The 72,089-nt window shown below is 36.8% G+C and overlaps 1 pseudogene; it reads right to left on the reverse strand.

Annotated features, from left to right (window-relative positions):
* Window positions 1-16,435: 16,435 nt before the first annotated feature.
* Window positions 16,436-23,266, reverse strand: LOC136328511 (COP9 signalosome complex subunit 5-like; annotated as a pseudogene).
* Between the last annotated feature and the right edge of the window lie 48,823 nt (window positions 23,267-72,089).

Here is a 72,089-nt window from a genome sequence, read left to right on the forward strand (position 1 = left end):
AGGGGAAAAATGAGTGGGGTCTTAAGATTACACAAACTCTAAAATTAAAGAATGATTTTTTTTTATCAAAGATCATTGTTTCAAATACTAATTTACTAAAAAAAAAAAAAAAAGATAACAAACCAGTTCCTTAGACAGCCAGGCTGTTTTTATTAGTATACAAAACACATTACTTTCTATAAATCCATCAGCAGCTCTTATGGTAGATACACATTTCTCAAAAGTCTGCCCTTGATGCTTTTTGAATGGCTAGAAGAGAAATGTCCAAATGCCACAACTTAGCATTACCGGTCATGCACTGCTCAAACACCTTTTTCTTCCTGCCTCCTATCCCACCTCTCACCTCGCTAAACCCTCTGAACCTTCCCCTTTACACTTGGACTCACTGGCTTTGTTCTACTCTCTGGAAACCCCTCCCATCACATCACGCAGATTTCATCACCTCCTTCTTATCTTTTCTGGGGTTTTAACAAATAGACTTAATTTTTTAGGGCAGTTTTAGGTTCACATCAAAACGGAAAAAGAGCATAGATTTGTTTCATATAGCTTCTGCTCACCACAGCCTTTCTCATTATCAACATGTCCCACTAGAATACTATACTTGCAACAATCTATCAACCTATGATTATAGAACAACCCCATCATGGCAGAAAGTTTTACTAGACAAGTTATCTTATATTTAAAGATGCATATATATCATCGTTTTTTTAATAAGGAAAAACAAGTCAAAGTTTCCACATTCATTGCCCTATACATAAATTTTAATATATTTACTTTCTTTTTAAATATTCCATAGTCAATATACTGCCTTACATAGTTTTTTTCTGATTAGAGAGTGAACTATTCATTTTTTTAATCCTTCTTATTTGTCAACTAAACAGTGTTAAAACTTAAATAGTGTTTGTGGATTAGGTTCATACTTAGGAACAGATGAAAATTGTCTCCTAAAAACAAAAAGACCAAATAAGAGAAGAAGTTATGGACCATATCTTTTTTTTTAGGTTAAAAAAGTAAATTCTAGACATGTTTATTATCAATTTGTAATTATTTGACTCCTGCTTTAAAAGAGAAGTAGAAAGTTTTTTCTTTTAGATGGAAAATGTAATTCACTCCAAGTTCAAAACTATACCAAATAGAAACAATCATGTCCATATGTTGCTTAAAAATTATTTTATAAATAGTGACACTATAGTTAAACTTTATGTTAAAAAGAACTCCACTACTGATTAAAGTTACCATGGGCTTTCTTCTTGCAGAAATACCACAAGAGCTTACTGACGTGCGGAAGATTCAACATGTTTGATTTTAAAATGTATGGTGGATTGCAGTTGCTGGTGCAGACCAATGAGTACCTCAGCAGTGATGGGTACTCTTATTGACATTAGTGTCAGTCTGATGTAATTTCCTTTATTACAGTGGTGAAAAATCATTATCTTTTTAAAAACTACCTTGCATTCTTTTCATATTTGACATCTTAAGACTTAGGATACTGGGGTCATCTTTTGTATTTTTTCTTGAATAAAATTAAAGTCAATTTCCTTAGGCTTTGTGATGGATGTAGTGCTTGTAAGTATCAAGTGGCTTTAGGAAACAATGGTAAAATTTGTTCAAAGTAAACTGATTCTTAATTTTTATCAGTTCAATTCTTCAAAATGCTTTCCCCTCATCTTATTTAAATAAGTAAATTTTAGTTTAGGAGAAAAATCCACATGATACCATGCCATTTTACCAATTACTTTTCACATTAGTAGCTCCTATAGCCATTTTTCTTTTCTTTTCTTTTCTTTTATATATTTTGTATTTTTCTGAAGCTGGAAACGGGGAGGCAGTCAGACAGACTCCCGCATGTGTCCAACTGGGATCCACCCAGCATGCCCACCAGGGGGCGATGCTCTGCCCATCTGGTGCATTGCTCTGTTGCAACTAGAGCCATTCTAGCGCCTGAGGCAGAGGCCACAGAGCCATCCTCAGTGCCCGGGCTAACTTTGCTTCAATAGAGCCTTGGCTGCAGGAGGGGAAGAGAGAGACAGAGAGGAAGGAGAGGGGGAGGGGTGGAGAAGCAGATGGGTGCTTCTCCTGTGTGCCCTGGCCGGGAATTGAACCCGGGACTCCTGCACGCCAGGCCAACACTCTACCACTGAGCCAACCAGCCAGGGCCTCATTTTTATTTTCTGTAATTAGGCAGAAGCTTTGTGAAGCCCAACAGGCCTAGGGATTACATCACATGTGGTTACTTAATGGAAGATAATTTGTAGGATTTGCAGAGCAAGATCTTCACATGAATATTCATGTTGAGCTGTTTTATTTCTCTCTCTTTTTTTTAATTACCAGGAAGGGGACCTTGTATTTTAGATATGTTTAAGTCTATCTGAGCAGTATATAACTTGGCTTCTCATAGGGTTTCAAATTAACATCAAGCAATTTATTTTTCAGTACAAAATTGAGCAGGGAAACAGACCCATGAAGATCTGGTTTCACATGAAAACAACTAAAATAAATAAGAATTAGCAAAGAAATTATACCCATAATACCCAATGCTCTTGGGGAAGGGCCTTCTTCTCAACAAGTAATATTTAATAAGCAGTCAACTTTGCTGAGACAAAATAGTTATTTGTTCAGTTTTAATCACAGTGATTTCACAGTTTAGGAACATGTAATCTCAAAGTTAATTTATGAGTTAGTTGTTAGAAAATCAGAACTTATTTTCTCATATTAACTGTGGCTGTATTCCCAGAATAGTCAATAATATCTGATTTATTCCATAGCATAGGGAGACTGTGTTCACAGCTGTCGCCCAGTGACCCAGATCTCTGTGAGTGTACAGTTCTCTGAGTTCCAAAGCCAGCAGCAGGAAGGTGAGTGGGAAAGGAGATGAGGCACCAGATGGAAGTTCTGGAAGCTAGACAGCTCTCTAAGCTGTTCTTGGAAGTAGACAAGTGGAAAGGTGGGATGGTATAAAGGCCCATGATGGGACTCTGTTGGTAGCAGTGACTTTCAAGGTAAGAGGGCCAGCTGTGGGACAACCACCTGTAGTGAATGGGAAGGACCTTGAGTGGATTAGTGACCCTGGACGTAAAGGAATGGAGGGACTGTTGTTACAGGGTGGGGTAGAGGCTGGGAGAAGAGATACAGGTAGAAATGGTAGTGATGTTTGAATGTCCCATATCATTTCCAAGTCAAATATCCTTCAGCAGAGCCCTTTCATATCAAGGCTGAATTTCTCTACTGAAGCATGATGTGCTGGGATCAACAATCTCTATGTTGTATCAATATTAGGATTCTGAGGTCTCTGATTATAAGGATGTTTCTTCCCTATTTTTACTAGGGATGTGTAAAATATTTTTGGACAGATAAGTGTAATCAATTTGAGCCTCAATTTGTTTCTTTTTTTTCTTTTCTTTTTCTTCTCTTATTATTATTATTATCATTATTATTTTAGAGAGAGAGAGAGAGGTTGAGAGAGTGGAAGGAGAAAGATTAGAAGCATCAACTCATAGTTGCTTCACTTTAGTGGTTTATTGACTGCTTCTCGTATGTCCTTGACTGGACGGGGCTGAGGGTGGGGGGCTCAGTGACCTTAGTCTTTGAGTCAGCAACTTTGGGCTCAAGCCAGAAACCTTGAACTTCAAGTCAGGGCCTTTTGGGCTCAAGCCAGTAATCTTGGGATCATGTTGATGATCTCACACTCAAGCCAGCAAACCCATGCTCAAGCCGGTAAGTCCACTTTCAAGCTGGTGACCTCGTCCTCAAGCTGGCAAGCCCATGCTCAAGCCAACCAGGCCCCCCCTATAGCTGGCCACCTTGGGATTCCAATGGGGCCTTCATCATCCTGGGTGGATGCTCTATCCACTGTGCCACCACTAATCAGGTGAGCCTCAATTTTTTTATTCAAAAACTGAAAATAATACTTATTATTTGATGTATGCCTCACAAGAATCCTGTGAAGTTCTAAAAAAATTAATTTTAAAATATTTAAAATAATATATGTAACTTATGAGAACACCACTTATTTAAGGAGATATTATGTAACATTTAAGTAATAAATGTGGGAAGAGACCAGTTTACTAACTGTTCTGTGTTTTTCTGCTAATTAGTTCTTGCAATGTTTCAAATTACCAAAAATAGGATGAGTATGATTTAGAAGGTCCATATATTTTAACAGAGAATTGTGTTTTAATTGTCAATTCCAAAGTGCTTATCTTATGTATATAAAAGTGTGTACAGAGAAGAAACAGGAGCAAGAGCAAATTGCTGGAATAACTTTGAGTAAAGAACTTCAAGGATAGTTCTGATCTGCACTTGCCTGTTAATTAAGAAGAATGGAAACGCATGTTTTAAACTCTCTGCCAAGCCTTCTACCAGAGAGAAACAAATCCCGTGTATAAGTGCGAACGTCTGGAGGTAAAATTCCCTGTTATTCTGGTGCCCACCCTCCTCGGGCCTTCCCAGTGTTCTGGCAGCCCCTGGCTTGCCAGCGACAAGGGCACGGGTATGAGCCGGCAGGGCCCGTGTCTGGAGTGTGAGCCAGGTGACATGCAGCTTCTGGCCGCGGTTCACTTGCAGGTCTCACACAGTCCGGGCTTGTCAGCTGAGGAACGTCAGGCAGTGCAGGGACTTGTAATTAGGCGGCCGGGGGCGGCGGTCCTCTCTGAGCAGGCTTTGTTTCTTCTGCTTGCCCAGTGGGCATCCTGCCTCTACAGAGCGTCTACCAGAGGCCTGGCGCGGGCGGGGTGGGGGGTAGAGAGGTATGTGGAGGAAGGAAAACAGGTATGAGTCTTCAAGTCCAGGCAGGACGCCCCATTAGTCATGTTATCGTAAAGTGGGCAGCACCTGCCTCTCAGTTAGTCAGAGCAACAGGTAAATAAAGAACTCAGTGTCTAAGGGGTTTTTGCCCAGAGTGGTGAGCTGTGTCATTCTGTTTCCAAAACAAATGCTCCCGCAGGTCTTGCTTTAATGATTTCCTTGCGTGAAGTGAGCACTTGAGGCAGAGTGTTTAGACAGAATGGCTGTGGTATTTACTGCCTTCTGCAAGGCACAGGCTTCTGCGGGAAGAGGGAGTCTCTCCAAAACTCCTTCTCTCCATTCCCTCTTCTCCCTCCGTGCCTCTACTTTCCCTGCAAAGTGCATCCCTCTGAAGCAGGGGTGGAGCAGTGTGGTGGATGCTGGCATCCACATATTACCACCTCACACACACACACAAAGAGTTGGAAAAGTTAGAGAGAAAAGAAAAAAATGAGCTTATTTATTAGAAAACTAAAGAAAAATCCCTGTCAAATGTAAATAATCAAGCATATTTTAATGCTGCTTCTAGAAGAGTTCTATAATAATGATTATTCCTTGTCCTAATCTAGTTTATTTGATGCCAATAAGATAACCAGAGGACATTGACTGGACATGTGTAGAAATGACTCTCCATGCTTTCATGCCTTTAATTTTCTTTATAGTGGAAGCTTTTGGGTCTTTTACATTATAGTGGAAAAGATGCCATGTCTGAAAATTTCCATGAAGCTCTTTGAAACCATGGACACTGAGAGGGAGCTCCATGAGATGTGCGTTTGAGTTATTGTGAGCCTGATGGTTTATGCCAAACTTCTCACAATAGATATGGCCTGGGGAGGATCTCAAACTGCAGACTTGTCAGAAGAGAAGATCTTAAGGTTCAAACTGTTATGACGAAGCAGGAATCTATGTTAGGAAACAGATTGTTTTCTTATCCCCTAAATGTTTAGTTTCTCATGGGTCAAATAAAAACACAGTGTTTGCAAATGTGAGCTGACATGGTTGCTATACCTTTCAATCGTTTTAGTACATGCAGCAAGTGTGAACTGATGGACAGGAGAGGAGGGCTGAATGCATTTAGAAATGCGCTTGCTTTTTATTACTTTCTGTTTTTTAATTTTACCATAGTTTTAAATTTTATTTTTATTTATTTTTTTTGTATTTTTCTGAAGTAAGAAGCAAGGGTGCAGAGAGACAGACTCCTGCATGTGCCTGACTGGGATCCACCCACCTCTCATGCCCACTAGGGGATGATGCTCTGCCCATTTGGGACATTGCTGCATTGTAACCGGAGCCATTCTAGTGCCTGAGGCGGAGGCCATGGAGCCATCCTCAGCACCCAGGACAACTTTGCTCCAATGGAGCCTTGGCTGTGGGATGGGAAGAGAGAGAGAAGAAGGAGAGGGGGAGGGGTGGAGAAGCAGATGGGCACTTCTCCTGTGTGCCCTGGCCGGGAATCAAACCTGCAACTTCCACATGCCAGGCTGATGCTCTACCGCTGAGACAAACAGCCAGGGCCTATTTTTATTTTAATGTATTGTGTTGACATGGTTTCAAGTGTCCTGCTCAATATAACACCTGCAAACCCCCACATTGTGCCCCCTATGTCCCATACAAAGTCCCCTTCCATTTCTATCTCATCCCCTTCATCTCCTCCCTCTACCTCTATCCCTCCTTTCCCTCTGGGACTTGCTCCCTTGTTGTCTGTCTTTATTTATTGCTTTCTTTATTACTGTTGCTTTCTGGATAAAGTCCTTCTACACTAAAGAGAAATAGAGAAGGAATTAATAAATTCATAAAGAGACACACAAAATTATCTTCAGTTGGAATCTGCTTCATCTGTTAGACCTGATTTCTTTCTGTTTTCTTGCAGATTAGAGTCCTAGTCTAATTAAAGATCTTCATGGAGGTGAGAAAGAAACCTCTCTCTTTCTTTTTTTTTTTTTTTTTTTTTTGTATTTTTCTGAAGCTGGAAACGGGGAGAGACAATCAGACAGACTCCCGCATGCGCCCGACTGGGATCCACCTGGCACGCCCACCAGGGGCGACACTCTGCCCACCAGGGGGGATGCTCTGCCCCTCCGGGGCGTCGCTCTGCCGCGACTAGAGCCACTCTAGCGCCTGGGGCAGAGGCCAAGGAGCCATCCCCAGCGCCCGGGCCATCTTTGCTCCAATGGAGCCTTGGCTGCGGGAGGGGAAGAGAGAGACAGAGAGGAAGGAGGGGGGTGGGGGTGGAGAAGCAAATGGGCGCTTCTCCTGTGTGCCCTGGCCGGGAATCGAACCCGGGTCCCCCGCATGCCAGGCCGACGCTCTACCCAACCGGCCAGGGCCTCTCTTTCTTAATATGTATTTGATAAAGTTACTGTAATTAATATATGTAAAAAAATGTGTCCATTTCCCTTATGTTTCACAAGATCTTTATAAGTTTTTTTCTTTTTTTTACTTTTAAAACATTATTTAGAAAATTAAATTTAGTGGAGTGACATTGATCAATAAGAGTACATACATTTTAGGTTAATATTTCTATAGCATATGAACTGTTGATTGTGCTATATACCCATCACCCAAAGTCAGATCTTTTTCCATTACTGTATATTTGTCCCTCTTTACTCCCCTCCTCCACTACTTCAATTTTATCTATGTTCACGATTTTCTTTTACTTATATTTTAAACTCTTACATATATATTTATTGTCTGTAAAATGTGCCTTTTTGTGTGTGGCAGAGATAGAGAAAGGGATAGATAGGGACAGACAGGCAGGAAGGGAAAGATATGAGAAGCATCAGTTCTTCATTGTGGCTCTTTAGTTGTTCATTGATTTCTTTCTCATAAGTGCCTTGACCAGGGTCTACAGTAGAGAGAGTGACCCCTTGCTCAAGTCAGCGACCATGAGCTCCAAGCCAGCGACCATGGGGTCATGCCTATGATCCCACGCTTAAACCTTAGACACCATGCTCAAACTGGTGAGCCCATGCTCAAGCTGGCAACCTTAGGGTTTTGAATATGAGTCCTCTGCATCTCAGTCCAACACTCTATCTGCTATGCCACAACCTGGTCAGGCTGTAAAATGTGCTTTAAGGTAATACTATTATATATTTATATTTCTACCACTAGCCTCTCATTGTTTTGCTATATTTCTGGACCTCTGTGCACCATTTTTTCCTTAGTGAATAAAAGATCTTTGAAATGTGAATGTCTTCGGTAGCACCTTAATTTATACAATTTAAAAATGTTTATCTCCAGTTTTATAGATGCTCCCTGCTATAATCTTCTATCCTCTTAGGCAATTTGGATATCTCGTCTTCCATGGTCATGTTTTTACTTTAACTTCTAAATGTTCAACACTGAGATCTGGGGTTTGTGGTTCAGACAGAGAGCATTGACTCATCTCTGCTCATGTCCATAAGTTCAACTGTAACACTGGAAACAGCACAAAAATAGTCTTAGTAGGACTTTAAAGTTGAAATAAGGAAGCAGAGTGGTCTTGGACCCAGGACTCCAACAGCTCCCGCACAAGAGATGAAGGTCAAGCTGTGCTCATTTCTCTCTGAAGATTCAAAATCAGCCTGAAGCACTGACGGGGGCATTAGTGCAGAGCAGGGGTCCCCAAACTTTTTACACAGGGGGTCAGTTCACTGTTCTTCAGACCGTTGGAGGGCCAGACTATAAAAAAAGACTATGAACAAATCCCTATGTACACTGCAAATATCTTATTTTAAAGTAAAAAAACAAAACGGAAACAAATACAATATTTAAAATAAAGAACAAGTAAATTTAAAACAACAAACTGAACTGGGAACTATGGGCCTGCTTTTGGCTAATGAGATGGTGGTGCCCCTTCCAGAAGTGCAGCGGGGGCCTGATAAATGGCCTCAGGGGGCCGCATGCAGCCCGCGGGCCGTAGTTTGGGGACCCCTGGTGCAGAGCCTTGCTAACACCAAGAGGCCAGAGAATGGGATTTCCTACCCTCTGGGCCTGAGACTGCCTTCCTGACCTAGAGGGAAGCCTCAACAACAAGATGTCCCCATGAAATGGAGATTGCCTTTTCCCTCCTAAAGGCAACATGAAGTCAGGTGAATCCACTACAACTGGTGCCTAGACCCAGAAGCTCTCTTTAAACCCAAAAGCAGAAATTCCTTCTACCACCTGTATATGCCAGGCAGCTGGGCAGCCAGTGAGCAGCAGATTCAGCCACGACAAGCAGCTACTCACCCAGGAAAATGCTTTCTGTCAGACTGAACCTACGCCTCCCCTCGCATAATTAAGGACAAGGGACAGCCATGCAACAGCTGTGGGGATGTAATGTCACAATAAGCCCTGGCTTGGAAAGGGTTCTTTGGCCCAGAAGTTATGAGACCTTTTCCCTATTCAGAGGCCCCATGTTTCCGGGTCTTGAGGGCTCTTTCTGCACCCACAGCTAGAATCAGTAAGAATCAGTGGAGCAATCCTAGATAAACAATCATACCTAAGTAACAACACAAGGACTCTGAACTTAAATTGTTATTGGAGCCACCGCCTACAAAATTATCCAAGACCTGTCAGTTAGCTTAGACAATGTGACTGCCTTTTCAAATAGAAGATTTGAAAAATACTCAGAGATTCATAATACAATAGACAGAAAAAATAAGATACAATCAACATTTACCTGTCACACACACACAATTAAAAAATAAGAAAAATCACAGACTAAATGAGAAACATAATCAAAATTATTAAGCTTTGAAAATAAATAAGATAAAGAAAACTGGAATTAAGGTGATCTGTAATTATACAAATCAAAGGATTTTTTTGCTTGAGGTTTTAGTATACAATGATGTTGAAAGAAAGGAAAAAAAATCACCCTAAGGAGGAATTTTCTGGTTTAGGCCCAACTTACCTATCAGTTTTTCTATTATGGATTAGTTCATCACCTAGAAGAATATAATTTAACTTTTTTAAAATAAAGAATATTTACAGCCCTGGCCGGTTGGCTCAGTGGTAGAGCGTCGGCCTGGCATGCAGAAGTCCCAGGTTCGATTCCGGGCCAGGGCACACAGGAGAAGCACCCATCTGCTTCTCCACCCCTCCCCCTATCCTTCCTCTCTGTCTCTCTCTTCCCCTCCCGCAGCTGAGGCTCCATTGGAGCAAAGATGGCCCGGGCGCTGGGGATGGCTCCTTGGCCTCTGCCCCAGGCGCTAGAGTGGCTCTGGTCTCAACAGAGCGACGCCCTGGAGGGGCAGAGCATCGCCCCCTGGTGGGCAGAGCGTCGCCCCCTGGAGGGGCAGAGTGTCGCCCCCTGGTGGGCGTGCCAGGTGGATCCCTGTCAGGCGCATGCGGGAGTCTGTCTGACTCTCTCTCCCTGTTTCCAGCTTCAGAAAAATGCAAAAATGAAAGAAAGAAAGAAAGAAAGAAAGAAAGAAAGAAAGAAAGAAAGAAAGAAAGGAAGGAAGGAAGGAAGGAAGGAAGGAAGGAAGGAAGGAAGGAAGGAAGGAAGGAAGGAAGAAGAAAGAATATTTTAAACACTTAAAACCACTCCATGATTTTTCATCATTGTACCTTTTCCAAAATCACAATTTCATATTATTTATGAGTTGAAATAAGTAAAGTAACAGATACAGGTGTTTGGATATATTCCTTGTTTGTTATTCCATCTAAGTACTATAATGCTTGCTAAAGAGAAACTTAATTACAGAGACTAAGGTGCTTTGTCAGTAGTCACTTGCTACCTCTAGTATTTGAAAAGAAATGATGTGTTTGAAACTATAAATCAATTAGTAAAAGCATACACAGGTCCCATGACCATATTTTGATATTTGTCATTGGGTATAAAATTATTTTCCACATTAAGCATTCACTTTGTGACCTGGCTTTGGGATCTGTGAATACATATGACAGAATCTGTCCCTAACACTACACTTTTACAACATGATTGATAGGACAGCCATTGAAGATGCATCTCCACACTATTGGATTTTGAAGAGGATGGAAAATTTGTCAAAACTCTCACAAGTAAGAGTATATAAGGGTATAAATAGTGACAGTCAAAGACTTGACTTGGGGGTGGTGAACACACAATGTGATGTACAGAGATATGTGATAGAATTGGGCACCTAAAACCTGTAAAATTATGTTAACCAGTGCCACCCAAAAAAATTCAATTAAAAATAAATTAATTTTAAAAACTCCAACAAGTTGCAAAGAACACTACATCCTATCCACCACCCTTTTACAGATAAGGAAATTAAAGCTCAGAGATAAGTAACTGGGCTAAGGTTGCACAGTAAAGTAAGTGACAAGCAGGATTACTACACAGTTCTGCTTCCAAATTCTGTGTTCTTAGCACTCTACCCTACTGGCTCCAATAAAGGAAACCATGCAATGCAGATGGCTTGGGAAACAGCCAGTATAGGAAGTAAGCAAAGCACACATAACCATCATGCATGCATTGACCTTTTTTTACTAAGGAGGGCAATCTCAGCAGAGGAAACTGTTTTTAAAACCACTGAACCAAACCCAGATGGAACAAAATTCCCATCTCCAGCATGGTTGCTTGAAAAAAAGACAAGTATTTATTCCTTAGGATCTCATCCACAGGTTAAGTTTACCTGGAATATGTCCTCTTTAGTGCAGCCTCCCCTGGACTCACTCCCACCACCAGGCCTTAATCTCCACATTTTTTTAAAATTCTGTGGAGGTAGCCTCGACGGCTCTTGGGACACTTATCAACTTTGAATTTGCTTAGTTTATGCTTCTCTAGCTCAAGATGTAGGTTTTAGAATTCAAGAGACCTAGGGTTGAATCTAAGCTCTGCCATTTGGTTGTTGTGTTACTTTGAATAATTCAGTCAAATACTTAAAATCTTGGTGTTCTCATATAAATGATCATAATGATATTATTTTTTTCTTTAGATTGTTGTATGAATTAAATGAGATACCATACATAAGTACTGAACAGAGAGCTGATATGTTGTAGGCTCCCAGCAGTTTTTTTTGTTGTTGTGGTGGTGGGTTTTTTTGTTTGTTTGTTTGTTTTACAGAGAGAGAGTCAGAGTGAGGGATAGACAGGGACAGACAGACAGGAATGGAGGGATGAGAAGCATCAATCATTAGATTTTCGTTGCGCATTGCGACACCTTAGTTGTTCATTGATTGCTTTCTCAAAATGGATCAAAGATCTAAACATAAGACCTGAAACAATAAAGTACATAGAAGAAGACATAGGCACTAAACTCATGGACCTGGGTTTTAAAGAGCATTTTATGAATTTGACTCCAATGGCAAGAGAAGTGAAGGCAAAAATTAATGAATGGGACTACATCAGACTAAGAAGTTTTTGCTCAGCAAGAGAAATTGATAACAAAATAAACAGAAAGCCAACTAAATGGGAAATGATATTTTCAAACAACAGCTCAGATAAGGGCCTAATATCCAAAATATACAAAGAACTCATAAAACTCAACAACAAACAAACAAACAATCCAATAAAAAAATGGGAAGAGGACATGAACAGACACTTCTCCCAGGAGGAAGTACAAATGGCCAACAGATATATGAAAAGATGCTCATCTTTAGTTATTAGAGAAATGCAAATCAAAACTGCAATGAGATACCACCTCACACCTGTTAGATTAGCTATTATTAACAAGACAGGTAATAGCAAATGTTGGAGAGGCTTTCTCATATGTGCCTTGACCGCAGGCCTTCAGCAGACCAAGTAACCCCTTGCTTGAGCCAGCGACCTTGGGTCCAAGCTGGTGAATTTTTGCTCAAACCAGATGAGCCCACACTCAAGCTGGTGACCTCGGGGTCTCGAACCTGGGTTTTCTACATCCCAGTCCGACGCTCTATCCACTGCGCCACCACCTGGTCAGGCTCCAACAGTTTTTGTAAACTTTAATAATAAGTATTAATATCATTAATTTTATTCCATAACACATTCTGATGAAAGCCTATCTAATTAAGATCCCTCTGTACCAATTCCTTTTAGTAAGTAAAAGAAAATAAAGCTGAATCACATTAAGTATCTCACTTAAGAATGGTATCGGACATAAAAATTACCAATGCAACTAATTCTTGTTTTCATTCATATATTCAACAAATATTAATTTGAGCATTCACGTGTAAGTCAGTATTCTTAGATATAGCAAAACCTCCCAGAACTTACCATTTTTTCATTTAGGTAGTAATCACAAAAAATAAATTGAAGATTTAAAATTTAAATACATACATATTTTTTTTCAAGTATTAGTTTCAGACAAAATACTTGCAAATGAGCAGTACAATAGCTTGTTCTGCAGCTATTTAATCCACACACACATAAAAATGTATAGTTCCTTGATTGAGAATATTTTTTATTTCCAGATAAACATATGGGATTAGTATTTGTTATGTTTCTATCAGACAAGAGAGACTTGGAAATATAGGTTCCAAAGGAGAATTATACTGCTCCCAAATAAAATCAGAGTTGTGTGGCTAAAGAAGATGGATGCTGGGGGAAACACATATTCACTGCTGCAGTGTTAGAAAATAACCAAGTCAAATGCTGAAGGACAAGATAGAGCTGGTGATAACTTGGTGTGCATAAGAAAAAAGTTATTTACCCTATAAATCAATGTTTATAGCATTATTGCAGTGACAAAATTATAGAGATAAAAGACTATGGATTTTGCTTCATAAATTTGAGGCTTTATTGTTTGGTACATATATATTTTGGATCATAACCCAGAAGATGAATCCTTTTGCAAGTATATTAGTTTTCTAGGACAGCATAACAAATGCCCACAAACAGAGTGGCTTGAAAGAACATAAGTTTATTCTTTCAAAGTCTGGAAATTAGTTTGAAATCAAAGTATTGTTGGGATAATATTCTCCCTGAAGGCTTTCGAAAGGTTTCCTTTCCTGCTTCCCTCCTAACTTTCAGTGGTTGCCAGCAGTACTTCCAGTGGTTACTAGGAGTAAGAATTCCTTGATTTGAACATTCACCACTTCAATCTCTGTCAATGTTGTCACATGGCATTTTCCCTATGTGTCTGTCTGTTTAAATTTCCCTCTTCTTTTTCTCTTGCAAGGACACTATTCATATTGAATTAGATTCTACGTAATCCAGAAAATCCACAACTTAACTTGATTATTATCTGCAGAGACCTGTATTCCCCAAAAAAGGTCCCATTCACAGCTACCAGGCATTAGGACTTGAACAAATCTTTTTTGGGGGAGGAGGGACATAATTCAACCTATAATAAGCCTCTAATAATTTTCTTTTTCCCTGAAGTAGACTGTATTAGATGTAAATGTAGCCACTCTTGCTTTTATTCTTGTACTACTAACATTGCATGGCATATCTTTTCCCATCCTTTAACTTTCAACTGTCTATGTGGAAATGAATTTCAAGTACACTTTTTTTGGAGGGGCTTACAATAATAAAAGTTTATCACTCATAGGACATTTTAGCTATGGGATGATTGTGGTATTGTTCCATATGTCTTCTCCATTGGATTCCAGATTACTGTTATCTGGGACATGGTGTTACCTGAAAGGGAGAAAAGCACAGAATAGGCAACAGCAATGGCTCTCAAAGCTTCTGCTAAAAATAGCACAAACCACTTCTTTTTATGTTCCATTGATCAATGCAAATTATGTGTCCAACTGTCAACATAGGTTTATTTCTCATTCACGTTTATGTGGTTCTAGATCAGTTGTGACTGTCCTCCTTATGTCTTCTTTATTCTGGGATCTAGACAGAAGGAGCAGCCCAGAGCTGAAACTTGCAGAACACAACTACTCTGGCCTTTGGTTTCTGCTTTCAAACTGCATTCTGGTGGAAATAAGAGCTTTACCCCTTTCTTCCCTGGGCATTTGCTTTCAGGTTCTTGGGATAATTCCAGACATCTCAAGAAAACGAGGAAGATAGTTCCCCATGAAGTGTTTGTATGTACCACATGAGTAATGGTGTTGTAAGCATTTTTGTACTCTCTGGTCTAAACAGTGTTTAAAGCAGACCTTTTCTTTATTGGGGAGCTTTGGTGGGTTCCCTGTAGAATACTTCTGTAGGTATTTCTTGCTATGTCCTTGATGTAAATAAATATCTCTCTGTTTTGTAGAGTGGCTTAATCTTTCTGCAGAACCACAGGAATCTGGTGGTTCATTTCTAGGTTTTTCCTGTTTAAGTCTCATCAGCCCTGAGGACAGCCCTATTGCACAGAAATGATGATCGACCAAACTAGCTCCCTCACTTGTAAAGCCTTCATCTGCTCAATGGAAAACACCCAGGCAGTCGTGGCCCTGAAAAATCTTGGGTGCATGAAGTTAATTTCTTTTAGGAAGCAAATAGTTGGATGTATTTTTTGTCTCCTTCTTACTAATCCCTGACTTTTGATTGGAATATTTAAGACCATTAATGTTCTTTTTTTATGTTAGGGCTCAAATGTGCCATTTCATTATCTGTTTTTTGTTGTTGCTGTTTTTCCTTTTTATCATTCCTTGGTTTGTTTTTCTCTTTCTTTCTTTCTTTCTTTCTTTCTTTCCTTCTTTCTTTCTTTCTTTCTTCTTTCTTTTTATTTTTTTTATCAAGAGAGAGTGACAGAAACAGACACACAAAGACAGAGATGGCGACAGATGGGGACAGACAGATAGGAAAGGAGAGAGATCAGTAACATCAACTTGTAGTTGCAGCACCTTAGTTATTCATTACTTTCTCATATGTACCCTGACCAGGGGGGTGCAGCCAAACCAAGTGACTGCTTTTTCAAGCCAGCAACCTTGGGTTTAAGCCAGTGACCTTGGGCTTCAAGACAGGGACATCTGGGCTCAAGCTAGTGACCATGGGGTCATGTCTATTATTTCATGCTTAAGCTGACACCCTGTGTTCAAACTGGTGAGCCCACACTCAAGCTGGAAACCTCGGGGTTTTGAACTTGGATCCTCAGTGTTCTGGGCAGATGCTCTATCCACTGCACCACTGCCTGATCAGGCTTGCTCTTTCTTTCTTTCTTTCTTTCTTTCTTTCTTTCTTTCTTTCTTTCTTTCTTTCTTTCTTTCTTTCTTTCTTCTTTCTTTCTTTCTTTCTTCTCTCTTTCTCTCTTTCTTTCCTTTTTAACTTCTTTGTTGATTACATGAGCACTTTTAGGATTCGAAAATTTTGAGAGTATTACACATTATATTTAAATTAGTGGTTGTTACCATACACATAATACATATCAGATCTACTCGTATTGACCTTAAACAACTCCAAGTAAGGTATAGAAACCACACTTCCATTTATATCTCATTCATTGTCTCTCCAATGAAAAAAAAAGCAAAACAAAAAAAATAATTGTCTTAAGTATTTTTTATAGATGTACTTAGTACCACATCAGATGGTAGTTATATATTTTGTTTTAATCATCAAATATGATTTAGGAAATTTATCAGAATGAAAGTCTATTACTTTTATATCTATTTTTACTCACTCCACTGATTTCCTTTCTGAAGTTATGAGCAGTGTGATGTTTTATTACTATTTAGAGAAATTCTTTTATGTATTTTTTTTCATTTTAAAGACTTTTATTACAGGATGTTAGTAAAATTCAGGACATTTCAGAGCACCTTATATTTCTAATCATATCTTTGGTAACTGGTTTTAAATGTTACTTGAGTGTTTTTCTCATACTGACTTTCAAACAAAAGTACTAAGTGATTGTTTAAGAGATGTTAATTTGATTAAGCAGTTTATCCTTAATAACCTGAGATATTAATTCATGGATAGCTTCTATGGTAGTTTTACAGTTGTCTCACATGGCTTTGGCAAATTTATCTTCTGACTTTCAGTTATGTGTTTCTAAACCCAACAGAAACTCCTTTGCCCCAGCTGGGCTTCTGACTTCAAATTTTTCAGATGATCAAAGACCTGGCCAGGGTATAGTGTGCATTAATAAACAAGCTAGAGGAACTCAGCATATTCGCATAGTACCATTATTTCACAAACTACGAAGCAATTTGTGATCCAAAGAGAACTTGAGATATGATATTTCTAAAGAATAATATTGTTGGCAGTATATACCAAATATTCTATTTTTTTGTTGTTTTTCAACATTTCAAATATTTTCTCTTTTTTTTTAGTTTTTATTCATTTTAATTTATTGTGTTAACATGGATTCAAGTGTCCCACTTAATATAACTCCCTCACCCCCACCCCTTTGTCCCCCATTATCCTTCTCTTTATCCACCTCCACCTAACTCCCTCACCCCTTCCCTCTGAGATTTGCTGTCCTATAATTTTTATCTATGTGTTAGGTATATATAATTTTACTAACCCCTTCACCTTCTCTGATCCCATCCCTTTATCCCCCTTCCTTCTGACAGCTGTCTCTCTGCTTCCTGAGACCTTGCCTTTGCCTATATTCAGTTCCTCAGTTCACTTTGTTCATTAGATTCCACATATAAGTGAGGTCATATGATATTTGTCTTTCTCTGCCTGGTTTATTTCATTTAGCATAATAATCTCCAGGTCAATCTATGCCATCACAAAAGGTAAGATTTCCTTCTTATTTATGGTTTCATAGTATTCCACTGTGTATATGTACCACTGATTTTTAATCCACTTGTCCACTGATGGACACTTGGACTGTATCCGGATCTTGGCTATTGTAAACAGTGCGGTAATAAACATGAAGGTGCATATCTTTTTTTGAATCAGTGATTTGGTATTCCTAGGGTATATTCCTAAAAGTGGAATAGCTGGGTCAAAAGGGCAGTTCCATTTTTAATTTTCTGAGGAAACTTCATACTGTTCTCCACTGTGGCTGCACAAGTCTGCATTCCCACCAGCAGTGCAGGAGGGTTCCCTTTTCTCCACACCCTAACCAGCACTTGTTTTATGTTGATTTGTTAATGCACACCATTCTGAGAGGTGTGAGGTGATATCTCATTGTAGTTTTAATTAACCTTTCTCTGATGATTAGTGATGTCAAATATTTTTTCATATGCCTGTTGACCATCTGTATATTCTCTTTGGAGAAGTGTCTATTCAGTTCTTTTGCCCATTTTTTAATTGGATTGTTTACCTTCCTGGTGTTGAGTTTTAGAAGTTCTTTATAAATTTTGGTTATTAACCCCAAATCAGATGTATTGGCAAATATGTTCTATCGTTGTGTGGGTTATCTTTTTCTTTTGATCATGATGTCTTTTGCTATACAAAAGCTTTTTGGTTTGATTATAGTCCCATTTGTTTATCTTGTCCTGTATTTCTCTGGCCTGTGGAGATAAATCTACAAAAATATTGCTACAAGAGATATCAAAGAATTTGCTGCTTATGTTTTTGTCCAAGATGTTTATGGTTTTGCAATTTACACTTAAGTCTTTTGTTCATTTTGAGTTTGTTTTTGTAAATGGTGTAAGTTGGTGATCTAGTTTCATTTACTTGCATGTACTTGTCCAGTTTTCCCAACACCATTTATTAAAGAGGTTATCTTTACTCCATTGTATACTCTTACCTCCTTTATCAAATATCAATTGACCATAAAGGTGTGGGTTTATTTCTGGGTTCTCTGTTGTATTCCATTGATCTGTATGCCTGCTCTTATGCCAGTAGCAACTTTTTTTAATTACAATGACCTTATAGTATAATTTGATATCAGAATGTGGTAACTCCAGTTTATTCTTCCTTTTCAAGATTACTGAGGCAATTCATTTTCTTTATTGGTTCCATATAAATTTTTGGAATATTTGTTCTGATCTGTGAAGTAAGCCATTGGTATTTTAATAGGAATTGCATTGAATTTATAGATTGCTTTGAGTAATATAGACATTTTAATGATGGTTATTCTTCCTATCCATGATCTTGGTATATACTTGCACTTGTTTTTATCTTCCTTGATTTCTCTTTTCAATGTCTTATATTTTTAGTACAAGTCTTTTACCTCCTTGGTTAAATTTACTCCTTAAGTACTTTATATTTTTTGTTGCAGTAGTGAAGGGCATTGTTTCCTTAATTTCTCTTTCAGACAGTTTATTGTTGGTGTATAAAGATGCCACTGATTTCTGAATATTAATTTTATACCCTGTCACTTTGCTGAATTCATTTATCGGGTCTGGTAGTTTTTGACTGAGATGTTAAGGTTTTCTATGTACAGTATTATGTCATCAGCAAATGGTAGTATTATTTCTTTTTTTTTCCCCCAGTTTGAATGCCTTTTGTTTCTTCTTCTTCTCTGATTGCTGTGGCTAGGACTTCCAGAAGTATGCTGAATAAGGGTGGTGAAAAGAGCACCCTTGCCTTGTTCCTGATCTTAAGGGGATTGTTCTTAATTTTTGCCCATTGAGTATGATGTTGGCTGTGGGTCTGTCATAGATGGCCTATATTATGTTGAGGTATAGAGGTATATTCCCTGTATTCCCACTTTGCTGAGGGTTTTGATCATAAATGGGTACTGGGTTTTTTTAAATGCTTTTTCTTCGAATCTATTAATATAATCATATGATTTTTATCCTTCCTTTTGTTTATGTGATGAATTATATTGATTTATTTGTGAATGTTATACCAGCCTTGCCTCCTTGGAATGAATCCCACTTGATCATGATGTGTTATTTTTTTAATGTGTTGCTGGATCCAATTTGCTAATATTTTGCTGAGTATTTTAGCATCTATGTTCACCAGGGATATTGGCCTATAGTTTTTTTCCTTTGTAGAGTCTTTACCTAGTTTTGAAATAAGGATAATGCTTGCCTCATAAAAGGAACTTGGAAGTCTTCTCTCCTCTTGAATTTTTTGAAGTAGCTTGAGAAGGATAGGTGTTAGTTCTTCTTTGAATGTTCAGTAAAATTTGCCTGTGAAGCCATCAAGTCCAGGACTTCTGTTTGCTGGAAGTTTTTTTTGATAACTATTTCAATTTCATTTGTTGTAATCAGTCTGTTTAGCTTCTCTGATTCCATAATAAGTTTTGGAAGATTGTAGGTTTCTAGGAATTTATCCATATCACCTAGGTTGTCCAATTCTTTGGCATATGGATCTTCATAGTATTTTCTTAAAATCCTTTGTATTTCTGCTGTGTCAGTTGTTACTTCTCCACTTTCATTTCTAATTTCATTTATTTGAGTCCTCTCTCTTTTTTTCTTGATGAGTCTGGTTAAAATTTTTTCAATCTTATTTACCTTTTCAAAGAACCAACTCTTGGTTTCATTTATCGTTTGTATTGCTTTTTAGGCTTTATGTCATTTATTTCTGCTCTGATCTTTATTATTTCCTTCCTTTTACTTCCTCTGGGCTTTATTTATTGTTCTTCTTTTATTATTTTTAGATTCAGGGTTCAGTTGTTTATTTGAACTTTTTCTTGCTTCTTAAGGTATGTCTGTAATACTCTGAACTTCCCTCTCAGGACTGCTTTTGTTTTGTCCCATAAATTTTGAGTTGTTTTATGTTCATTTTCATTTGTTTCAATGAAATTTTTTACTTATTCCTTAATCTTGTTGTTAATCCATTCATTATTTAATAGCATGCTATTTTGCCTCCAAGTGTTTGAACATTTTTTTAGTTTTTCTATTGTGGTTGATTTCTAGTTTTATGCCATTGTGATCAGAGAAGGTGCTTGATATTATTTCAATCTTCTTAATTACATTGAGATATGTTTTGTGTCCTAACATGTGGTCTTTTCTAGAGAATTTACCATGAGCACTTGAAAAGAATGTATATTTTGCTTCCTTGAAAAAAAGATTTAGAGGATATCAATTGAATCCAGTTGATCTAGTCTGTCATTTAAGGCCATTGTTTCCTTGTTAATTTTCTGTCTGGGGGATCTATTCATTGATGTTTGTGGAGTATTAAAATCCCCTACTATTATAGTATAGTTGTTAATCTTGCCCTTTATGTCCATCAAAGTCTGCTTTATATATTTAGGTGCTTCTATATTTTCCACTTAAATATTTACAATGGTTATATCCTCCTGTTAGATTGTTCCCTTTATCATTATGTAGTGACCTTCTTTATCCCTTATGATAGCCTTTGTTTTAAAGGCTATTTTGTTCGATAAAAATATTGCTACACCAGATTTTTTTTTTCATTTTCATTAGCAGGAAATATTTTTTTTCATCCCTTTGCTTTCAGTCTATGTGTATCTTTTGTTCTGTGATGGGTCTCTTGTAGAGAACATGTGTATGGATCCTATTTTCTTATCCATGCAGCTACCCTAAGTCTTTTGATTGAAGCATTTAACCCATTTACATTTGAGGTTATTATTGATATGTACTTATTTATTGCCATTTTATTTTCTAAATATACAATCTCTTTTTCTTCAATTTTTTTTCCTTTGCTCTTTTTACAGCAGACCCCTTGACATTTCTTGCAGTACTGGTTTGATTGTAATGAATTCCTTCAGTTTGGGGGGGGGGGTTCTGGGAAATTTTTTTATTTCTCCTTCTATTTTAAATGCAAGCCTTGCTAGATAAAGTAGACTTTGCTGTAGGTCCTTGTTTTGCTGCACTTTGAATATTTCTTGTCAATCCCTTCTGGCCTCTAGTTTGTTTCTGTTGAGAAGTCAGATGTCATACTTATGGGGACACCTCTTTAGATAATTAACTGCTTTTCTCTTGTATCTTTTAGTATTCTTTCTTTGTCTCTTAACTTTGGCATATTAATTATGATGTGTCTTGGTGTAGGCCTCCTTGGGTTCCTCTTTAATGGGACTCTCTGTGCTTCTTGAACTTGTGTGACTTTTTCCTTGATCAGTTTAGGGAAATTTTCAGCTATGATTTCTTCAAACAGGTTCTCTATCCTTTGATTGTCTCTTCTCCTTCAGGAACCCCTATGATGTGGATGTTGTTTCTCTTCATGTTGTCACAGAGATGTCTTAGAGTATTTTTCAGTCTTTTTGAGCCTATTTTTATTTTGCTGTCCTACTCTGTGTTTATGTTTGTCTTGTCTTCTAAATCTCTTCATTAGTCCCCTGCTTCATCCAGCCTATTTATTCCTTCTAATGCAGTCTTCATTTCTGATATTGTATTTGTCATTTCTGACTTATTCTTTTTTTATGATTTTAATTTCTTTTTTGATGCTTGCTATCTCTTTATTTAGGTGCTCTTTATGTCCATTCATTGTTGCTCTAAGATACTTAAGCATTCTTCTCGGTGTGGCTTCTTCTGTTATCCTTGGTTATAGACTTCTCTTTGTTTAATCCAAAGTTTGTTTTTCAATATGATTGTTCTTAAAAGAAGTTGTTATCCAATTTGGTCCTGAGAGGTGGCAGTTGGAACATCTGTCTACTCCATTGCCATCTTGGAATCACTCTTATTTATTTATTTATTCATTTATTTTGACTGAGAGAGAGAGAAAGAGTCAGAGAGAGGACTAGATAGGGACAGACAGACAGGAAGGGAGAGAAATGAGAAGCATCAATTCTTTGTTGCAGTACCTTAGTTTTTCATTGATTGCTTTCTCACATGTGCTTTGACAAGGGGGCTACAGCAGAGCAAGTGACCTTAGGCTCAATCTAGCATCTTTGTGCTTCAAGCCAGTAACCTTGGGGCTGAAGCTAGGGATTGTGGGGTCATGTCTATGATCCCATCCTCAAGCCAGCGACCCTGCACTAAAGCTGGTGAGCCCATGCTCAAGCTGGATGAGCCCTCAGTCAAATTGGCAACCTTGAGGTTTCAAACCTGGGTACTTTGAGTCCCAATCTGATGCTCTATCCACTGCACCACCACTTAGTCAGGCCAAGGATTCTATTTTATTAATTTGGATAGTATGTCACTCAGACGTTTTTTCATCAAGAGATTTATAGCCCTTTAGGCATGTCCTATTGGCTCCATGATTCACTTCCCCTGCAGATATTTTTCCTGTTGGTTCAATCACTACTTCTACAAATGGCTCCTGGAACCAATGATTGAGTATCTGAGTACTAACATTAATCTCGGAAAGCCAACAGCAATAGCCAGGGTGGCTATGATACCAGTTAATTGCATTTTTTTTAATATTTTTATTTTAGAGAGAAAAAGAGAGTGAGAGTAGGGGGAAGTAGCAAGAAGCATCACCTCCCATATGTGCCTTGATTAAGCAAGTCCAAGGTTTCAAACCAGTTACCTCAGCATTCCAGGTTACAGCTTTATCCACTGCACCACCACAGGTCAGGCCCAGTTGCATTTTCAAGGCAGCCAACTTGTTTGGCATATTCTATACATGTGGCCATGTATTTATATGCAGCAGCCTGAGCATTTATTCCGTGTTTTTTTTTCTCTCTGTAGGCAAAGTAAAACTGTCTATAATAATCATTGCTTCACAATCCACCCTTCCCAGCATCAAGCCCATCACTTCCAAGTTGCCTACTGATCCTGTATGCATCACCATCTTTAGTAAAGCCCATGTTGAAATTTTGCAGTATGTAACAGTAATGATAATCCTTAGTCCAGGAATTTGCTGCTAGGATTTCTTGCTGCTGTTTTTTGTCATATTTGTGGATTTTGTTGATACTCTGGGTCATGCTTGTTGTTGGCTAATTTCCAGGTTTCCAGGTTTTCTGGGCCGTACAACTCTTGGATGCTGCCATCTCCAGGAATCCAAGAAGCTGTTGCCTCCACAACCAAAATGCAACTTCACCTTGCTGGGTTTCCGGGTGCAGGTTTCAAACTCACACCACACCACTGGTACAAACTAGTACTAACATTTTGAGAGAGCTGTGACATATCTTTATAATGTATTTTTTAAGGGTCCTTTGGTTAGCATCAAGTGCCCTTAGTTTTTGCTGTTACTGTTATTTTTTAGAGAACATTTTTTCCCTCTTCATTATCAAAATGTATTTTCACTGGATATTGACTTCATGGTTGATATATATTTTTTCTAATACTTAAAAAAAATATTGCACCAATGACTTCTGGCTTCGGTCATTTTCTATAAGAAATCTGCCATTCAAATTGTCAGTTCTCTGGCAACAATCAAAAATTTTTTTTCTGTTTTGAAGATGAGATTTCATAAGTCAAAAGCACACACTAAAAAAAAACTCATGCAAATTAAGATTATTTTCAATATTATGGACAATTTATAGCTGGCAAAATATTATGATAAATATGATAAGAAACAGTAATTTAGGCTTGAGCATCTCCAATGATTAATAATAATATTAACAATAATCAATAAAATAATAAATGGAATTATTAATTGAAGATGTTTACATTCTGTTGAATAAAATAAAAAATTTATATTTTGTCTCTCGGTATTAAGTCTGTTTAACTGAACACAGCAACTTCAAAACATTTAGGATATAGCAAAAGCAAGAGAAACATAATCTATCTTATTATTATACTTTGCAGTGCTTAGACACACATGGAAAACAATACCTAAGCGTATAACATTAGTATCCTTAATCTAGTTATTACCTCCTCCTGGGAGTTACTAGTCAATAGTCCTTTCTAGATTGAGTGCTGTTAATTTCACAGGTATCCCCCTTGGTATTAGAAGAAGGAAGTAGTGACCTGCATATTTCTCTCCACTAAAGGAAAAAGAAGACACTGATGTGGTAACAAAATGATGCACATCAGGTTTGTTGAGAACTTTCTCACCTGCTTCCACTTTTCAGCAAGTTTTTCTATTAAAGTCTTTAGTGACATTCTCAACTGTCTTAGATTAGATTTAGAACAGTGTATAAAGATAAAGCCCTATTACAACCTGCTACTTGCAAGGGGATTTTTAAGCATGAATAACCTGGACTTTACAATTTAAAGCAAACTCAAGCTTTCATCAAGGAATCTTAGGTATAACTTCACCTCTCTTTCAAGTTTCATTTTCCACATTATTGTTGATATGTGTGAAAGCATGCTAACTTTATTTTCATCTTTGGTAGCATTTAAACTCTGTGAAGCTTTAAAACATCATAGAGGCAAGTAATTAAGATCATTCTTATAATATTATCAACATGGACATAATCTTTTTAACATCCAATCTAAATATTTAGTGTGTTTAGTAGTTTAGAACCTCAACATAAAAGTATCACCTCCTTGGAAAGTCTTTCCCTGCAGACCCCATGTAAGTCACCTTCACACTCAGTTTCTATCTCAGTTCCTTACTGAGTTTCTTCCTAGCACTAATCATCACAACATGAATTTATTTATTTATTTATTTTTGTCTATACATTTTTAATGTGTGGCTTCTGCAACTAGGATGCAAGTTTCATGACTGTAGCAATATCATTTATCCCTTACTGCCCAGTCACTGTGCCTCAATCAGTTCTTAACATATAGGAAAACCTCAGTAATAATTTTTGAATGAGTGACTCAATCAAGCAATCAACCTATCAGTTCACCGATGTATTTTGTAAGGGTAAGAATTATTATCCCATTCAATAAAATCAACAACTTCAGGTGGGTCTTTCCTAATTAGAAATCATATTACATTTATTCAGGTGAATATTTTACACATTTTCCTCATTCTTCAAATTGTCAATAACTCATTCTCAGCTGATGACTTCTTTTATTTTATCAAGATAACTTCCTCTTGCTTCAAAAACTGTATTTACCAGTCTGTTTACACATTTGTCCATGTTACCACCTTTCCCTTTTGCTACTGTAAATGAATGATCTCATATAACAATAACCCTTTTACTTCTGCACTCGAGTCTGTCTCTTCTCACATACTACATAAAAAATTCCAATTTTCCTCAATAATATGTTAAGCCTATCATAAAAAGCAGAATCAAAGTCAAAAACTCCTTTGACATTATATCACCAACTAGCTGCCATTTAACTCCTGTTCTTTTTGTTTTTTTTTAATGAGACAGAGAGAGACAGAAACAGAGAGAGAAAGACAGATAGGGACAAACAAACAGGAAGGGAGAGAAATGAGAAGCATCAACTCATAAATGTGGCACCTTAGTTGTTTATTAATTGCTTTCTCATATGTGCCTTGACCAGGAACGGGGGCTGCAGATGAGCCAGTGACCCCTTGCTCCAATCAGCGAAAGTAGCTTCAAGCCAGTGACCTTGGGCTTCAAGCCAACAACCTTTGGGCTCAAGCCAGTAAGCATGGGGTCATGTCTATAGTACCATGCCCAAGCCAGCAATCCTGTTCTCAAGCTGGTGGACCTGTATTCAAGCTGGATGCACCTGTACACAAGCTGGCAATCTCAGGGTTCCAATCCTGAATCCTCAGCCTTCTGGGTCGCTGCTCTATCCACTGCCTGTTTGGACCTTTTTTCTGTTCTTTAAAGAAAGATTCTCCACAGAGTTTTCCAGTCTCTCTCCTCCTATAACCTCTTTGACTACTCCAATTTAAACAACCCTTTGTGAGTTAGCAGTAAACTTCACTCAGTAAAATCCAATAGTTAAGTCTCAATTCTCTCTCAGAAAGAGTAGCAGTGACATTTGACACAGGTGATTATTGCCTCCTACTTAAAATTCATGCTTTCCTTAGCTTTCTGAAAAATACTTGTGAAAGACTACATTTTATAAAGATGCCCACACAATATTTTCCAAATTGTAGGCTATTTTATAATGAACCTTGACACTCATTTTATGTTTGCTCCTTATAAATTCTGGCAGGCTTGAGATCGTCCTAACCATGGCATAAGATTGAAGTGGCACTACATTAATTTTTAAGATAGATCATAAAAAGCCATGCAGCTGTGTCATAGCCATCAGAAGAATAGAGGAAAAAATGTGGACATTGCTCACAGAGTTCTTTCTTATATATTGCTACTGCACAATTAACCCTTCCTGACACAAAGCTATTACTTCTACTCCTCTGAAATGTACCATTCTTTTTTTCTCTTCAAATTATTAATACATATAGACTGGACTTTTAATATGTATCTAGAATCAAATTCTTTGTTGCTATACTGCTTTGTTATTGAGGCCATGAAAATATACAACTGAAGAGGAACAAAAGCAAAGCTATTTTTAAAGAATATATTTAAAATAAGTGTTCGAAACTATAGCCCTTTTCTCTTATTACTCTGCTTTTTTATTTTTTATCTCCTCTTCTCTCGCTTTGCCCACTTTTCCAAATTATAGAGTCAATTCTGTGCTTTTTCACCCTTGGTCTAAATACTGAAAAAAGTATTTTTTTTCCTTCATATTTCTTATACCTCTTTCTTTTGTGCTCTTTTCTATTTACTCCTTAATCGCAAAAGGTCACTAGTTATCTGCCAGGAACTTAAACATATATCAGGTGCTTAAAAAATTAATGCGTGTGTTTTGGTTATTTTCCTCAAAGAGTTTGTAATTGAGTTGCAGAGAAAATACGGATGTTGATGAAGCAATTGAAGGACACTGATCTTTTCTTCATCATTTTCTTATGTTTTCTTTATTCCTATCTACAGCATAGCAAGCAAGCTATAACTTTATAATATTAAAAGGAGGGTGAGAAAAAGTGTCCTAGTAGGAAAACAAAAGCCACTCAAAGAGCTTTGGGCTACCAATGTTTTGTCAGAATATTCTTAATGAGGAACAGAATTTTAGTTAGAAGGGATTAGAGTATAGAGACAAGAAACTATATCATCAAGGGAAAGAGTACATTTATTTTAAATTGATGTTTCTGGAAGAATTATACACACACACACACATACATTTATATATATATATATATATATATAAACTTTATGTGTATATATACAGTTGATTCTCATTACCCATGGATTTTATCTTGAGGATTTGCCTGTTTTAAAATTTGTGAGTTCCAAATTCATATTTGTGGTACTTTCATGATCATTTGGGGATGTTCAGTGAGCAACAAAACATTGAGTTGACTCACATCTGTTTCTAACTGAGATTGAATAAGGCAATGATTTGCCTTTTTCCTCCTGTTTTTATTATGCAAACAAGAATTATTTTTGAAGTCCATTCAGTGCCATGTTTTTGCTTCTTTATGGTTTCTTTGTTGGAGATTTTGGTGTGTAAAATTGCACATATGCATAGTGCTAAAGTGCTGTCTACTGCCCCTAAGAGTAGGACAGCTGTGAAGTGACTTGTAGGGAAAATTCATGTTAGATTAGCTTTGTTTAGGCATGAGTCATAGTGCTGTGAGCCTAGAGTTCAATATTAATGAATCAACAATATATATTCGATAAGGTTTCTAAACAGAAACACATAAAACAAAGTTATATATTAATTGGCTGACAAAATACTGTGACCAGAGACTCATAGAACCCAAACCTTATATTTCATTTAGAAGCAAGAGTTTAGTATTCATTATTTTAGTGTACAATGCTTTTATAGACCACAACTCTAAATAAAAAAAAAATTGTCTCTCTCTATATAAATTATAAAGATATTATAATATTCATATCAATATTGTATGAATTTTATTGATATATTTTATTGTAATAAAAATATATCAATATTACTATATATATTAATAGTATTAAATAGTAATAAATACAAATAAATAGTAATAAATACAAATCATTTATTATTATAGCTAAGGCTCTAAGTTGGAAAGTCAATTATTTATTTATTTATTTATTTTAGTGAGAGAGATAGGAAAGGAGAGAGATGAGAAACATCAACTTGTAGTTGTGGCACTTTAGTTGTTCATTGATTGCATTTCATATGTGCCTTGACCAGAGTACTCCAACTTAACCAGTAACCACTTTGTTCAAGCCAGCAATCATGGGCTCAAGCTAGTGACCATAGAATCATGTAGTTGATCCCATGCTCAAGCCGGCGCCCTCTGGGTTTCAAACCTGTAACCTCAGTTTGGCAGGTCAATGCTATATCAATTGTGCCAACACTAGTCAGGCAAAGTTGGGTTTATAATAAATTGTTTTGCTCTGCATGTGATTGGCACCCCTGGACACTATGAAGCAGATTGCTTTCAGAACTTAGTTTTAAGCTTAGCATTATCTTTACTTGCCCAAATAAATGGTTGTGTAGAGTTTCAAACTAAGTTATAACTACAAAGAATGAACATTTTCTTGATCCTTTTTAGGCTTCTTCATTGACTAATACTTTAGATAACCAACTAGTACAGTTTTTGATGTGTGTAAGCAAAGCACAGACTATAGTTGGAATCTGGATATCTGTTTCTCAGTTTTTTAAATAGAACTGAACTTTACTCCAAAAGGATGCATAAGAGTTAGTATTACACAGTATCTATGTGTCAAATATTTCCCTGGATGTCTCCTAACTCTGTTGAGGAATCCATGCTCTTCATCTGCCTCCTGATTATTTGATCATACAATTTCGATGTCTGTTGCCATGGTCAGCTCAAATGTAGCCTTTGAATTAGCACTCCCATGGGAATTTTGTTCTGCATCGACATTCCTCACACACTACTTCTCACTGGGGATGCCCTTAGTGTTGTTGCACCCAAAACTTTTGGAGAGGGATGTGTATGCTCCCAGAACCTACCCTTTAGTTTCTTCCTGATTGCCTAAAAAATTGACATATTGCATTAATTATCAAATCTTGAAAATCACTCTAAAATTCCTACAATAATTTTAATAATTAACCTTGTAGCATTTTTGATGCACATTTGCTTTTAGTCATTTTATTTTAAAACTGTGGAAGGAATCATCAGAGTGAAGATTCAATGTTTATATCTGTTCTTCATGTAACCTTTAATATCAGAGATGTAGTATATACCTATGTGAATGAGAAAAATATGTCAAGACTTTTCCTGTAAGCACTTGTCTTTCACAGGTGGAAGTATGGAACAATAAATCAAGTTTTTGGAAAGAGTTAGACCTGTGTTTACACCAAATGTATAATTACTAGTATAGAAGCACTTCAAGTGCATTCCTTACTTAAGTGTAATTTACTCCCTCTTGTTTGCTGCCAAATAGAAATTTTAGTTGCTAAAGGAATGATGCTAACAAGGCTCATGGATTCACATAACATGACAAGGTGAATCATAAGTAGTCACTTGTTTTATGAGCTAAAGTTTTCCCAGAAAAAATATGATTTTCCTTCATTCTATCTAAAGGTAAGAAGAACACATCATTGTTCTAATAAATGCTAAGCTCCTCATTGCATGCAGATTCTTCCAATGGACTGAGTTTGCCTGGAGCCTTGATGAGGAAAGACAAGTGACTCTTCCATGGGCACACACAGTATCTTATGCCAGGTTCTCTGAGTGAATGATGTGTTTTTGCAGAGAAATTTTTGACCTTTTAATTATAAGGATTCTAGTAAAGAAATATGACATTGTACAGTGAATAATGTAGTCTTCTAATGTCTTGTGTAATATAGAATGACTTCCACAAGTTCTCAATTTTCAGTGCTTGGCAGCATCTTTCTAGGAAAAGTTTATTAATTTGAATGACTTTATTTGCCAGTATTTTTGAAGATTGAAACTCTAATTTTCCCTTCCCCAATGTCATGTACCTGAACAAATGAAATCTTTTGTGAGAGTTCAAAAGCAGTCAATATATATTTGTTATTAGTAGAAAAGATTCCACTACTCTTTCTGAAGGTGAGAACAATTTATTTTACTTCATCCAGAATATAAGTCACAAGAAAAATAAAGATAATGTTACTGCCCTGGCCAGATAGCTCAGTTTGTTAGAGCATCATCCTGAAGCACAAAGGTTGTGGGTTCGATCCATGGTCAGGGCACATACAGGATCAGATTAATGTTCCTGTCTCTCTCTCTCTCTCTTTAAAAACCAATTAAAAAAAAGATAATGTTATCATACAGCATAAATATTATTAAAAATAGTAGTAGTAATTATAGACATACATTTTATTGTATGCAAATTACTGTCCATACATCTCTAATTCTTACAATTCTACAAAATGATCACTTTTATTCTTATACCAATATGAAAAAAATTTAAAGGATATTTAATTGTTTCATAGCTAATGAGTGTTTAAAACTGCAATTCAAATACATGCATTTCTGACTCTCTATTAATCAACATCTGAATTAGCTCCCTCATTTTGTTTATCTTCTTAACTTCCCTTCTTTCCATCAAATCAATCAACATTTTTTATTTTATTACTAATGTGATTTAAACACCATGACAGACTCTTGAAATAAAAACAATAAATACAACATCACTTTATCTCTCAATAATTTTCTACTCTAATAGATGAGACAGACATGAAAAATAATAATTTTATAAAAATATACATGTTAAAAAGAGATAAGTATAAAGTACAGAAGTGATTCAAAATGAATCAAACATGTACAAAATATAATCCTGTGAAAGATACCAAGAGGAATGCCTGGTAGGAGAAGCACTAGAATATGCATGGGATGAAACAAGGGGACAGAGAGGGAGGAAAGCTAATGGCAAAGTATAGCTGCAAGAGTACCAGAAGGAAAGAGTGGTGGGACAGGCAGACATATGGTAACTGAAAGCCTGACCCCAGAGCCAAATGAACTGCGTGTGCCTTCTAGGTGTGACTTGAAGCAAGGTATTTCTTCCTTGTACTTCAATTTCCTCATTTGTAAAAAAAAAATGGGCATATACATAATGGTGCCTATCTCATAGGGTTGACACAAAGATTAAATAAGTTAATATTTATAACTCATTTAAAAGGGTGCCAGGCACATAACATTTTATACAGTGAGCTCTGGATAAAAACAATTTTGGCTATGCATGTTGAGTTTTCATGCATAGTTGTAGAAGCTTTGTGGGTTGGGTAAATGTTCTCAGACTTGGACCTAGATGAAAGGGAAGCCATTGAAAAGGTTTTATCCAGTGGAGTAATGGGATTAGCTTTGCTTTTTGAAAGATCACTGTGGTAGCAATGTGCAGGGTGCCTGGAAGGTGGAAATGTGAGCTTCAGGGAGGTCTTTTAGGCTAGCCATTCCCAGTGCTCACTTGGAAAGACAACATGCCACATTATTTAATTGATGTCTCTTCTTTCTGTAAATGCTCTTTTTCCCAAAATGACCAATTTAAAGGAACAGCAATCATTTGGATAGGTAAACTTAAGTATAGTTTCATAACCACAGTCATATCTCATACTGAAGCAGGTTTTAATTATTTCTTTGAATTTTTAGAAAAGAAATCTTGCCATACAACATAATTTGTTCTATGAGAAACCTCTGAAGAAATTAAGAAATTTAGAGTTTAGCTAAGATTTGAATTATATCCCTACTGTGAAACTAGATAATTCTGTTTATAAAATCTTCTCTTTTATAGTTATAAAATTTAATGAATAAACATATCATAGAATAAAAGTTTGTTTCATAAGTAATTTGCTCTCAAATTAGTTTCTTAAATAAATTATTCTGAAGTTAGGTTTCTGCTTCTTTAGGGTCTGCAAGCCATTAGTTGCTCCAAATTTTACCTTTTAATAGAGACTTCTTGGTGTCAAAGTTTGGCATTACTTACAAAACTCAGAAATTTTTTCTTTCACATATGTACCCATGATAAGTGTATATTACATATGCTACTATTCAAAAATATTCATTGCAAAATTATTTATAATTGCTTCCAATTGGAAAAAAACTCAAATGTCTATTACAGCAAAATGATATATATTTCATGGTATATGCATGCAATGAATTTTAAAAAGCACTAAATAGAATAAATAAGAGGTACATTCAGCAGTAGAAAGAATCACAAATTTAATGTTGAAATAAAGAATCCAGACATAAGAGAATATATACAGTATGATTCTATTTAAAGTAAAACAAATAAACAAATGAACAAACAAAAAAACTCAAAAGTGTTATAAATCTGCATTATGGGTACTTTCTGTGATGAGAAAGGTCATAATGATTGGGCAAATCACAATGTGTGTTCTGGGCTCCTAGGATTGTACTGGTTCTTGACCTTGGTAATAGTTACATAGGTTTTTACTTTGCTCCTTTCTTTCTCTCTCTCTCTCTCTTGCTGGCTCTCATGCTCACACTTTGTTTCTCTATCTCCTTCTATCTCTAGCTCTATTTCCACTTCACCTCCATGTTCACATCTCTGTTATCATCTGCACCTATATCTGTTTTCATTTATCCATGCTTCATTTAAACATGTTAAAAATAATATTCTAGTGTTCTATGCATATTTTTAAGATTATAAAATATAAAACCTGCAATTAAAATGTTAGATATGAGATTAGAAAAATATAGTCATAATTATTGAGCTAAAATAGTATTTAACATCATACTGCAATATAAATTATTAAGTCTAGCCTTGGCAGGTGGTGGTGCACTGGATAGAGCACTGGCCTGGGACACAGAGGACCCAGGTTTGATACCCTGAGGTCACCGGCTCCAGCATGGCAACTCTGGCTTGAGCATGAGATCAAAGCCATGACCCCATGGTCACTGGCTTGAGCCCAAAGGTCACTAGCTTGAAGCTCAAGGTTGCTGGCTAGAACCCAAAGGTTGCTGATTTGAGCAAGGGATCACTCGGTCTGCTGAAGCCCACTTGCCCATCAAGGCACATATAAGAAAGAAATCAATGAACAACTAAGGTGCTGCAACAAGAAAACAATGCTTATAATCTCTCTCCCTTCCTGTCTGTCTGTCCCTATCTGTCTCTCTTTCTGACTTTCTCACTGTCTCTGTCTAAATAAATAAATAAAAACATAAGTATGTAAGTAAATAAATAAATAAATAAATTATCAGGACTAGAATTGGTCATAATGATATATAATTATACTAGATTTTTAGAATTATAATAATGCATTAGACTTTACATCTTTTATTTCTTAGACAACATTCTTCAAATAGAAAGTGACTATTATATTGTAAGTAAATGGACTAAAATATATGAAAACTTTCATTGATCAGAGCTGAGTCATACTGAACTCTCTCTTTTTTTTTTTTTAGAAAATTAAATTTAATAGGGTGACCTTGATGAATAAGAGTACATAAGTTCTAGGTAATATTAAAATCTTTCAATGTATGAAAGTTTTAAATGACATGTTAATATAGACATCTATGATACATACAATGTGATAACAAGGTCAATGGTTTGTGCTGCTCAATTAATATTTACATCAATGGTGCTTGCTTATCAACAAGTTTTGGCCTAGCCTTATGTAGTTTGTGGCCTAGGCTAAGTTAATTATATCTAAAAAAACTATTAGAATATACTTTTCATATGTCAGGGTTTTTTTTGTTTTTTTTGGGGGGGGTTGTTTTTTTTCTGAAGCTGGAAACGGGGAGAAACAGTCAGACAGACTCCCGCATGCGCCCAACCGGGATCCACCCGGCACGCCCACCAGGGGCGACGCTCTGTCCACCAGGGGGCGATGCTCTGCCCCTCCGGGGCGTCGCTCGGCCGCGACCAGAGCCACTCTAGCGCCTGGGGCAGAGGCCAAGGAGCCATCCCCAGCGCCCGGGCCATCTTTGTTCCAATGGAGCCTTGGCTGCGGGAGGGGAAGAGAGAGACAGAGAGGAAGGAGTGGGGATGGAGAAGCAAATGGGCGCTTCTCCTATGTGCCCTGGCCGGGAATCGAACCCAGGTCCCCCGCACGCCAGGCCGACGCTCTACCGCTGAGCCAACCGGCCAGGGCCCATATGTCAGTTTTACACACACATACACACACACTCACATGAATATAATCTCCAAATAAGTGCACAAATGGTTTAATCATCAATAATTGTCAAGGCATGTGAAAATATAGGCTGTGGAAATCTATAAAGTTTCTATTTCATGCTCAAAAAAATGTAGGCTTCTCCATAAGAAAGTTGTCTCCTAACCTTATATTTAGTTTGACTGAGAGTTCTCATAATTCTGTGTTCAAGAAAGACTTCAGTTGGGCTCATCAATCATTTTTATAGTGATTCTGATAACTAGTTAATACTATCCCATTGAGTGGTCAGTGTTTTTTGTTGTTGTTGTTTTAGGCTGGAACTCTTTTACTTATTATTGATTTTAATTTTTTGTGTTTACATAGATTCTAGTGTTGCCCCGAATACATCCTCCCTTCCCCATATTCCCCTCAACATCTCCCTTGTCCCCCCTCCCCATAGCGCCATCCCCGCTTTCCTTCAGCTTGATCCCATTCTATCATCCCCTTTCCCTCTGTTCTCTTTTCCTCTGGTCCCTTTGATCTCTCCTCTGTCTCAATTCTGTTCCTCAGTTCACATTGTTCATTCGATTCTTAAATGACTGAGGTCATATGATATTTTTCTTTTTCTGCCTGACTTATTTTAATTAACATAATAGTTTTCATGTCCATCCATGTTGTCGCAAAAGGTAAGATTTCCTTCTTTTTCATGGCCCCATAGTATTCAATTGTATATATGTATCACTGCTTTTTAATCCACTCGTCCACTGACGGACACTTGGGCTGTTTTCAGATCTTTGCTATTGTGAACAATGCTGCCATAAACATGGGGGTGCATTTCTCCTTTTGAAACAGTACTATGGTGTTCTTGGAATATATTCCTAAAAATGGGATAGCTGGGTCAAAAGGCAGTTTGATTTTAATTTTTTGAGAAATCTCCATACTGTTTTCAACAGTGGCTGTACCAGGCTGCATTCCCACCAGCAGTGCAGGAGGGTTCCCTTTTCTCCACATCCTCGGCCACACTTATTCTGTGTTGTTTTGTTGAAGAGCGCCATTCTGACTGGTGTGAGGTGATATCTCATTGTGGTTTTAATTTGCATTTCTCTAATAATTAGTGATGGGGAGCATTTTTTCATAAGTCTATTGGCCATCTGTGTGTTCTCTTTGGAGAAGTGTTTATTTACTTATTTTGCCCATTTTTGATTGGATTATTTGTCTCCTGGTGTTGACTTTTACAAGTTATTTATAAACTTTGGTTATTAACCCCTTATCAGACGTTATGTCAAATATGTTCTCCCATTGTGTACTTTCTCTTTTTATTCGGTTCTTATTGTCTTTAGCTGTGCAAAAGCTTTTTAGTTTGATATAGTCCCATTTGTTTATCCTGTCTTTTATTTCCCTTGCCCGTGGAGATAAATCAGCAAACATATTGATGCGAGAGATGTCGGAGAGCTTACTGCCTATGTTTTTTAAGATGCTTATGGTTTCACGGCTTACGTTTCAGTCTTTTATCCATTTTGAGTTTATTTTTGTGAATGGTGCAAGTTGGTGGTCTAGTTTTATTTTTTTGCTAGTAGCTGTCCAATTTTCCCAACACTATTTGTTGAAGAGGCTGTCTTTACTCTATTGTATGCTCTTACCTCCTTTATCAAATATCAGTTGTCCATAAAGGTGTGGGTTTATTTCTGCGTTCTCTGCTCTGTTTCATTGATCTATATGCCTGTTCTTATGCCAGTACCAAGCTGTTTTGAGTACAATGGCTTTGTAATATAACTTGATATTAGAAAATGTGATACCTCCCACTTTATTCTTCCTTTTCAAGATTGCTGAGGCTATTCATGTTCTTTTTTTGTTCCATATAAATTTTTGGAATATGTGTTCTATATCTTTGAAGTATGTCATTGGTATTTTTATTGGTATTGCATTGAATTTATAAGTTGCTTTGGGTAATATAGACATTTTAGTGATGTTTATTCTTCCTAACCATGAGCATGGTATATGCTTCCACTTGTTTGTATCTTTCTTGATTTCTTTTATCTATGTTTTATAATTTTCCAAGTATGAATCTTTAATCTCCTTGGTTAAATTTACTCTTAAGTACTTTATGTTTTTGGTTGAAATAGTGAAGGTGATTGTTTCCTTAATTTCTCTTTCTGACAGTTCATTGTTGGTGTATAAAAATGCCTCTGATTTCTGAGTACTAATTTTATATTCTGCCACCTTGCTGAATTCATTTATCAGGTCTAGTAGTTTTTTGACTGAGACTTTAGGGTTTTCTATATATGATATCATATGATATCATATTATCTGTGAATAATGATAATTTTACTTCCTCTTTTCCAATTTGGGTGTCTTTTATTTCTTCTTCTTGTCTGATTGTTGTGGCTAGGACTTCCAGAACAATATTGAATAAGAGTGGTGAAAGGGGGCACCATGATCTTAAGGGGATTGCTTTTAATTTTTGCCCATTGAGTATAATGTTGACTGTGGGTTTGTCATCGATGACCTTTATCATATTGAGGTATGTTCCCTGTATTCCCACTTTGCTGAGAGCTTTTATCATAAATGGGTGCTGGAAAATATCAAATGCTTTTTCTGCATCTATTGAAATTATCATGTGGTTTTTCTCCTTCCATTTGTTTATGTGATGAATCACATTGATTGATTTGCAAATATTGTACCAGCCTTGCCTCCCAAGAATAAATCCCACTTGATCATGGAGTATGATATTTTTCATATATTGCTGGTCCAGTTGGCTAATATTTTGTTGAGGATTTTAGCATCTAGATTCATCAAGGATATTGGCCTATAATTGTGTGTGTGTGTGCATTGTATTTGCCTGGTTATGGAATCAGAATTATGCTTGCCTCATAAAAGGAGCTTGGAAGTCTTCCTTCCTCTTGAATTTTTTGAAATAGCTTGAGAAGGTAGGAGTTAGGTCTTCTTTGAATATTTGTTAGAATTGACTTGTGAAGCCACTGGGCCTGGGGTTTTTCTTTGTTGGGAGTTTTTTGATAACTGTTTCGATTGATCACATTTGTTGTTATCAATCTGTTTAGGTTTTCTGATTCTTCCCAATTGATTTTTAAAATATTGTATGTTTCAAGGGATTTGTCCATTTCATCTAGGTTGTCTAATTTTTTGGCATACAGTTCTTCATAGTATTTTCTTACAGTCCTTTGTATTTCTGTTGTTTCAGTTGTTATTTTTTCACTCTCGTTTCTAATTTTATTTATTTGAGTCCTCTTTCTTTTTTTCTTGGTGAGTCTGGTTAAAGGTTCATTGATCTTGTTTGCTTTTTCAAAGAACCAGCTCCTTGTTTCATTGATTCTCTGTATTGTTTCTTTAGCCTCTTTCTCATTTATTTCAGCTCTGATCTTTATTATATTTTTCCTTCTACTACCTCTGAGGTTTACTTGCTGTTCTTTTTCTAGTTCTTTTAGATGCAGGGTTAAGTTGTTTATTTGATCTTTTTCTAGCTTCTTAAGGTATGCCTGTAATGCTATGAACTTCCCTCTCAGTACTGCTTTTGCTGTGTCCCATACATTTTGAGTTTATGTATGCTCACTATCATTTGTTTCTAAGAATTTCTTTATTTCTTCTGATTTTATTGTTAACCCATTAGTTATTTAATAACATGCTATTTAGTTTCCAAGTGTTTGAGTATTTTTCAGTTTTTCTGTTGTGGTTGATTTCTAGTTTCATGCCATTGTGATCAGAAAAAATGCTTGATTTGATTTCAATCTTCTTAAATTTGTTGAGACTGCTTTTGTGCCCTAACTTGTGGTTTATTCTAGAAAATGTACCATGAGCACTTGAAAAGAATATATATTCTGCTTCTTTAGGGTGAAAGGTTCTCAAGATATCTACTAAATCGAGTTGATCTAGTGAGTCCTTTAAGTCCATTGTTTGTTAATTTTCTTTCTTAGGGATCTATCTAGTGATGTTAGTGGGGTATTGAAATCCCCTACTATTATAGTGTTGCTGTTGATCTCACCCTTTAAATCCATCAAAGTCTGCTTTATATATTTAGGTGCTCCTATGTTAGGTACGTAGATATTTATAATGGTTATATCTTCCTGTTGGATTGCTCCCTTTATCATTATGTAGTAATTTATCTCTTACTATAGCCTTTGTTTTAAAGTCCATTTTGTCTGATATAAGTATTGCTACCCCAGCTTTTTTTTTTTCATTTCCATTTGCATGAAATTTTTTTTTTCATCCTTTTACCTTCAGCCTATGTGCATCCTTTGTTTTAAGGTGTGTCTCTTATAGACAACATATGTATGGGTCCTATTTTCTTATCCACGCAGCTACCCTTTGTCTGCTGATTGGATCATTTAATCATTTACATTTAAGGTTATTATTGATATGTAGTTATTTATTGCCATTTTATTCTTTATAGCTGTATTCCTCTTTTGCTATATTCTTTTCCCCCTTTGATCTCTTTACAGCAGGCCCCTTAACATTTTTGGTAGCATTGGTTTGGTTGTTATGAATTCCTTGGTTTTTTTTTTGTTTTGTTTTGTTTTGTCTGGGAAGATTTTTATTTCTCCTTCAATTTTAAAAGATAGCCTTGCTGGATAAAGTATTTTTGTTATAGGCTCTTGTTCTGCGTTACTTTGAATATTTCTTGCCATTCCCTTCTGTCCTCAAGTGTTTTTGTTGAGAAGTCAGATGCCATCCTTATGGCAACTCCTTTGTAGGTGATAGCCTTTTATTCTCTAGCAGCTTTTAATATTGTCTCTTTATTACTTAGCTTTGGTTTTTTATTGTTGTTGAGTTTTTTTTGTATTTTTCTGAAATTGGAAATGGAAAGGCAGTCAGACAGACTCCTGCATGCGCCCGACCAGGATCCACCCGGCGTGCCCACCAGGGGTCGATGCTCCACCCATTTGGGCCGTTGCTCTGTTGCAACCAGAGCCATTCTAGTGCCTGAGGCAGAAGCCATAGAGCCACCCCAGCACTTGGGCCAACTTTGCTCCAATGGAGCCCTGGCTGCTGGAGGGGAAGAGAGAGAAAGAGAGGAAGGAGAGAGGGAGGAGTGGAGAAGCAGATGCCTCTCCTGTGTGACCTGACCGGGAATCGAACCTGGGACTCCTGCATGCCAGGCCAATGCTCTACCACTGAGCTAACCGGCCAGGATCCAGCTTTGGTTTTTTAATCATAATGTGTCTTGGTGTAGATTTCTTTGGGTTTCTCTTTAATGAAATTCTCTGTGCTTCTTGAACTTGTATGACTTTTTCCTGCATCAGTTTAGGGAAGTTTTCTGATATGATTTGATTGACCAAAGTCTCTATCCCTTGTTCCTTCTCTTCTTCTTCAGGAACCCCTATGATGTGAATGTTATTTTTCTTCATGTTGTCACAGAGCTCTCTTAGAGTTTCCTCAGACTTTTTGAGTCTCTTCTTTTTTCTGCTCTGCTTCTGTGCCTTCGTTTATCTTGTTCTCTAACTCACTGATTTGATCCTCAGCTTCATCCAACCTGCTTTTAATTCCTTCCATTTTGGTCTTCATTTCTGATATTGTATTTATCATTTCTGACTGATTCTTTTTATTATTTCAAAGTCCTGTTTTATACTTGCTATCTCTTTATTTAGGTATTCGTTATGATCATCTATTGTTGTTCTGAGATCTTTGAGCATTCTAACAATCATTATTTTAAACTCTGAATCTGGTAATTTGGTTATATCTGACTCATTCAAGTCCTTTTCTGGGAATTTCTCTTGATTCAATTGGGTTGTATTTCTCTGCCTTCCCATTTTATCTGTTTATAAGAAGGTTGTGGCCACTGTAGTCTAATGGGTGTGGCCTCTGTGTTTCCTAGGTGTGGTCTGTCTGCAGGCTCACCACCCTCTCTGCTTCTTCTTCATGCGTGGGGCATTCTAGCATTTGAGTATAGGCATTGCTGGCACCGGCTGGCTGCAGCTGTCACTGTGGTTTCTGCCTCTCCTCCACAGGAGGAGCTGTGTTGACGTGCCAGAGTCTACAAGCCTCAGGCTTTGCCCTGCCTTCGTGGGTGGGGCTGCACACTGCACCCAGGGCTGCAAACCTTGGAACTATGGTCAGGGATGAGCACCTTTGCTCAGCCACAGGTCTCAGCCTATTCCCAAGATTTCACCCCACCCCCACACATTGAGCTGCACTTGCAAGTCAGGCCATAAGCCCCAATTCCGCTGGCTGGTCGGGGTTGCGCGCCTGTGTTCAGCTGTGGTTCTCCATCTGTTTCCAGGCTTTTGCCTAGCTCCTGCTGGCAGAGTTGAGCTTGCATGTAGGGCCACAGGTCCTGGCACTGAGGGCTGGGTAGGGCTGCATGCCTGTGCTCAACCATAGGTCTCCTCCTGTTCCTGGGTTTTTGCCCCAACCCCAGGGGTGGAGTTGCATTCACTTGTCGGTGGCAAGCTCTGGCTCTGTGGGCCTGGTGGGGCTGCGTGCCCATGCTCAGCCGCGGGTCTCTTCAGATACCAGGCTTTCGCCTTTCCCCTGCGAGCGGGATTGCAGGTGGGCCCACAGCCGGTTGGACCACTTTTATGTGCTCTTCCACCCCTGCCAGGTGAGACTAAGCTCACACGGGACCCCAGTTGTGGCCTTCCGCCCCTACTGACAGGACCATGCTTCAGCTTCCTGCTGCCACCTGCCCTCCAGCTAGCCCTCAGCAGTGTGGTTTGGGGTGCTGCACCTCAGATCCTAGCACTCAATACAATATTCCTTAAGGCTCCCTCCTTCTAAGTGACTTTGCTCTGAGTGCTACAGAAGAGCTTGTTTGGCTGGTATCCTGCCTCCTTTTGCTGGTATTGCTGGTTCCAGGGGAAATAGTCACTTCAGATATAGGGAGTGACTCAGCCCAGGGGTTAGGGTGGCTGTCCCTCAAAGTGTTTCTGCCTGTGCCTCCTAGACTACACACTCTTTCTGCTACTCCAGACCTCTCTTCTCTCCCCATCCTCCGGAGCTCCGAGTGAGTGGTTGTGAAAGAGGTTTTCTGTGCGGTCCCTTTAAGAAAAATCCTGAGTCTTAGAAATCTGTCTCTCTCTCACAGTTTCCTGACTTATTTCTTAGCTCAATACAGTCCATATGCTTCTTCTAGCCTCTGGGGTTGCAGGCTGGAGCTTTGTTCCTGGGGCCCAGGGCCCTTCCATCTTCGCTAAACTCACTTCCCACCACACGAGTCTCTCTGGGCTGCTGATTGCTCCCAGGAGCTGGGCAGCCCTCTCTGCATTTCTGCTTTTCCTACCAGTCTCCATGTGGCTTCTTTGGTGTTCCTTGGTTAAAGAGTCCTCTTAGTTTAGTCCAAAGTTCTTTTTCCATTTGATGGTTCTTAAAATTAAGTTGTAATTCACTTTGGTTCTAGGAGGTGAAAGTTGATACATCAGCCTACTCCATCACCATCTTGCCGCTCCCTAGGTTGAAACTCTTATTCGTCAGTGGTTTGTTTTTTTGGTTTGTTTTTTTAATATTTATTATAGAATTTTTAAGCATATATAAATCTAGACAAGACAAAATAATGAACTTGATTTTCCCACCATGTAGATTCAACAGTTTTTAATACATTGCAGGTTTATTTTCTGAATGTCTATACTTACTTGCTTCTCCCTTTCCCCCTGCCCAGGTTACTTTAAAGCATACCCCAGATATTATGAATAGCCCCCTTTAGTTATGGAGTACTATGTGCTATAAATGTGGTAGAAGCTGTATTTTTGTTAAATTTTCTAAAATATTCAATTTTCTTTGAAATTCTCCAATATGGACAATTTCATATCTATAGACATTAATAGGAAAATAAATTGCAAATCTTTAGAAGTTTTCACAAATATTAGTTTCTTAATTTTTTCATATTAATAGAAAATATTTTTAAATTTTTGGTAACTTGAATGCTAAATTCAGAATCTTACTTGTAATGTCATAATGTCATTAATAAAGTGATGTCAAAGTGATTTCTATATATCACACATAGCTGATATATTTTTAAAATTTATTTTTTTCTACTAGTGTAAAGGCAAATTATACACATTTTGTAACATGCAAATAAATTATTTATAACTTCCCTTGGAAGCATGTAGTGTTAGATATTTATTATGGTTTTTTGTTTGTTTGTTTGTTTTTTGTTTTTTGTATTTGTCAGACAAGTTTTAGGTGTTCCTAAGCCCAGTGAGGTTGTTCATACATAACTACATATGCACATCTTATTGGAGGGCAGGTCAGAAGAGGCAGCTACTTTTCTGGCCTTCTCTCAGGTGGCTGGATTTCCCTGGGAAGTCTTACAGCAGTGTGCCCAGCCTTTTCTGTGAACATGTGCTCCCTTTTGATAGAGATCACAGCTTCACTACTAACCAGATGCTGCTGTGGCCTCTGAGAGTCCCACTCCCTACTGCTTGTCATGGAACCCCAAAAGCTTTACTTTTGGTAATTTGCTTATAAAAAACAAATATTGGTAATAAATACCTACAAAATTATAATATTTCACAAGTTTTTACAAATTAAACATACAAACCAGAAGAGAAAGTACATGGATGTGTGGCCTGGGTTTAGTGTCCACCTGTGAAGAAAGAAAATAACAAGGGAGATTCTGGCACTGAATAGCCACCATTTCTCCATTTCTCCATGGGACTCACAACAGCAGATAGGAAGGAAGCTCTATCTACAATTCTGTGCTGTCTCTTTCAAGGTCATGTAGGGAACCTCTGCTACTTCTATCTGTCTTAGCTCTGTGACATGGCAACTGATTTAGTCTCTTCTCAGTTTTTCCCTCTGTATAATGGAAATAATAACAACTCCTTATCCTAGGGTTTGCATGAGGATAAAGTAAGTTGTGTTAAAGTGTTTTGAATAGTGTTTTATAATCAATATAGTAATTATTTTTATTATAATGTAGCCATTTGACACATATTTGTTGGATAAGTATTTGTTAAATAGATCAATAAGTGAGTAAATGAACAGAAAGCATGGTGTCAAATACATATTTTGTTTATGGCTTAGTTATAGTCTATAATTGCATAAACTGGCATACCTTATCAATGCATATAGACACACACAGACTCTCACCCAGATGCACACCACACGTGCACTTATAACACAAAAACATTCTCACTGAACACAAACTGTCTCTAACACACTCACACATATACCACACACACACATATCCTGCTAGAAGCAATTCAGTCACTTACCTAGACGTTAAACTGAACATTCTTCTTTACTCTGACTAATGTTATTTGCTCTCCTGTGCCTTTGTTCCTAAGTTGAGTTCATAATGAAGATGTATCACCAAACACTATTCACTATAGAAAGTGCCTGGGATCAAGGCCATATGTAGTATCGATGCAAGGTCAATTTGAATCATCCTAAAGGTTTTAAAAATTGGTTTCAGTCACATAAATCTGTACTGTGTGCATCTGGGGTGGGATTATTTTATTTATTTATTTATTTTTGTTTGTCTGTTTTTTATTAAATTTAATGCAGTGACATTGATAAATCAGGGTACATATGTTCAGAGAAAATATCTCTAGATTATTTTGACATTTGATTGTGCTGTATACCCCTCCCCCAAAGTTAAATTGTCTTCTGTCACCTTCTATCTGGTTTTCTTTGTGCCCCTCCCCTCCCCTAACCCCCCTCTCCTTCTTCACCCTCTCCCCCCTCCCCCAACCCCCCGCCCCTGTTGCCATCACATTCTTGTTCATGTCTCTGAGTCTCATTTTTATGTCCCTCCTATGTATGGATTCATCTTAGTTATTTTTTTTCCTGATTTACTTATTTCACTCCGTATAATGTTGTCAAGGTCCATCCATGTTATTGTAAATGATCCGATGTCATCATTTCTTATGGCTGAGTAGTATTCCATAGTATATATGTACCAAAGCTTTTTAATCCACTCGTCCTCTGATGGACACTTGGGCTGTTTACAGATCTTCGCTATTGTGAACAATGCTGCCACAAACATGCGGGTGCATTTCTCCTTTTTGAGCCATTCTATGGTGTCCTTGGGGTATATTCCTAAAAGTGGGATAGCGGGGTCAAAAGGCAGTTCGATTTTCAGATTTTTGAGGAATCTCCATACTGTTTTCCACAGTGGCTGCACCAGTCTGCATTCCCACCAGCAGTGCAGGAGGGTTCCCTTTTCTCCACATCCTCTCCAGCACTTATTCTGTGTTGTTTTGTTGATAAGCGCCATTCTGACTGGTGTGAGGTGATATCTCATTGTGGTTTTAATTTGCATTTCTCTAATGATTAGTGATGTTGAGCATTTTTTCATATGCCTATTGGCCATCTGTATGTCCTCTTTGGAGAAGTGTCTATTCATCTCTTTTGCCCATTTTTGGATTGGATTGTTTGTCTTCCTGGTGTTGAGTTTTACAAGTTCTTTATAAATTTTGGTTATTAACCCCTTATCAGACGTATTGTCAAATATGTTCTCCCATTGTGTAGTTTGTCTTTTTATTCTGTTCTTGTTGTCTTTAGCTGTGCAAAAGCTTTTTAGTTTGATATAGTCCCATTTGTTTATCCTGTCTTTTATTTCACTTCCCCGTGGAGATAAATCAGCAAATGTATTGCTCCGAGAGATGTCGGAGAGCTTACTGCCTATGTTTTCTTCTAAGATGCTTATGGTTTCACAGCCTACATTTCAGTCTTTTATCCATTTTGAGTTTATTTTTGTGAGTGGTGTAAGCTGGTGATCTAGTTTCATTTTTTTGCAGGTAGCTGTCCAATTTTCCCAACACCATTTGTTAAAGAGGCTGTCTTTACTCCATTGTATTTCCTTACCTCCTTTGTCAAATATCAGTTGTCCATAGAACTGTGGGTTTATTTCTGGGTTCTCTGTTCTGTTCCATTGATCTATATGCCTGTTCTTATGCCAGTACCAGGCTGTTTTGAGTACAATGGCCTTGTAGTATAACTTGATATCAGGAAGTGTGATACCTCCCACTTTATTCTTCTTTTTTAAGATTGCTGAGGCTATTCCTGTCCTCTTTTGGTTCCATATAAATTTTTGAAATATGTGTTCTATATCTTTGAAGTATGTCATTGGTATTTTAATTGGTATTGCATTGAATTTATAGATTGCTTTGGGTAATATAGACATTTTAATGATGTTTATTCTTCCTAACCATGAGCACGGTATATGCTTCCACTTGTTTGTATCTTCCTTGATTTCTTTAATCAATGCTTTGTAATTTTCCGAGTACAAGTCTTTAGTCTCCTTGGTTAAGTTTACTCCTAGGTACTTTATTTTTTTGGTTGTAATTGTTAAGGTGATTGTTTCCTTAATTTCTCTTTCTGACTGTTCATTGTTGGTGTATAAAAATGCTTCTGATTTCTGAGTATTGATTTTATATCCTGCCACTTTGCTGAATTTATTTATCAGGTCCAGTAGTTTTTTGACTGAGACTTTAGGGTTTTCTATATACAATATCATATCATCTGCAAATAATGATAGTTTTACTTCTTCTTTTCCAACTTGAATGCCTTTTATTTCTTCTTCTTGTCTGATTGCTGTGGCTAGGACTTCCAGTACTATGTTAAATAAGAGTGGTGAAAGGGGGCACCCCTGCCTTGTTCCTGATCTTAAGGGGATTGCTTTTAATTTTTGCCCATTGAGTATGATGGGCAAAATTGGCTGTGGGTTTCTCATAGATGGCTTTTATCATGTTGAGGTATGTTCCCTGTATTCCCACTTTGCTGAGAGGTTTTATCATGAATGGGTGCTGGATTTTATCAAATGCTTTTTCTGCATCTATTGAAATTATCATATGGTTTTTCTCCTTCTTTTTGTTTATGTGATGAATCACATTGATTGATTTACGAATATTGTACCAGCCTTGCCTCCCCAGAATAAATCCCAATTGATCATGGTGTATGATTTTTTCCATATATTGTTGGATCCGGTTTGCTAATATTTTGTTGAGGATTTTAGCATCTATATTCATCAGAGATATTGGCCTATAATTTTCTTTCTTTGTGTTGTCTTTGCCTGGTTTTGGAATCAGAATTATGCTCGCCTCATAAAAGGAGCTTGGAAGTCTTCCTTCCTCTTGAATTTTTTGAAATAGTTTGAGAAGGATAGGAGTTAGTTCTTCTTTGAATATTTGGTAGAATTCCATTGTGAAGTCATCGGGCCCCGGACTTTTCTTTGTTGGGAGTATTTTGATAACTGTTTCGATCTCATTTGGTGTAATCGGTCTGTTTAGGTTTTCTGATTCTTCCAGATTGATTTTTGGAAGATTGTATGTTTCAAGGAATTTGTCCATTTCATCTAGGTTGTCTAGTTTTTTGGCATACAGTTCTTCATAGTATTTTCTTACAATATTTTGTATTTCTGTTGTGTCAGTTGTTATTTCTCCTCTCTTATTTCTAATTTTATTTATTTGAGTCCTCTCTCTCTTTTTCTTGGTGAGTCTACTTAAAGGTTCATCAATCTTGTTTACCTTTTCAAAGAACCAGCTCCTAGTTTCATTGATCCTCTGTATTGTTTGTTTAGCCTCTATGTCATTTATTTCTACTCTGATCTTTATTATTTCCTTCCTTCTACTACATTTGGGCTTTACTTGCTGTTCTTTTTCTAATTCTTTTAGATGCATGGTTAAGTTGTTTATTTGAGATTTTTCTAGCTTCTGAAAGTGTGCCTGTAGTGCTATGAACTTCCCTCTCAGCACTGCTTTCGCTGTGTCCCATAAATTTTGAGTTGTTGTATGCTCATTGTCATTCATTTCTAGGAATTTTTTTATTTCTTCTTCGATCTCATTCTTAATCCATTCATTATTTAACAACCTGCTATTTAGTTTCCATGTGTTTAAGAATTTTTGAGCTTTTCTGCTGTGATTCATTTCTAGTTTCATGCCATTGTGATCGGAGAAAGTGCTTGATATGATTTCAGTCTTCTTAAATTTGTTGAGAGCACTTTTGTGCCCTAACATGTGGTCTATCCTAGAGAATGTACCATGAGTGCTTGAAAAGAATGTATATTCTGCTGCTTTAGGGTGAAAGGATCTGAAGATATCTATTAAATCGAGTTGATCTAGTGTTTCCAATAAGTCTGCTGTTTCTTTGTTAATTTTCTTTTTTGAGGATCTATCTAGTGATGTTAGTGGGGTATTGAAATCCCCTACTATCATAGTATTGCTGTCGATCTCGCCCTTTAAATCCATCAAAGTCTGTTTTATATATTTGGGTGCTCCTATATTAGGTGCATAGATATTTATAATAGTTATATCTTCCTGTTGGATTACTCCCTTTATCATTATGTAGTGGCCTTCTTTATCTCTTAGTATATCCTTTGTTTTAAAGTCCAATTTGTCTGATATAAGTATTGCTACCCCAGCTTTTTTTTCATTTCCGTTTGCATGAAACGTTTTTTTCCATCCTTTTACCTTCAATCTATGTGTGTCTTTTGTTCTAAGGTATGTCTCTTGTAGACAACATATGTATGGGTCCTGTTTTCTTATCCACGCAGCTACCCTATGTCTTTTGATTGGATCATTTAATCCATTTACATTTAAGGTTATTATTGATATGTAGTTGTTTATTGCCATTTTCTTCTTTAAAGGTGTATTCCTTTTTTTGCTATATTCTTTTCCAACTTTGATCTGTTTACAATAGGCCCCTTAACATTTCTTGCAGCGTTGGTTTGGTTGTAATGAATTCCTTGAGTTGTTTTTTGTCTGGGAAGCTTTTTATTTCTTTTTCGATTTTAAACGATAGCCTTGCTGGATAAAGTAGTCTTGGTTGTAGGTTCTTGTTCTGCATTACTTTGAATATTTCTTGCCATTCCCTTCTGGCTTCAAGTGTTTCTGTTGAGAAGTCGGATGTCATCCTTATGGGGGCTCCTTTGTAGGTGATAACTTTTTTTTCTCTTGCAGCTTTTAATATTTTCTCTTTATCGCTTAGCTTTGGTATTTTAATTATGATGTGTCTTGGTGTAGGTTTCTTTGGGTTTCTCTTTAATGGAGTTCTCTGTGCTTCTTGGACTTGTGAGAGTTTCTCTTGCATTAATTTAGGGAAGTTTTCAGTTATGATATGATTGAACAAAGTCTCTATCCCTTGTTCTTTTTCTTCTTCTTCAGGAACCCCTATGATGCGGATGTTATTTCTCTTCATGTTGTCACAGAGCTCTCTAAGTGTTTCCTCTCACTTTTTGAGTCTCTTTTCTCTTTTCTTCTCTGCTTTCATGCCCTCATTCCAGTTGTCCTCCAACTCGCTGATTCGATCCTCAGCTGTATCCATCCTGTTTTTAATTCCTTCCATTGTGGTCTTCATTTCTGATATTGTATTTGTCATCTCTGACTGATTCTTTTTTAATATTTCAATATCCTTTTTTATACTTGCTATTTCTTTATTTAGGTTTTCAAACTACCCCTCCATTGTTGTTCTAAGATCCCTAAGCATCCTTACAATCATTATTTTGAACTCTGCATCTGGAAGTTTGATTATTTCCATATCACTCAGCTCATCTCTCAAAGGTGTCTCTTGTGATTTCATTTGGGTTGCACTCCTTTGTTTTATCATAATGGTGTTTTATTTGTAGAGTTGGTTGAGTCTAGGCTTGGTGTTGTCTGCTTCCAGTTTTCAGTTGTGTTATTTCTAGGTCTTCTTGGGTTGGTATCAGCTATTATTTGTAATCCACTTTCAGATTTGGGCAGTTTTGAAGTCTTGATTTGTTTGTTTTCTTAACAGGTGATAGTCTTGTTAACTGATCTCAGCAGGGGGCTTCCTTGAAACTGTAACCAGGAATGCTGTGGGTGTAACCTGAGATGCTGAAGGTCTCTTCCACCAACTAATCTCACTGGGGGCAGGGTTTTTTCTCAGCTTCAGTAGGGGGAGGTGTATCTCAGATCTCCATGGAGACCTGAGTTACTGCCCCTCTTCCCCACTTCTTGTTTTCAGCTGTGTCTTGTTGTGCTGATTGGAGCTGGATAGATGTCCGGAGATCTCTGATCCAGAAGCACTTCAGCTCTGTTTTGTGAAAGGTTCAGTCCCTCCCCCAGCTATGGCCGCCTCCAGCACGAATGAGTCAGCTTTTTTATTTCGTTTCTTGCATACCTTAGCCCCTCACAGTCTGTCCCTCTCCTTGTCCTTTCCACTTGGGAGATAAGCTGGTCTTTTCAACCCACCTTGCTCCCTGGTCACCAGGTAAGTGGCTGTGAGCAGTAGTTTCTGCTCTTTTTCCTCTGTGAGATCCTCTCTGGGCTCTCAGCCTCACCCTGCCCCTGCTGTTCCTGTAAGCAGAGGAGATTCAGGCACTCCTTACCAGGATTATTGTGGCTTCCTCTTTGCTCCTTGGTTTTTGAGAGCTGTTCTTGCAGTTCAGTGTTGGTTTTTCATGCTGATTTTTCCTAAATTGATTTGTATTCCAGTTTGGTGTTGAGAGCTGGGTGTCTGTGCGTCCGCCTACTCCGCTGCCATCTTCTAAAATCTATTTTATTATTATACTTAACCATTTGTGATTGAATAAATTGAGATCCATCCTGCTGGTACTTGGTTGCTGTTATGGCCCACTTCCCAACTCTAATCCCTTTACTTAAAATATTTGTGAGTCAGTATACAGGTAAGCATGCATAAAACAGGTATTTGGCTTGTGAACTCAGAAAAAAAAACTTTCAATGGTACTAAGGACAGTGACCACATGCATGGGCAGAGGGGAGCAATTAGGGAGATGGTCAGGGCAAATCTTTTCCTTTGAGGCAGGTTACTATAACACTTCTATATTAAGCATATAGTTGTATTTGGCAATAAAAAATGTAGGGCTAGTCTGACCAGGTGGTGGTGCAGTGGATAGAGCGTCAGACTGGGATGTGGAGGATCCAGGTTTGAGACTCCGAGGTCACCAGCTTGAGTGTGGGCTCATCTGGTTTGAGCAAGGCTCACAAACTTGAGCCCAAGGTCACTGGCTCGAGCAAGGGGTCACTCGGTCTTCTGTAGCCTGGTCAAGGCACATATGAGAAATCAATCAGTGAACAATTAAGGAACCGCAACAAAGAATTGATGTTTCTCATCTCTCTTAGTTCCTGTCTGTCTATCCCTATCTGTCCCTCTCTCTGACTCTCTCTGTCTCTGCCACTAAATAAATAAATAAGAAAAATGTAGGGCTAAAGAATAAGCAATTTATGCAAATAGATGACTATATCACATACAGAGTTAGGCCCTTGATTATTTCTGGGCTTTGGTATCCAACAAGTGAGTTCTTCTGTCACTGGTGTTTGAGACAGTTTCCTTCATCTCTCATGGGAACAAAAATTCTATTTTGAACATTGCATTTCTAATTATATTCAAGGTTGTTTGTCTTTAAAAAGATCCTCTGTTAGGTCTTCTGTGTAACTTGATGTAAAAATCGTGTAACAAGAAATAGTAGCATGGCTTGATTCTGTCCATGAGTAGCTCTCCTAAAGGGAATGAAAGTAGAGCCTGGAAAACAGTGTGTCATTGTAAGTAGGGCCTCTCCTTCAGCCCTCTGGGACCACGCAGTGGAAGGGGACAACCACTGGTCACAGGATGGGTAATTTCATTGGTTCCACTTATTGGTCACAGTGGCACATGCTGATTAATCATGCTCTAGCCAACTTTGTAAGTTATTATTCCTTTTCTCCATATCCATGCTAGCATTATTATCTCCTGTTTTTTTTATAAAAGTCACCCTAACAATGAGATTAGAAATTGGTGCTATGGGGGAAGAAATCACAAAATTAAAAATAAAGCTGCCATTTAATCTAACACTTTTACTTCTGGAAATACATCCAAAAGAACCAAAAATACTAACTCAAATAGATATATGAACACTAATAAGAGTACTATTTACAATAGCCAAGCCATGAAAACAATCTAAATGTTTCTTAATGGATGAATGGATAAACACAAGTTGGTATATATATGAAATATTATTCAGCCATAAAAAATAATAAAATCATGCCATTTGAGACATCATAGATGGACCTTGAAGGCATTATGCTAAGTGAAGTAAGGCAGACAGAGAAAGACAAATACTGTATTTACATGTGTAATAAAAAACAAACAACCTCCCCCCCAAATCCTTCATAGTAAAAGAGATAAGATGAGATACCAGAGATCAAGGATGAGAGAGGAAATGAAAAGAAAGTGGTCAAAATCTACACATTTCCATTGATAAAATATAATAGTATGTACTAAAGACATACAACATCATGACTATAGCTAACATGGTTGTATGTACATTATATATAGGAAAGTATAAGAGAGTAAACCCTAAGAATTCTTACAACAAAAAGAAAATCCTTTTTCTTTTTTTTTATTGTACCTATATGAATGCTAGCTGAACCAATTGTGTTAATTATATCACAAAATATGTAAATTCAACCATTATATATACTTTAAACATACAGAAATGTATGTTAAAACTGGAGGGGAGCGGGCGTAAAGATCGCTCTGTGTCTTAAAATTTCTGCCGATGACATGCGGTGAGTAAAGTTGTAGCATTCTTGGATATACCAAAAAAGCCTTTGTCCTTTGACTACCAAAATACCCACCATAAAGTATATATGTATAGTGAAAGAAACTTTTCTCTACCCTCGAGGATCTTTTGGTTGGCCTAATAATTAAAAAGACATGAGACAGATTAGCAAAAGAACCCCACATACATGACAGAGTCAGAGACTCCACATAAATGAGAGGTTCAGAGACAGAAAGGGAAATTGAGGTATATAAACATTCTGAGGTATGGATTAAGTAAAGTGCCTTAGAGCTTTTGAAGGTAATTGCAGGGAAAGCACATGTTCAGTAGTTATTATCTTTCCTAGCATATAGATCGGTAATAAGTCATTCCTGATTTTAGTTCTTTTTGTAGGCCAGGCTCTTAATATAAAAATTTTTAGATGGTTAAGGAAGGAAGGGAAGGGTAAAGTAGAAATTTTTCTTAAGTTGGTAGGGTCTGCATTGCCTATAGCTTAAAATAATCCACATATCACAGAAGCATATCTTGGAGTGGCTCATTCTAAACCTCTGCAAAAAGAAAGGAAGACTCTTATCTTGACTGTATCATCAGTGATGAGAAGAAAACAAGGCCATCATAATCTAAAGTACAGGTTCAAATGAGTTTGCAGCATCTAGTCAGGATTATTACTGGAGAGTTGAATGTTATTATCAGAGAAAACCTTTTACAAAGAGGTATTATACAGTCATTTAATGTTTGCAAGTGTATTGACCTTACATGATTCCATCATTTTTTCTTGTTTTTTTTTTGTCAATAAAGAGGTTTTAAGATACTTTTTATTTGAAATATGTAATTCAAAATTAAATGAAAAGATAAAGTATTAATAGGTTATCTTTTGATATGCATACAATAAAAATCTATTAAATACTGTATTAATCTTTTGAGTATTTATATTGAAAAAATTCACATTATAAAAAATAAAAGTAGCCCATCAGTTGATTATTTTTTTCTATTAGGTAAAAAATAGATTTAGAGTGAAAAATATCAGGATGGACATAATTATTTGTTTTTATGGTAAAATAAATAATTTACAGAAAGAGAAATTTAATTGTTACATGACCACATTGACCTTTGATGGTATTATTGCTTTGGGAGAAGTTATGGATTAATCCATGTCACATTTGACTCCATGTAAAAAAAAATGACGTGAAAACAGGCTATTGGAGCATTAAGTATAGCTATGTGCAGTTTCTCACTGTCAGTGTTTCACAAAGAACTCATTCTGAAAATTATAAATAAAATGAAAGACAACATCTAAACTTTTAATGCCTGGTGAAAATTATGGTAGTAAAAAAATTCAGGAAATTACTTAAAAGTTTTCTTAGAATTAAAATGTAGATAGGAAAAAGGAATATGGTGAAAATGATGATAGATTATTTCTGAAGTTGAGTTTTATTGTTTTTAATATAAACTGGTCATAGGCCCATTGTCAGGCAAGCTCTACATGGTTTCTACTTTAGCATGTTAACAACAGGGTTTCTTTTCAAAGTTAAGGGTTACAAAAGTATTTGTGGTCACCTTTCTATTCTGTTAATATAGATCAGGGGTCCCCAAACTATGGCCCGTGGGCTGCATGCTGCCCCCTGAGGCCATTTATCTGGCCTGCCGAACTTCTGGAAGGGGCACCTCTTTCATTGGTGGTCAGTGAGAGGAGCACTGTATCCTGGAGTACTGTATGTGGCGGCCCTGCAAAGTGCTGCGTCGCTCACATACAGTATTACTTCCGGTGACGCAGGACGCATGCGTCACAGCTCCAGACGCATGTCATATGACTTGTTACAGTTAGCAGTGACAAATATGGAACCAGACATTGACCATCTCATTAGCCAAAAGCAGCCCCATAGTTCCCATTGAAATACTGGTCAGTTTGTTGATTTAAATTTACTTGTTCTTTATTTTAAATATTGTATTTGTTCCCGTTTTGTTTTTTTACTTTAAAATAAGATATGTGCAGTGTGAATAGGGATTTGTTCATAGTTTTTTGTTTCTTTTTATAGTCTGGCCCTCCAATAGTCTTAGTGACAGTGAACTAGCCCCCTGTGTAAAAAGTTTGGGGATCCTTGATGTAGATAGTTAGAAGGATAGTCAAGATTATCTATTTCATAACTAAAAATTTCCTAAAGGAAAGGAGCTAATAATATTAGTATTAAGAAAGATGATGCTGTGAAAAATGGTGATAGCAAGAAACATTTTCAGAAAAGATATTTTAATTCTTTCAAAGTAATAACTGGAAGTGATTCTAAGTGCATCATCTATTTTGAGCAGTTTTCTCAAAAAATGATTTAGATTTAAAAAAAATATTTACTAGATGGGATGGATATTGAACAGGTTTAGGAAACTTCCCATTACACATAAGTTTGAAATAGTAGAGGTAAGACCTTCCAAGAAGGTCATCTTATTTGTTATTACAATTAAGATTTTAGCATGTTTATCTCTGGCTCAGATCTTTTTTTTTTTAGAGAATAAAAAAAATATATTTTAAGAGAATCTAAATACATATTCATTCTAGTTCTAAACTGTTATCAAATTTATATATATAGTTATAAATATAAACATGTTTATATTATTTATTTACCTTTTTATCTTTTAAAAATTAAACCCAATGGGCAAAAGAAATGGTTAATTACGCCATCTACATTTGCATCTGAAGAAAACCTTTGGTGTATAATTTCTTTTCCTTTAAAAGTTTTCCAGAGGCAATTTTCTCATCCTCCAGCCCAGCTTGTGTGGGAGGGTAGCCATGCCTTCAGGCTCATGTCCTGCCTCCAGCTTTGTACTACTTGGGACTGGAGTCAGGAGACCACAGTCAGGTATCTGGCTCACTCCCGTCTTTGGTGGTGTCCCAAACTCCACAGGGTACAGAAGTCCAAGGAAAAAAAAAAGTGAAATTAGCCACCCAAGTCAAATGGAAAATTTCAGGATGTTAGAATATATAAGGACATCTGATTGCTGAGGTCATGGCTCAAAATAACTTTTTGGTTTACCTGTTTACCCAAAGCATTTCAACCATTCTGTAAAGAATTAAAATAAAAAATAGAGAACTCACAGGAAGAAAAAAATACAGTTACTAATCTGTTTTGACAGGCAGGATAATAAGTATCATATATTGATATTCATAGATTTAGAATAATCTATATGAGCTATATGACAAAATTCTTGGGGTTTTTTTTTGTTTTTTTTTTACTCCTTTTTCTTTGTGTCATTTCTCGTAATCCACTTAAATGGAAGGAAATACAGTAGGTATCATTGTAGAACTATGTTGGGCAAATGAGTTTGTAAAATTTGTATTTTCTGAGTTGCTCAATTTTATTGTTAAAAATGGCCGCTGCCTATGTAAATTGTACTGCCAGATGAAACTGCTAATTACCTTCCTGCTTGGAGAGGGGTTTTGTTATGCTAATGTTTGCTGGAAGAGGGGTTTTGTTCCAAAAAGTTTTAAGAAGAAAGGAGAAGAAGAAGAAGAAGGAAGCCATATTTTTGCAGAGTTTGTGCAGAGTAGAAGGGAGAAGGTGTGCAGATGGGGAACAGAGGTGAGAGCTCTTACAAGCTCTGCTGAGACTGGTGCGGGGGGGGGGGGGCTTTGATTCTAGGAAAAACTGGAAAAGATTCTCCTGGTTGTAGAACCGGAGAACATGTAAGTGGGGTTTAGTGCTCTGTGTGTTTCTACTCACTGGCCAGTTGCAAGGCTAGAATAAAGACATGGCCCACCAGTTTTTGGATCCACAGTTTTATTACCATTTGTCCAAATCTAATGTGAACCTGCATGTGAATGGCCATGATGGCAGTGGCCCCTGGCTGTACATATAGGTTGTTGAATTTTTTAGTGTAAGAACTTCCAGGGCCTGACCAGGCAGTGGTAAAGTGGATAGAGCATCAGCCTGAGATGCAGAGGACCCAGATTCAAAATCCCAAGGTTGCCAGCTTGAGCAAAGGCTCATCCATGCTTGAGTACAGATTTACCAGCTTGAGCCCTGGGTTACTGGCTTGAACACTGGATCATAGACATGACCCTATGGTCTTTTTTTTTTTTTTCATTTTTCTGAAGCTGGAAACAGGGAGAGACAGTCAGACAGACTCCCGCATGCGCCCGACCGGGATCCACCTGGCACGCCCACCAGGGGCGATGCTCTGCCCATCCTGGGCGTCGCCATGTTGCGACCAGAGCCACTCTAGCGCCTGGGGCAGAGGCCACAGAGCCATCCCCAGCGCCCGGGCCATCTTTGCTCCAATGGAGCCTTGGCTGCGGGAGGGGAAGAGAGAGACAGAGAGGGAAAGCGCGGCGGAGGGGTGGAGAAGCAAATGGGCGCTTCTCCTGTGTGCCCTGGCCGGGAATCGAACCCGGGTCCTCCGCACGCTAGGCCGACGCTCTACCGCTGAGCCAGCCGGCCAGGGCGACCCTATGGTCTTTAGCCCAAGGTTGCTGGCTTGAGCAAGGGGTCACTGGCTTGGGTCTAGCCTCCTGGTCAAGGCACATATGAGAAAGCAATCAATTAACAACTAAGGTGACACAATGAAGAATTGATGCTTCTCATCTCACCCTTCCTGTCTGTCTGTCCCTATCTGTCTCTCTCTCTCTTTGTCTTTCTCGCTAAAAAAAAATAAAAATAAAAATAAAACTTGTAGGGTCTTCCAATATGTTAATGCAAACTTTGGAACTGCAAGGAAAACATAAGGTACACAGCATGTGACAAACTTCTAACCAGCAGAGTCTTTATAAAACATCTGAAAATGTTAAAGTCGGCATGTAACTAGATATTAAAGGCAAAAAAGAAACCCAAAGTTGAACATTATCTTTATTAAAACTTAGAAAGCCTACTTTAGTAAGAAGCTTCAGCATCTCATTTAGCTTAATTGCTAGAAGGCTAAAGTGTTCATAAGTTCATTTGCACATTCCAGGGGTCCATTGTGCCAGGTTTCCCAGGGTAATAACAATTCAGACCCATACTATGGGGGAAGGTGCTTCTATGCTTCCACTTTAAGGCAAGCGCAATGGAAGCCAGAATGGCAACCATAGAAGTTTGTCAGTCTAGCCTAAAAGAAGGATCTGATTGGTTATTAGGAAGAATCAATGCAAGCCTGTGAAATTTTAAAAAACTGATTAGTTGGCTTAAAGAAAAGCTAATTCTTCCCAGCCTGAAAATATAAACAAAAGTTGAGAAAAGCTCTCTCTCTCTTCCTGTTTGGAAACAAGCTTGCTCGCTCATTCATTCACAGGGTCTCCAAGCAGCAGCCATGCTGTGTGGGCTGACAGCTGCTTGTGGCTCAGCAATCAAACAATTTTTCATGTACTGTACAGACTTTGAGCAGCACCTGGACTGGACTAAGTTTTGATATTGGCTAAACTATGGCATAGAATGTCTGGACTTTTGTCTTTGTATTGGGCTTAATAAAGACAAGACTGGACTTTTTCCTTGATGAAACAGAGGGAAATGAGACATTGAATACCTGTAAGCAACCCTCTTTTTTAACCCCAAATAATTCTTACTGCAAAAGCCTAACCTCCAAGTGAAGGTCCAGTAAAATTCTTTTTATAAGACACTATACACAAACCACATCAGAACTGGCATCAGAACCCATAATCTAAAGAACTCATTTTCTGGAGCACAGTTTGGGAACCACACACTGGTTTTCAACCTTGCACAATGAGCTCCTTGGAGGAGCTCTGAAAAGAAACAAAGAAGCAGAATTTAGGTCTGTTTCAAGAAAAGTCTTTCTTACTCATTTCTTTTATATATCTAGGTCTTCAATGACTAAGCTTTTCTTTGAAGAAAATGTTTCTTGACCAAAGAAGGATTCTAGAAATATTTGTGGGTGCTGAAGACTGAATTTCAATGTCAGCTATTTTCCCCCTTGGCTTTGCTACTCCTCAGACTTTCTTATGATATTTTTGGAATAAAACCACATTCAAACTAGAGTATGAAATCCAAAAGCCAAAAATGTCTAATACTTTTTCCCACAAGTCCATTAAAACCATGAGCAAATAAAAAGACTCCTTCTCAATGGTAGATCTGTTAGGTAGCTAAATAGAAAGAAAGATAGATGAAGGCAATTTGATTGATTTAAATATAAATTTCCCATGTAGTTCATTAGCTAGACAATGAGTACCAGTTTTCCTGGACAAAGACCATGAGTCAAAAAATTCAGTGTAATGACTGCCTGCAGGATAAGAGAGCTGCACACCAGAGGCATGGTCAGGTTAGGTGGACTTCTATAAAAATATATCACTGTCTCTTGATAAGAGGGACACATTAAAAATTGTGGGATTTAATCACAGGCCTAAGGAAATAAGTATGAAATATAAAAGATGGTTCTTGAACATCTACCTGAGACCTCTCATTTTCCTAAATGTCAAAATACATTCATTATTTGGCATAAGTCTAAATTATTTAAATTTAGTAGAGGGAAAGTCAATAAAAGCTGATAAATGTTCTGTGCCTGCACTAAACCCTAATGTCTGTGGATAAATTTTCCCAAGCAAGCATATCAGGGGGAAATAGTTATGGAAATCCTGGGTAAATGGTACAAAGTCAGTTTTCTAACCTCTGTCTTTTTCCCCCCCTTTTTAATTACGTACTCTATAACTTGTTCTGGACCAAATCCTCTCATCATGCTGTGGGATAAATTCAAAATGACAACTTATCTTTATTTCAACATGGAAATGTGGTTTCTCCAGATGTTTCTAATGTTCCAAATAAGGTTTTCAAAGACTTAACATTGCATCAAGGCTGCCAGCCTAAAGTACTCTACACAATGATGGTGCTTCCGTATAGCACACATACACACATATGCCAGAAATGTAGAATGTTTAAAATATATACACAAGTAAAGATGACGTGAAGTGAAGCATATTTTTTCATTCATTCTTTTGACAGAATGACCAATGACAAACACAGATAGTAGGCAACTGCTATTTATAGAACTGCTGAGTAGGAAAGAGTCTTAAATAATCCAGAGGATCAAATGATGGCTGAATCTTTCTGAAGGCTGGTTTTCAAGGCCACAAGAAATCAGGAACAAAACCTATAAGAAACATCAAGAGCACGACCACATCATTAGAAAATCTCATATACGTCTTCTTCCTTCATATATAAGAAGAAAGCAAAAAAGACAGTACGATAGACAAAAACAGAGAGACAAAGAAGTCTCACAATGTTGAAAATATAGCTTTTGTTAGAATTGTTATATTTTTTAATCAAGCCTTTAAGTTTTCTGTGAGGAAGATATGGAAATGGTGACTAGAACACAAGGAATTGAAAATGCATTAATGAAGTTAAGATTGCTAAACTACTGCTGCATGAAGAAACTAATATTTAATTATTCATAGATATACATCTGTACTTTGCATTGTCTCAGCTTTAAGATGTTTTATAATACCATTAAATATTGACAATGAAAAGTTATTCTCACAATCAACTGTGTTATATATACTGAAGGACAAAAATCATTATTTATGCAATAAAAATGTTCTGCTTGTCTCTAAGGTCCCAGGAATATACAAGGCATTAGGAGATAAAAATGAGATCTGTCTCTACCCTTAAAAAATTCATAGTCTAGTAAAAAGATAGGAATATAAGCAAATGATTATAATGTATATAAATATTATGTACAATGTTTAATAAAACTATGGATAAGGAACCATATGTAGGTCTGCAAAAGTCAGGAAAGTTTCCTTAGAGGAGGCAGCAGTTGAACTAAGATTTCAAGAATATGTAGGATTTAACCAGACACATAAAAGTACTAGAGATGGTAGGCAAAAGGATGTATAAAAGCTTAGTTTGTTTAGAAAACTATAGATTGTTCAGTATTTCTGAAGTGTGCAAATATATAAAATAAACAAATGGTTATTTTTGAGTGATGAACAAAAGCTTATAGCAGCATTTTTCCCCAATGTGTCACAACAATTTTTAAAACATGCGATACTTGACTTTTAGTATGGTGCACTGACCACTTTACCCTTAGATTGTCAAATAAAAATATGATAACAGCTAATACAACAATAGCAATCTGGTGTGAATACTTTATTTTAAAATTGAGTCTTTTTGGGGTGACACTGGTTAACATTCATTACATAGGTTTCAGTTGTCCAGTTCTACAACAAATCTCTGTACACTATATTCTGTGTTTGCACCCTCAAGTCAAGTCTTTATAAATCACCATTTATACCACAATACTATCCTCCAACTCTTCCATACAATCACCACATTGCTGTCGTGTCCATGAGCATTTTTGTCCCTTTTTGCTCTATTTCTCCACCCATCTCCCCCAACATTCCCTCCCCTAAGAGGCATTACCCTGTTGTCCATGTATAAGTCTGCTTCTATTTTGCTTGTTAGTTTATTTTGTTCATTAGAATCCACATATGAATGAAATCAGATGGTACTTGTCTTTCTCTGAATGAATTATTTCACTTAACATATTGATCTTCAAGTCCAGCAATGCTGTTGCAAAAAGTGAAATATTGTATTTTTTATAGCTGCTTACTATTCCATTGGGTAAATGTACCACAGTTTTCTATCTTCTCACCTACTGATGGGCACTTGATCTGTTTCCAGATCGTGGCTATTGTAAATAACCCTGCAATAAACACAGCAGTGCCTATATACTTTTGAATTAGTGTTTCGGGATTCTTAGGATAAATTCTCAGAAGAGGGATCGCTGGGTTAAAAGGAAGTTCCATTTTGAATTTTTTGAGATAACTCCATACTCTTTTCCAGAGTAGCTGTTGCAATTTACATTTCCACCAACAGTGCGTGAAAGTTCCCTTTCCTCCACACCCTCCTAGCACTTGTTATTTGTTGATTTATTGATGATAGCCATTCTGACAGATGTGCAGTGACATTACATTATGGTTTTAATTTGCACTTCTCTGATGATTAGTGACAATCAGCGCCTTTCAATATGTCTATTGTCTATCTGTATGTCCTCTCTAGAGACATGTCTTTTCAGGTTCTTTGCCTTTTTTAAAAATTGGATTGTTTTTTGGTGTTGAGTTTTATAAGGTCTTTAAAACTTTGGAATATTTGTTTCAGTTCTGTGAAATACACCATTGTTATCTTAATAGAAATTGCACTGAATCTGTAGATTGCTTTGGGTAATATAAACATTTAAGAATGTTAATTCTTCCTAACCATAAATGGTATTTCATCCATTTGGTTGTATCTTCTTCAGTTTTTTTCTTCAGTGTCTTATAATTTTCCAAATACAGGTCTTTTATATCCTTAGTTAAATTTATTTCTATATATTTTAATTTTTTAAGCCAGTTATAAATGTTATTGTTTTCTTGTTTCCTTTTGATAGATCATTATTGGTGTATAAAAATGCAACTGACCCTTCTGTATATTTATTTTGTATACTGCTACTTCATTGAATTCACTTGTCAGTTTTAATAGTTTTTTGGTAGAATCTTTAGATTCTTCATATACAATATGATGTCATCTGCAAATAATGACAGTTTTACTTCTGCTTTTCAATTGGATACATTTCATTTTTTTCTTCCTGTCTGATTGCTGTGGCAGCTAGGGGTAACAATTGACAACCTTTTCTGTTCCTGATCTTAAGGAAAACATTTGTAGGTTTTGTGCCTTGAATATGATGTTGGCTGTAAGTTTGTCATATACGGCCTTTATTACATTGAGGCATGATTTCTCAATTCCCATTTTGCTGAGAGTTTTTAACATACATGGGTGGTTGATTTTTATCACATGCTTTTTCTGCATCTATTATTATAATCATATAATTTTTATCCTTTATTTTGTGTGTGTGCTGTACTACATTTATTGATTTGCAGTTGTTGCACCAACCTTGCATTCCTAGAATAAATCTCATTTGATCATGGTGTATGACCTTCTTAAAGTATTGGTGGGTTCATTTTGCTAATATTTTGTTGAGGATTTTAGTATCTAAATCTGATCAACAAGGATATTGGCCTATAATTTCCTTTCTTTATAGTATCTTTATCTGGTTTTGGAATTAGAATGATACTGTCATTGTAAAATGAGCTTGGGAGTCTCCTTTCCTCATAAATTATTTGGAATACTTTGAGGATAGGTGTTAGTTCTTCTTCGAATGTTTGGTAAAATTCACTAGTGAACTCATCCAGTCCAGGAATTTTGTTTTTTAGGAGAATTTTGATTACTGCTTCAATTTCACTGGTTATAATCTGTCTATTCATATTCTCTGATTCTTTCTGATTTATGTTTCTAGGAATTCACTTCATCCAGATTGACCAATTTGTTGATATATAATTGTTCATAGTTTGTTTGTTTTTTTCAATACTCTGTATTTTTTTTTCTGGTGTATGTTGTTACTTCTTTTCTTTCATCTCTGATTTCTTTGTTTCTCTATTCTTTTTGTCTTAATGAGTCTGGTTAAAGCTTTGTCAATCTTGTTTACCTTTCCAATGAACCAGTTCTTGGTTTCATTGATCTTTTGTATTGTTTGTTTTTTAGTCTATATTTCATTTATTTCTGCTCTTAATTTTATTATTTCTTTCATTCTACTCATTTTGTGCTTTCTTTGTTTTTCTTTTTCAAGTTTCTTTAATTGTAAGTTTAGATTGTTCATTTGAGGTTTTTCTTGTTTCTTGAAGTAGCCTTGTAATGTTATAAATTTCTCTCTCAGGACTGCTTTTGAGGTGTCCCATACATTTTGGGATGTTGTTGCTCTTATTTTAACATGTTTCAAGGTATCTTTTGACATGTTACTTGACCTCTTTTTTAACCCAATCATTGTTTAGTTACATGTTGTTAAGCCTCCATGTTTTTATATGCTTCTCAGTTTTTTCTTGTGATTGATTTCTACTTTTACACCATTATGATCAAAGTAGATGTTTGATATGATTTTAATTTTCTTAAATTTATTGAGACTTGCATTGAGTCCTAAGATGTGGTCTCTCCTAGAAAATGCCTCATGTGCACTTAAAAAGAATGTCTATTCTGCTGGTTTTGGTGAAATGTTCTAAAGATATAAATTAAGTCCAGCTGATCGAATGTGTTTAAGGTTGCCATTTCCTTGTTGGTTTTCTTACTAAAAGATATATCTATTGAGGTCAATGGGGTTTCTTAATTCTTTACTATGACAATATTTCTCTTGATCTCTCCCTTCTGACCATCAAGATTTGAGTTACATATTTAGGTGCTCCTACATTGAGTACATAAATGTTTATAAGGATTATATCCTGTTGTTGGATTGTTCCCTTTATCATTAGATAGTTTTCTTCTTTATCCCTTAATATATAGCCTTTATTTTAAAGTTTGATTTTTAATCTATAAGTATTGCTGCCTCGGCTTTTATTCATATTTTTTCCATGAAATAGCTTTTTCCATCCCTTTAATTTTATCTCCATATATCTTTTGTTGCTTGTAGACAGTATATATAAGGGTCTTACTATCTTATTTATTTAGCTACCCTATGTCTTTTCTTTTCTTTCTTTTTTTCTTTTTTTTTGTGTGTGTGTGTGACATAGAGAGAGAGACAAAGAGAGAGGCAGATAGGGACAGACAAACAGAAAGGGAGAGAAATGAGAAGCATCAATTCTTCGTGCAGCACCTTAGTTGTTCATTGATTGTTTTCTCATATGTGCTTTGACCGGAGAGCTACAGCAGACTGAAGAACCCCTTACTCAAGCCACTGACATTGGGCTCAAACTGGTAGCCATGTTCAAACCAGATGAACACCTCCTGGTCAAGTTTGTGACCTCAAGGTTTCAAACCTGGGTCCTCTGCATCCCAGTCTGATGCTCTATCTACTGTGTCACTGCCTGGTCAGATTATCTATATCTTTTGATGGGAGCACTTAAGTTATTTACACTTAAAATGATTATTAATGGGTACACATTTATTGCCATTCTATTTTTTTAACTATGTTCCTCTGTTTTTCTTTCTCTCCCTTTCTTTTTGCTTCTCCCTCTCCTTCCCCTTCCAATACCCATTTCTTTCCCATTCCCCTTTTCCTTTCTCTTCTTCTAATTTTTTTCCCTTTCCTCTTCCTCTTCCCCTTTACCTTCCTCTCTGCCTCCTTCTCTTCCTCCCTTTTCTTCCAAAAGTCCTCTAATATTTCTTGTAATACTGGTTTGGTGGTAACAAACTCCTTTACCTTTTGCTTATCTGGGAAGCTCTTTATTGATCCTTTAATTTTAAATGATAACTTTGCTGGGTAAAGTAGTCTTGGTTGTAAGTTCTTATTCTTTTTTTTCACTTTGAGTATTTCTTGCCAACCCTTTAGTCCTGAAATGTTTCTTTTGAGAAGTCAGCTGACAGCATTATGGGAGCACCCTTATAAGAAATTAATTGCTCTTCTCTTGTGGCTTTAAAACTTTGTCTTTAACAAAGAGGGCCATATTTAATTATGATGTGTCTTGTTGTGGGCCTCTTTGGGTCCATCTTGTTTCAGATTCTCTCTGTGATTCCTGGATTTGTATGTCTTTCTTCTTTATCAAGTTATGGAAACTTTTGGTCATTATTTTTTAAAAAGGTTCTCAATTTCTTGCTCTCTCTCTTCTCCTTCTGGTAACCCTACAATAAGGATATTCTTATGTTTCATGTTGCCCTAAATGTCTCTTAAACTATCCTCATTATTTTCAATTCTTTTTTCTTTTTGCTAGTCTGACTGGATCTTTTTTTTTACTTTGTCTTCCAAATAGTTGCTTTGATCCTTTGTTTCATCCAATTGACTGTTTATTATTACCAGTTTATTCTTGATATTGGATATTATATTCTTCATTTCTGACTGATTCTTTTTATTTCTAGGGTCTTTTATATGTTTGCTTTCTCTTTGTTGAAGTTCTCACTTTGTTTCTTTAGCATTCATATACCCATTACTCTGAACTCTATACCTGATACATTGTTTTTCTCCTTTTAGTTAGCTTTTTTAAATAGAGATTGCTCCTCTCTGTCATATGTAGCCTGTTCCATTGTTACCCCATTTTGGCCACCTTTTTGTGTTTGTTTATGTGAATTAGATAGATCTGCTATGATTCTCAGTCTCTGTAGGGTGGCGTTATGTAGCAAGTAATCTGTTGGGTCTAGTGATGTTGACTCCTTGATCAACTGAGTTGTGTGTTCCAGGAATGTCCCTTCTGTGGGTTATGTCAGCCTTTCTATTTTAATTGAGTCTTTATTGCTATTGGCCTGTTTTACCTGTGATTGACCCTCAGGCTGACTAACAGTGAAGCTCTACCTCAACCAATGTGTGTGAGCTGTTGTGCAAGTACTGATTATAGAAAGCAGATTTTCCTCAGCTGGGTTTGGTGCAGAATGAGCTCTCTCTTTGGATATGTTGCTAATAAAGATAATTGGATCCTTCTCTAATGTTGTCTGAAGCTGGCTACTGGGTGTGTTGGTTCTAGGTCTTTTGAGAGGGAACATGGTGCGGGCCCAATGTAAGGTACTGCCTATGACTGGCCCTCAGCCACCTTTTTGGAGCTATAAGTAATTAACCGTTTGTGGTAGCCTTGCCTGGGCTCAAGTGTGCATGGGAAGAAACAGGCTACATGCTAAGGCCAGTTTTCACCAGTGCCTGGCCCAGAGGTAGGAAAATAAAACTCTCAAGGCACCCTGAGATCCACCTGCAGCTGCCTTTTTCTTCTAGCTGCCTATTAGGGTATGCCACTGAATAAAACCTCTAGTGGGGTCAGGAGGATGAGACTATTGGCTTTTCCCTGATGGGGAGGTGCTAGTCAGGCTTCAGGGAATGTGTTGGTGTGGCCTACACCTCAGAGTCACAAGTCTGTCCCAGATTTTGCCCTAACCTCAGCAGTGTGGAGCTGTTAGGAGTCCAACAGGTGGGGACTTGAAGCCTGAAATGTGGGTTGGCCAATAGCAAGGGAGGTAGTTTTGTTGAATCTCCTGTAAGGGGAAAGCACCAGTCAGATTCATGGAAAATAGAGAGAAATGGCTCTCATCCTGTAGTCAGACAACTGTGTCACTATCACTCCCTGAGTCTGTTCAGACCTCTATTCCCTGGCTAAGGTTACTTACACCTCATTAGGACCTGATCTTCACAGGGTAGTGCAAATTTCTTTCCCCTACATGGAGGGTAGTGCTCTGCCCAGGAATGATGGTGACTGCAGTATGGGAGAATGACTCAGCACAGGGATTTTGGTAGCAGTATCCTTGTGTCTCTCTATAAAACCACAAACCTCAGACCCTCCTCACATGACTCTAATCCACTCAGCCTTCTCTTCACTAGAGCCCCCAGTAAGTGGTTGCAAATGAAATTTTTGCATTGGCCCTTTAAGAGAGTGCCTGAGCCTCAGCAGACTTCTATCTCTTTCTTGCAGACAAAAACCTCTCTGCTTTGTACAGCTGAATGCTATGTGGGTGTCTCTTCCTGGCTCTGGGGAGCCTGGCTTTGGGTTTAGGCCCTTCCTTTCTCAGGGGGAATTCCCTTGAAGTTGAGATATCTATTCAAAACCTTAGCTGTGGCTTGTGGGAGTGGAGCAAGACCTTTTCAAGTCTTTGCCCTTACTACCAGTCTCTGTTTGGCTGCTTCTGTGAATCCTTGGTTATAGGACTCCTTTTTATTTAGTCTTGAGTTGGTTTTTCAGAATAATTGTTCTTAAATTTAGTTGTAAGTCCAATTTGATCCTGGGATGAGGTGGGTTTATCATCCACCTACTCTGCCACCATCTTGGATCTCATAAATTTCTTGTCTTGAACCATAGATATATAAGTCACATAATAAAGTTGTATCTTAATATTCCCATTGCATAATCAGGTTGCATCTAACTGTTTTATTCTTGGTACCAAAAATCCTTATAACATATATAGGCACCTGATTTTTTAAAAAGTCACTTTGGAGAAAAAAGGATAGGTAATTATTATTATTGTGTTAATTAAATAAAAATTATACCATTTGTTTGGTCAGGTTGGCAAAAAATATAATGTACTTATTGGTGTGCCACAGAATTTCAGTATTAGTTTCTGCTTACCATTAGATGTAAAAGGTTAAAAATCCCTGGCTTATAGGTTTGGTAATGTCTTTTTTCTTCATGATCCATTTTGGTTTTTTAATAAAAACCAAGAATAATTTTATTTTTGTGTTAAAAGTCAGAAGAGTAGCTATGCATTCAAAAGTTAGAGACTGGAATGGAGCACAAGTAAGCTTTTGAGATTCTGGGTGCTGAATACATAAATGTGTTCACTCTATACAGCTTGATGACTTTACAAAGTGAGTAATGTAATACTGTGTATCGAGGTTGCCTTGGTATCATGTGGTAAGAAAATATTTTTGGTTAAATTACTTTATTTAAGAAACCAAAACTCTGCTTTGTGCTTATATGCTATCTTTTAACCTAGTTTCAAGAGTGAGATATTTTCATAAAAGCACTGTAAAGCATCACACATAATGCTTATCCAATAACTTTGTTTCCCTTGGAAGTTGAACCAGTGGGTCAGAAATTCTCTCCTATTAATTTTTTTTCCATTTATCATAGGCTAATGTTAGAGCCATAGCCATATCAGATATTCTTACTTAAAGAGGTCCAGTTTAAAATCAGAATTATTTCTTTGCATGATCTCCAAAATAAGTACTTTCTTAATTTACTAAGATGTATTGATCCTCCATTAATGCTTCTTCTTTCCTTTTCATGTGCAGGTACATAAGTAGCAGTTTAGGGAACAAATTGCTAATATGACTAATAAATTTTCCATGGTGTTTTCATGGTAGAAAAGTCAGTTTCCTGGGTTTTTCTTACATATATATAGAAAAAACTTACTTGTGATAAAAAAAAAAGAATTTAAAAACACCAGAAATATCAGATCTTAATATCTTTATAGTCTTGTGAGTGTGTACTTATTACTTGAAAAAATATAATTTTGTGATTACTAGATATATAAAACTCTTTGAGCTGATAAAAAATATTGAAGTTTTGTAAGATTTACTGAGATTTATTTTGTTATCTGATGCTCTCCATAGATGAGTTAGCTAAATTAAGTTGGGGTTTGGATTCATGGTTAATAATGTTTAGTAGTGGCTAATATAAATATAAAAAGCCATTGATTGCTTAATTTTTTTATATTTTTACTTGTAAGGAAAAGACTAAAATAAAGTACCTTACTAAGTACCAGTCACATTTTTCTCTTCCCTTTTATAAATGATAAGGATTGTTATTTTGTTAATTCACTGACTTACCAGTAATTGAGTTACCTTATAGAAGAGCCAGGATAGACCCTGAGAGGTATTGGATGGCAAACTTTAAATGGTTTTACTGCCAATAGTCAGCTCAAATTTTCAGGTTTTTTTAAAATTTTAGTTTAGTTTTAGTATTTTTTATTTCTTTTTATTTTAAATTGAATTATTTCAACAGTATTGAAAAGTCTTGTTTTGAAAACTAATTTGATTACTTTTTTTACTTTCTTTGTAGAGTTTTGACATCTGTGTAGTTGATTCACTCAGAGAAGTGGTAAAAAAAAACTTTCATAATAAAAACTACATGCTCAACACTAATAAAACACCAGTAATCAAACTCAAATTTCACTCAGGTTGAACAACCTAAAAACGATCTATTTAAATATTAAATAATGTTTCAAGAAAATACTTTATTTTGCTAGATTTAAAGTTATTAATTTAGAATTTTAAGTGCTGTAATTATCATAGTAGTCAGAATATGGTTTTGAGTGTTGGCCCAGTGTGTGGAAGTTCTGAGTTTGATACCAAGCCAGGGCACACAGGAGAAGTGCTCATCTGCTTCTCCACCCTTCCTTTTCTCCTTTCTTTCAATCTCTCTATTCCCCTTCAGCAGCCGAAGCTCCACTGGAACCAAGTTGGCCTGGGTGCTGAGGATGGCTCCATGGCCTCCACCTCAGGTGCTAGAATGGCTCTGGTTACAAGGGCACAACACCCCAGATGAGCAGAGCATCGCCCCCTAGAGGGATTTTTGGGTGGATCCTGGTTGGGCACAAGAAGAAATCTGTCTCTCTGCCTCCCTGCTTCTCACTTCAGAAAAATATGAAAAAAAAAAAAAGGTATGGTTTTGAAGAACAAAATGTTATCATTGCATTTTAAAAGGTCTTAAATGTGACCATTTTACTTTATTTTTATTGATTGATTTTATTTTTAATGCTTGTTAAATTTAATTTTTATTTATTTATTTTTTATTGAATTTTATTGAGGTGATTCTAGTTAACATAATTATACAGGCTTCAATGCCTAATTCTACAACACATCTCTATACACGATATTGTATGTTCACCCTCCAAGTCAAATCTCCCCTATACCCTCTAGTACCTCCCAACCCCAGAAATTATTACACTGTTGTCCCTGTCCATGAGGCTTTTTTTTGTTTGTTTTCTTTTGTTCTTTTTTGCTCTATCCATCCAGTTTCTTCATTCCCCACTCCATGGTAGTTTTGAAGGGTGTGGGTGACTTGGGAAAAGGTTAGAGTAAATCATGTGGTCTGTATCTGGCATATATTTCTTTTTCAGAAAAGCAAGTACCTCATCAGGTCAGGCAAAAGCCAGCTCCAATTAAGCCTTCTCCTTCTCTTGGTTTGGGTTCCCTGGCCCTTAGATAAATAGTGACTTCCTAATTCTTATGAAAGACCCCTGAAGTTATTTATTAGTGCACCTATTTTACTTTCAACAAAAAGGTTGATATGTCCTAGTAAATTATTGCTTGTTTTAGTGTCTAGTCAGTCACATGAGTCTCTATTAAAATTTTATTTGTGAAAAGCATAAGTGAAAAATCTATTCCTAATCTTCCTTTTCAGCTCTACTTCAAAATATTTTGCATCTGCATATCAATTTATTCTTTCTAATTAAATAAAAACTACTTTGTTTTTAATTATCTTTGATATAGACTCAGATAAGTAAAGTACATAAGGAGAAAAATACAACATTGTAAGTCAAAATTTGGACATAAAATGAGAGATATACAAATTGCTTTGTTTTTAATTTTTAAAAATGTTTCCTTTCTGATTTCAGAAGTAATTTATGTTTATTATAATCATTCAATTATATAAATGCATTATATAGGAGGTAAAATTTTTTATAAGTCTGGCCAATAGTGGTCTGTAAATCTGAGTAATATTCTGACTTTTTCAGTATTTTGCATTATTTTGGAAGAGACAATTAAGTTAATGGGCATATGGTCAATATATTATAGTTTAATCCAGTGGTCTTCAACCATTTTGTATTTGAGGACCAGTGACCTAGCCAGCCAGAAACAGAAACATGCAAGAAATAAAGTTTTATTTTAACATGTGTAATGGTGCAACGTGGTACAAACTGGTGCTTGATTTCCATGTATATGATCCATTGAATACTACATAAGTTTGTCTGAATGATTTTTGTCTATTGTGCACAATTTGTAAATGCTCTGCATGGTGCAAAAGGTGATTCAAATAAGCCTACAAGTTCCAAAGATATCTAATATAACCTCAATAGTATTTTCATTGATGATACAGATTGATGTCAATCACCCTGAGCAAATAAGTGAATTTGACTAAGATCATTGGGTCTATAATTTTCATACAACATCAAGGTGGTTAATTTTTTTGTGGACAGGCATAAAGTTCCTGGTGGACTGGTGGTTGAAAAACAATGCTTTAATTCATCAAAGCTAACATGGTTGATTCGCTGTTCGTATGCATCTCAGGTGACTTTATGTTAAATAATGACAAGGAGTAGGTGAGCAAAAGTGATGGAGAGAATAAGCATGCCTCTTTTTAATATATAGGATAAAATAATGTCATTAAATAAAAAGTATATTTTTAGCTTTCTTCTGAATATTAATATGTAGAGATTGAAAGCCCGTTTCAAATATAAGGGGGGGAAAGTTTTAGCTCCACTCTGTATGATACTGTGGTATGTGCTTATATAGCCTCATGCAATCAATATCTTTGCCTTTGCCCACCAGGATTCAGAAATTGTTACCACCATATAAATGATGAGGCTGAATGCAGCTCACCCACTTTGTAACATAGGTGGTAAGACTGCAGCTTGAGCCTTGGTCTGGGAGCTCAGTTGGCTGTAGCATCTTTCCAATCCACCAAATGTGGGGTCAATCCTTGGTGTGGACACACACAAGAATCAACCAATGAATCCATGGATAAATGGAATAACAAATCAATGTTTCTCTCTCTCCCTAATTCTCTCTCTCTCTCTCTGTCTTTCTCCCTTCCTTTCTCTCTAATATCAATAAAAAATAAAAACAAAACAAAATTTAAAAAAAACCTGCAACTTGAATCCTGTTAGTCTGATTACACAGCCCTACACTTCCTATTACACTCTGTGCTGATATAATAAAATCTGAGTGGTCTGGATTAGAATGTGGCTACATTGATTAGGGATTTTTTTAAAAAATAGTATCATAGCCTGACCTGTGGTGGCGCAGTGGATAAAGCGTCAACCTGGAAACACTGAGGTTGCCGGTTCAAAACCCTGGGCTTGCCTGGTCAAGGCACATATGGGAGTTGATGCTTCCTGCTCCTCCCCCTTCTCTCTCTCTCTCTCTCTCTCTCTCTCTCTCTTTCTCAATCTCTCTCTATCTATCTCCCCCCTCCTCTCTAAAATGAATAAATAAATAAATAAAAAATAGTATCATAAATGTTTTTTATTGTCCATTATTTAAAATGGCTCAACAGCCATTTCTGTAGGACAAATAAAAATGAAGCCCTCTTTTTTTGCTTAAAATTTGAAATTGAAAAAAAAATGGTTGCCTTTAAAATCAATCAGGACACTTCCATGGAAAATTACCTGGGCTGTTTCATGGTTGGCAAGAGCACAGGAAGGAGCTGGCATCCTGAAGAGGCACAGGCCTGGACACAGGCCTAGCCAGCACCCACTGGCAACAGCTTAGTGTTGGAATTGTCAAGATTTTCCTAAATTGTAAAAATCTGAAAGTTATATTTTAAAATTGTCTTTTCTTCTAATTCTTTATTATTGCTTTTTTTTATTGCCTCAGGAAAGTAGCAAGACAAAAGATCCTTTTACATCTTTTGATTTAAAACACAGAATCCAAGAGGGATTTCTCTGGCTAAGTTTATGAAGGAAAATCTGTAGCTGATCAGTGTTCATCCTACTAGTAAAAACCCAATTACAGCAAACCAGTTTATCCATTTTAGCTTACAAACTCAAGAAAATAATTTAAAATAATATTTTTTAAAAGCTTGGATTTTTAGCCATTTTAATTGTATAAAGAAATCATTTGTCACTATAGAAGCTATAATTATTTTTTCTTTCATTATGTAAAATAGAATTTTATTGTGCAGGGAGGTTCCCACCCTTCTTTATCCCCTTTATTTGCAGTATATTTTTTTCAGCTTAATTTCAAACTCTGTCAAAGTCCTTGTGATGTAAACTATTTTTTAAAAAAGATTTATAAAAAATTTAGAATCATGCAAAAAAATTGTGCTTTTTTCCCCTTTTTTTCCTTTTTTTCCCCAAGAAGTCTTTATTCAATACTTCTTCTCATTTACTGCCTAATACATTTATTGACTGGCAAATAGTAGTATACAATGAATAACAGAGAAAGAGAATGGATTCTAAACTTGTATACAACATGTGATTTACAACACA

This window comes from Saccopteryx bilineata, chromosome 3, assembly GCF_036850765.1.
Source record: "Saccopteryx bilineata isolate mSacBil1 chromosome 3, mSacBil1_pri_phased_curated, whole genome shotgun sequence".
In the NCBI taxonomy this organism is placed as follows: Eukaryota; Metazoa; Chordata; class Mammalia; order Chiroptera; family Emballonuridae; genus Saccopteryx; species Saccopteryx bilineata.